Source organism: Bombyx mandarina, chromosome 10 (assembly GCF_030267445.1).
Source record: "Bombyx mandarina strain Sakado chromosome 10, ASM3026744v2".
Taxonomy (NCBI): domain Eukaryota; kingdom Metazoa; phylum Arthropoda; class Insecta; order Lepidoptera; family Bombycidae; genus Bombyx; species Bombyx mandarina.
This window is the reverse complement of record NC_143217.1, coordinates 7,868,241-7,931,771: the sequence shown is the minus strand read 5'-3', so window position 1 is coordinate 7,931,771 and position 63,531 is coordinate 7,868,241. Positions and strand designations below refer to the sequence as shown.

The 63,531-nt window shown below is 36.6% G+C and overlaps 1 protein-coding gene across 1 annotated transcript; it reads right to left on the bottom strand.

Moving 5' to 3' along the window:
- Nucleotides 1-24,852: 24,852 nt before the first annotated feature.
- On the bottom strand, nucleotides 24,853-60,216 carry LOC114251226 (uncharacterized). The gene is made up of 7 exons (XM_089730366.1): nucleotides 59,898-60,216; nucleotides 40,906-40,989; nucleotides 36,595-36,636; nucleotides 36,173-36,379; nucleotides 35,536-35,808; nucleotides 26,383-35,182; nucleotides 24,853-26,273 (listed from the first exon to the last, which is right to left on the bottom strand). Exons 2-7 carry the CDS (start codon nucleotides 40,973-40,975, stop codon nucleotides 26,168-26,170), a joined length of 9,498 nt encoding a protein of 3,165 aa, XP_089586492.1. The 5' UTR covers nucleotides 40,976-40,989; nucleotides 59,898-60,216; the 3' UTR covers nucleotides 24,853-26,167.
- Between the last annotated feature and the right edge of the window lie 3,315 nt (nucleotides 60,217-63,531).

The following is a 63,531-nucleotide window of genomic DNA, read 5'->3' as shown; positions in this document are numbered from 1 at the left end:
CAGACGGGCATACAGCCCACCTGATGGTGAGTGGTCACCGTCGCCCATGGACTTCAGCAATGCCAGGGGCAGAGCCAAGCCGTTGCCTACCGCTTAATACTCTCCACAAGCCTCGTTTGAAGAATGACATATCATAGGACTCGGGAAACACCGTGGAGGGGAGCTCATTCCATAGCCGGATGGTACGTGGCAAAAAAGATCTCTGGAAACGCACTGTGGATGACCGTAGTGGCTTCAGGTAGTATGGATGAACTCTACTCCGGTGGCGGGCGGTGCGATGGTAAAAACGAGATGCCGGTATCATCTCGAACAATTCCTCAGAACACTCCCCATGGAATATACGGTACAAAATACAGAGGGAACCGAAGTCCCTCCGCAGACCCAGAGGCTCCAAACCATCCGAGAGAATGGGATTATCGACAACGTTTTTTATGCTAACCAAATTTGTTCTAAAGTAAAGCATTATTTGTGAACTATTTCACGCGGACGAAGTCGCGGACAAAAGCTAATATTATAATAAAACTATTAGATTAAATCATAACTACCATGATAAAGTTTGGAACAAAGAAATCCTTTACTTTTCCCTAACAGTTCGAGTGGATGTTTCACAAGGTTTATTTTCAATTGTTCATCCGTCAGGTCTCGGGTCACTAGAGTACACGGAATGCCCCACGATCCCGCAGAGAGGGTCGCAAACAGGTTATGACCTCGACAAGTTACTTGTTCGAAGCCTCGAATATATCCAGACTCAAAGATCTCTTCTACGCTTAGAACGTCGCTTTTTGACTTCATATTTTAGAAGGATGTCGGAAAGCAGGGTAGGTCTTTGTACAATGGTTACAGTCGTTGGCTCGATCCTTTTTGTCCCAAACCAGGATAAGATAAAAATATCTTGACGTTGAGTGTGACTTTAGTGGTAATTGATTTTAAATCGAAAACAATTTAAATAGTAGGATTCGATACATTATACGTATTATGAAAATTATTTAACGGTTTTTAATTTATTTACCTAATGGTAAATAACTAGGTACCATTTTTTGTAAGTACATTGATTAGTGTTACAGCAGCCTACGTTTTTTATTGCCATCTTTTACTGTCTCATAGAAAAGCTATCCGACAATTTCCAGTCTACCAACGGAAAGTAAATACAATTCAGTCAAGTGTAAGGAAACTAGTTATAAGCGTTGCATTTTATGGTACTCAGAGAGCACACTACGGCATTTTGAATAATAATATCAAGGTATACATTTATATTGTCACACAAACTATTTATCACCACTCGTTTTGTGTGAAAGGGACAGAGCATATTTTCCTGAATACGCACCAAAAATTGTTAGTGATTAATTTTTAGGTTTAAACTCCTTTACCTATGTCATTACGGATCCTCCCGATCCATTAACGGTGCTTTTAGGTACCTCAAGCGCCGGTCACCGTCCTCGCCGAAGCCGTCGCATGTGACGATGGGCTCGACGAGTAAATTAACCCATAGACACAGCCCACTGAGTTTCTCACCGGATCTTCTCAGTGGGTCGCGTTTCCGATTCGGTGGTAGATTCTGCGAAGCACTGCTCTTGCTAGGACCAGTGTTAGCAACATTCCCGGTTTGAGCCCCGTGAGCTCACCTACACATTAGGGCGAAGCTGAAATAGCCTCTCAAGGCTATCAGCATAGGTAGGAAAAAAAAGAACCTTTTACTGTTCGACTTTTACTGGTAGAGCATATTGTAATTTCGCACTGGTAGTAACCGATATTCCGTCTATTTTGCGTGCGTGACGTGCGTTTCGGTTTAAATAATGGGATGACCGTATTGTCGAGACTTTGATGACATGTCTCAAGCTAGGTGTAGGTATTCACGCTGTGATATCTAATGAGGTTTAAATGAGCTTCATCCACTACCTAGCATCAGATGAGCTGAGAGCACGTTCAGCCATTAAATCAATAAAATCACGAAATTTTATGATAAAATTACTTTTCAATCCGTGTATTATTTAACAGTATTATAGGTATTATTATAATTATTTAACCGTTTTTTTTTGTTTTTTTTTTTATTGCTTAGATGGGTAGACGAGCTCACAGCCCACCTGGTATTAAGTGGTTACTGGAGCCCATAGACACCTACAACGTAAATGCCCCACCCACCTTGAGATATACCTAAGTTCTAAGATCTCAGTATAGTTACAGTTAGTATTAGTATTATTCACAGACAGTTGTTATGAGCACAAGTAACTTGTAATATCTAATTTTTTATTAGCATTTTATTGTTTCGTTTCAAATAACTACGATGAAAGCAGCGAATAATGGTTATAATCGAACTTCGACTATAGAATTCCCATTCAAATTGCACTTATTAAATACACGGTCGTTTTAGTCCCGCGGCATCATACAACAATGCAGCGATTTGCTTAGTTTTTTTTTCTTCCTTTTTGGATATGTTTCTAATATTACCACATAATACTCCATTGTTCTTCAGTTCGATGATATTCCTCCGACATTTCCAACGCTTGGACGCTGTTTAAGTGATACACAAAACTAGCGAACCATGAATACAACATTACGAAGATAGCATTTAAATGAAATGAGTATTCCACAGCTAACTTGTCTCTAATGTTGAGAAAATTTTGTAAATTAGTGTATCATTTTTATGTGTAAGGAAAGAATCGAAATATAATATTATCATTACTTTCTGACTACATAATACAAATTAGTTCTTAAACGTAATCTTTAATTTATTAACGTATTAATATCGTATTCAATCAATTTTGGAATGAATCGTTTGTTTCTATCGAGAGCTTCGAGGTGGTCCTACATAAGTTTTATCACGGACATTTTCAAGATTTGAAAATGTCCGTGATAAGGCTTTTTGTGTATTTTAAGTTGATAAGGATTCACCATGTTGTCTAGTTCAAAATATATACTTTATAACATTTTAAATGGATTTAATCTAATAAAGTTGCTGAAAGAATTGTGAATTTTTGAGTGAGTGAAGTGATGAGTTTTAAAGCTATAATGTCAATTGTAATCTATATCTATACTAATATATAAATCTACAGTGGTTTTTACGGATGTTCCGTTATAACTACTGAACCATGCATCCGATTGACTTGAAACTAGGTATCCATGTAGGAAATACATGTACTTAATGGATAGGCTAATATTTATACGAGCGTTGGAGACAATAAATAGTAATGTTAATTTTAAATGTCCAACGAAGCGGGTGAGTACGGCTAGTATATATATTATTAAATATTACTAAATATTATTTAGAAACTATTGTAAATTTATATTCTTATTCGTATTATCTATCCTTGAAGTCATTGTGGTCTAAAGTATGAGATGCCTTGCAAAGACATGTTCTCATATCCAGCGATGTCACTGCCAGTGTTAAAATCCCCTAGGCACGTATATTTTATTTTCTACCAAAACACTTATCTATAGTATGCTACAAACGACTTCCATCAAACAAGGCGGGTTTATAAATGTGTGTAATCACAGCTAGTCTCCACAGAGCAGATATAGCCCTAGCTATTATATTTCTGCCACGTAGCAGTCATGCGTTCAGGTTTGAAGGGTGGGATAGTCGTTAGACAATTAAATTGAAATTGAACTTTCATACTGATGGGACTCCAACATGAATTCTGTTGTCCAGACTGAATTTTTTTCGTGATATCTCTATGGGGTCTGAATAGTAACTAGCCTTCCGACAGTACGATAGGAATTAGACGGAGAGTTTGTTGATAGAAAAACAGGTCCTTATTATTTTACAGCACCTATGGTAGGTATCATTAAGAACCACGAAATCGATTGAAAAATTGTCTGACAGCTCAATAAGTAGTGTAAGTATTGGTTATTTAAAATACGAAAATGTGTAAAATCCTAAAGCACAGACGAGGGTGTCGTGTTTATGGCTGTTGAGAAATGAAACCATACAGTAACGTAGATACTGAGCACGATAGTCATGCCATCTGGTGGCCATCAAACATTCCACAAAAAATAAACTTTCTGGGAAAATAAACACGTGCAGCGTCATAAATAGACAGTGCTGTTTAATTTTAATCAATATTTGTAAACACACATTGCATATCAATGATATTTAGATGACTACGAGTATATTTATTTATGTAATATAACAAATAAGAATATGTAGTTGAAAAGTTCTAAAATATTATTTTTAATATACGTTTTACCATGCAGTGTAGTATTTTTTTAAATTTATACATCCCTGCGTATGAATACACTCCAATTCTGAATAAATGTAAATAATGAATCTATAAACGGTTAGATTATTGTCTGCAAATTACATTTTATTGCTTCGAATCCCATACTAACATTCAATAAACGGGTATAATAGAATTAATGATACTTTTTTCGATATAAATAAACCATAAAATGCGTTATTCGTTTTAAAATTATTCGAGTTGACTACGCAATAAAAGTTAATTCCATGCTGACTCGTATAAACATTGTTTAGTCTCAGCGTCGTGTATATACAAAAATGAAAATAAAAAGAGACTAAAAATTGTAGAACCGGTTCCGGGCATCGGGCTCGGAGAGCGTCGGTGGAGTGACCTCTGTTGGCCTTGACAGCTGCGCTCACTCCGCGGCCAGAGCGAGCCTCTCGCCTGATTCAGCCACTAATAACTTCACTACAACATTATAATGCCCGGCTTGCAACTATTTCTTACATTATATAATGTGTACATTGACGCATACTCATCACTCGCTCGCTAACCGCCGCACTGACATTCGTTTATCTCGTCAAAATGTGATTTGTCGAAACTAATTTGTCCGTAACTATTGTTAGCTTTACGAGATTAATTGATACAAAGTTTTCATGTATATATTTGTAGTGTAACTGACTCAAAAAAGCTTCATTTCGATGTAGCTTTCAACCAAGGTTTTGAGCCACACGGTATTCTTGCTACTTTGCTAGTAGTTCCTGATTCCTCTATGTTTTGATCTTTGAACCTTTCAGGTAGTTTACTTTATTAGTTTATATAAACGTAATTCAATATTATTAATACAAAACAAATTATTGATAGGTATATTTCTAATATGAAATCCCAAATCAACAAATCTGAGGCCGACACCCCTCGAGCACATGTGTAGTAAGGTGTGAATTCACGTGAAGATTTTTTAATAGGTTAGGTTTTTAGTGTTGGCGACCAAATATACTGGTAAATAAATTGATCGTTACGGTGTATAGTTTTTTAAACTGGAAATGGCTACGTAGTTACCACTACCTACGTAGCCAATTAATAATCTACCTCTCGTGTGAGTCATAGTCAAAATATTACGGTATATCTATCGATAAAAAAAACGAATTATTAGAAGGAAAAAAAACGTATTATTACTTTATTATGTACATATTATTAAATTGTTATAATTTTATTAAGACAAAATGACCAAATCAGTGCAACTATGTAATTTAGCAATACACGTAGCGGGCTGGCGAGACAATGGACATTCCAAATTGGGGGCAGACGTCGAAATTCGTCGGGGAACGCAGAGTATCAACATGTCCCATCGAGTATTATTCCATTTTCACATAGATTTTCGATCGTATCTTAACTTTGGAGACAGCTCATGAATGTACCACTACCTCGGTGCTTCGGATATTATAGTTCTTGATGAAATTTATTGTAGGTTTACAGATGCAGATGTGGGTTGTAGCATTGCAATTTGCTGTAGAATATATTCTACGTCCGTTCTATCGGAAGACGGAATGGTTCGAAAGACCACCCTTCCTGTCCAATGCAATACGACCTCAAAAGACGATTCTTACTTGTTTTGGTTTTTACATTAATCAAGATTGCGCTGAACTTCCTTGATTTATCAACGTGTTACGTTTGTACCACATAATGTGGTTGACACTAAAACCAAATCGATATCCGTAATTATTATGAAAAAAATACCTGAGCTACCTGAATGTGTTTGCAGTTCATGTAAATAATGAATGATGACCATAGTAAATGCTTTCACGATAAATTAAATTACAAACACATTTGAGGGACATGTTTTATTTTTATTCAATAAGTCAGGTCTTCTTGAGCTCTGCTTACCACATCCCCATTATCTATGGTCCTAGCATCCTTATGTTTTATACGTACTTCTTCTTCCTTATTCCTAACTAGTTTTACCGATTTCAAGCTCATCGTTCTAATGAGGTTTGACGTAAAATTGACGCACAGCCATAAAAGTTAGCACAAACAAACCATGATATAGATTCAGGGCGAAGAAGAATAATCAGAATCTATCCTCCAATGATATATACATACATATGCAGCTATGTGATGTTAACCAACTAAAACTTACGGTATATTCGAAGCCATTAAATGGCCCATATTACGCTGAAGAATTTCCATTACATCTACGCATCCTAAATTTTTGTATTATAAATGCCTACGTCATGATTGACATTACCGACATAAAATAAATTACTCTCAAGGTGTTGAATAAAAAGTTTTTTGTGAGTTAATTTATTTTAAGAATGCAATATCCAGCAAAACAGTTTTAAAAACATACATAGCCTTTCGATCTTAACCTTCAGAAATTCATATATTACTATGTATATATTATGTATATTCTGAGTAACTGCCTGCTGCACAAAGACACGAGTACGGTTCACTGATTTAAATTTAAACACAATGATTATTACAACAGAGCTCAAAGTTGAATAGCGTCCTTTGGAAGAAACTATGGATCGAAGATAATAATTATTTTAAACATTAGTTAAAACTTTTATGTCATAATTATATTATTAGTTTTCCAGTGAGCATTAGCACTTACTCACAATTAAATTATTGCATAGCATTTTTATGTTTAATATCTTTATTACTACTTAAAGTATGAGGACTACTTATGAAGCGTGCTTGAGCGTGCTCAAACTGTAGAACCAGTTTGTAATAGAAATTGTTAACAGTACTTAATGACTTGGTAACTAAACATATACATAATTTAACTATACTCAAGTTCAGACTTGATGTTTTTAGGGCATGTATGTATGATTTAAGAATACGTAATATTTGACTTGATCTGAAAGAAGCTCGCAGGAAGCTCCCGTCGCTGGCGACGATGGGTTCGGTGATTAAACTTACCCATAGACACAGCCCATTGATTTTCTCGCCGGATCTTCTCAGTGGGTCGCGTTTCCGATCCGGTGGTAGATTCTGCGAAGCACTGCTCGTGCTACGGCCAGTGTTAGCAACGCTCCTGGCTTAAGCTCCGAGAGCTTACTTACACGTTAGGCTTACGCTGACACAGCCTCTCAAGGCATAGGTAGGAAGAAAAAAAAATCAGGTAGCTTTGTGATTTCAATATTAATGAAATGTTGCAAGTTAAAATCAAGCAAGTTAAAATGAAATGAATTACTTAATAAGTAATATTTAAAAAAAAATCCATACTAATAATATTATAAAGAGGAAAGATTTGTTTGTTTGTTTGTTTCGAATAGGCTCCGAGACTACTGGACCGATTTGAAAAATTCTTTTTCCATTAGAAGCCGACATTGTCCCTGATGAACATAGGCTACTTTTTTTTTTTTTTACTTTTTTTTTTGTTTCATGTGTGTTTTAATGTTTCCGAAGCGAAGCGAGGGCGGGTCGCTAGTATATAATAAAATGAAAGGTAGCTAACTAGCTCCTCCTCTATGCTAGGATTGTCTGCTGTGTTATGAGAAGTGGAAAAGTATATACATAAACGATATTACGACACATCTGGTGTAAAGTTTTTACTGGAGCCTGTAGACATCACAACTTGAAGGCCGCTACCCATTTTGAGAGATAATGTTGAACTCTCAAGTGTATTGCATAAGTGCTGTCCACCATTCTAACCGATCAGGAATATATGAAAGTACTTTTCAAAAAGTTCGAAAAGTCTCTAGCATTGCTTATGTCTATTAGTGATGTACGATGATCTGACAGCCTGACAGCGAAGTCATTTGCAGTTCATTAAATGAAAACTGTTTTACATTTACAAAATTTAAAGGTGTGCTTGGCTTTTTGAAATTTGGAATACATTACATGTACACCGCAAAATAAACTTAAAATCTTGTTTTTAATAATAACATTTTTATTTATCGATTCTTTCCCATTCGCGTTGGAATTGCCTTAAGCAAAAATATCCCATTCCGATGAAATGAACATTTATTTCAAAAAAAAGGAGTAGATGCGTTCTCGTTGTACAAAAAGTTTGTTTAATTATTTCCTTTCCGTATAAACACTTGAACAATAATATTTCATACCAATAACATAATAGATAGGTATTAAATGAGCGATCAAGTAGATGTTTTGTATATTTTTCGAGGTTTATAAATCGGCGGTCTTGTGATAAATGTACATCTGTACAGCCAAGCCAGAGTATTCTGTTGAGAACTTGTTTCAAGATTAGCTTATAAAGATATTTGATTAGATAAGTGGGACTCATTAAATTGCTTTATAGAACTTGGCTATTTATATTTCTGGAAAAGCGCTCAGGATGAACGCACTGATCCCAGGTAGTAGGAACCAACTTCGCCATATTGGATTGTGCGCTGATAAAACGGAGACGAAGGAATCATCTCTTGTAATCCGTCAGAGATTTCCCGATGAAATATTCGTTATCTGTGTACTATAGCGAACATTATACTATACCGAAATAATCATGGAAGTCTATAGGTTTATAGGTTTTACAACATTAAAAGCGTTATAAGAAAAAAAAAACATTGAAAAGATTTTGAAACTTAATTTTATATTGTTAGATGTTGAAATATAGACAGCAATTAACATAATTAAATACAAAAGAAAGTACCCAGCTCGCTCTGTCTGTTACGATTTTTCACTGTACCGATTGTAAAGAAATTCAATACGAAAATGGTCTAGAATACTAGAAAATATTTTTAAAATTCGTTGGTAGTCTTAGGAATATTCTAGCTACGGGCCGGACGGGATCCTACTTCAAAGCCAGCGTCCTCGACCACGCGATATCAAGTGTAGTTAACGCGGCCGGTCACCGTCCTCGCCGAACCCGTCGCTTGCGACGAAGGGCTCGACGAGGAAATTAACCCATAGACACATCCCACTGAGTTTCTCGCCGGGTCTTCTAAGTGGGTCGTGTTTCCGATCCGGTGGTAGATTCTGCGGAGCATTGCTCTTGCTAGGGCCAGTATTAGCAACACTTCCGGTTTGAGCCCCGTGAGCTCACCTACTCATTATGGTGAAGCTGAAGTAGCGTCTCAAGGCTATCAGCATAGGTAGGAAAAAAAAGTAGTTAATGCGGACGAAGTTGCTGGCTAAAGGTAATTGGTTAATATTTATCTGTTCTGAATGAAATATCTTTCAGTATGTGCTAATAGGATATAATTAGACAGGAAAAATCGCCCGCCATGAGGATAACCACACTTATTGAAATTAGTTACTTTATCAAACACATGGTGCATTCATCTTCATTTCAATGTAATTCAGTCTACGTTTTGACGTAATTTACCATTACCCAAATAGCTTTACAAAATTATTAACGAAACATAAGCTTAAATTACCTTTGGAATAAGTTCTCAGTCGTTTTATATTAATATTTCATGAATCTCCAAGGTTTCCCTGTTCTCCGGGCAAAAGTAGGTTTACCCACACTAAAGAAAATCCAATTCGCCGTGTTGTGCACACGAACGCACACAGAGACGCTTGACTTGAGGGAAAAATAAAATTTCTCGCTAAGTTTATAATGGGAAAACTTTGAGAACCACTTAATTATGTTAATGTTTGAAACAAAATTTTAGAGGAGACATTTAAAAATGTCAATTATTTATTAACGATTAGCTCTAATACATAGTTTTTTGTGTTGTTATGAATTGATTTTGGCGTGATAGCATAACTCGTCGGATTGTTTTGGTAATGTGTACATCGCCTAATATAATATATAATAGCAATCATTACATGTGTTCTTCACACGTGTTTCAAATTCATTTCTCAATAGGAAATTATGGTTCACATAGTTGATACTTGTAGTGCAGATTTTCTCAAAAGGTATACGATAGATTTGATAATTTGATAAGAATTCCACAACTTAAGTTACTACCTAGAATATTTTGCTTAGTAGGAAAATTCTTAAATTATTACTTATCGGAAACTAATCTAAGTTATGCCGGTGCTGCGTAAAATACGCCGCCGATATAGGAAGTCAACTGAAACACCTTTCCTAGTCGAATAGAACAGAATTAGAATAAATTTATTATAGAAATAGTTTTCAGAATTTTACTTTTTCTTTATTTTTTTTCTTACCAATCTTTTATTATCATTTTAATTCTAAATTTTTTTGATATTTAAAAAGTTATTTTTATTCCATAGGCACAGATTACAGAAATGTTTTGACTATATAACTTTAAATAATAAAGAGCTTTGGTTGAATCTATTATTAGACCAACATTGATGTTTTGTGTTTGATTTCTAGAAATTCTAATTAAGTCAATGAAAAAAAGATAACTTTCTTGTTACAAGAATAGTTGCTACTTTTATTTGCTAAAATTTATTTTTCTTGATAAATTACAAAATTATGTTCAATCGAATTATTGAAGGGAATTCATAGTGGGTACTTTCGTGACAAGACTACATTAGACAAACATTTGAATAATGAGCTTGTTATAAAACGTGCCCGAGACGAAGTTATTTTAAAATATGTTTCGAAAAGAAAAAAAATCATGAAACATTACCTCATTTTCATTTTAATGAAAATATAATTTTCTTCCAAGGAGGTATATCCAAAGTTTACATCCGTCATTTTGCATGGGCCAACGGTCGAGTGGCGGAGGCAGGGGTGCAGGGGTGTCGACGCGGCGGGTGGAGCGGCGCCACCCCGCGACACCCCGGCCCCTTCGCGGGATCGATACGTCATTTGAGCTGGTCGCCATGGAGACCGCGAACGGTGCGGGGCGGCGCGGCGCCGCGGCTTCGGGATGGGTGCACGGCTCTCCGCGGAGCCCGCGACTCGCCGTGGAGACCGACTATCACTTCAGAAATATATTTCCTACATATACATTTCGTTAAAGTATACAAACATTATTAAAAGCCATGCTAGATTTTTTTTATCACATTGAATGCACCATTCCTCATACCTAAGCGCAATAAATAAGTACACTGAATGTATTTTTATGAAGAGATAAAAAAAATAGTTGGAAGTAATATTTCGATCTAGTTTGAAGGATAGAATAGCCGGTATAATAATAAGGCAAAATAGGGACATTCATAAAGTGTGATGTTTTTGAGTTTCTGTTACCGCTTACTATGTGGTGGGTCGTGATCTCATTAGATTACGTAATAAAAGAGCCTTTGAAACTCGGTAACGTTCAATTGACTTGGACACATTATTTTTATTATTCGAGAAAGTTGTCACATTAAACCGTTGAAAATAATTTATTTAGATACATTATAAAAAACAAAATTAAATCGTGGCAGAGGTAAATATCAACAAAAAGAAGATGCAAATAATGTTACATGACGTCACCACCATTATTATGCGGGTTTTCGAGAGAGATAGCCAGATCGTTTTGCTTCTTTCACAAAAAGGATTCCTTTTAGATGACATATTCTGTTGTACATAATTGACTTAAAAAGTTTGATTGTTGTTAGTGAAACTCAGATTACAGATTTAAAGAGAAGCAGTTTTCCTTTAACGTTTATTACGTTGTAAATTATCGCAAAAGAAAAAGTCAAAATAACATACACTAAGTATTAGCATTAAGTGGTAGTTTAGGCAAATGCAAATTTAGCCGAAAAAGACTGAAAACCTTTTTTCGTTCGATCGTTTTTACGTAATAAAAAACATCAAATCAATGGTGATTCTATTTTTTTTAATTAAAAAGACTATCAAAGAAGTATAATATATTTACTCGAATATCAAGTATGGGAACACTCGTATACATATTTTGTCTAATAAATGTCTATTTCCTGGGCACGCTCTACAGTCTAAGCCTTTTGACGGACTTCGAATACCTAATTAGATTCGTCTTACATGTGAGAGTGACGTATATTATTGCTATTTGTTGTCTGCAATATGATTCTACATATTGCAGACAACAATGTTTTTTACGTACTATTATCTATTATTCATTAGGTATAATCTGTAACGTTAGTTCTTGAATTATTGTTTTTTTAACTTTTATGGTTTTTTATAATCTATTATGTTAAAATTGCACAGCTCTTATAAGGAGAAGTAGTAACTAAATCTAGAGAGGGTGATCGTTTTTTGGGTTTTATTTAAGCTGATTTAGTATAATACGTTCTAGGCTCCCCACGTCTAACTGCCATCCAATTTAGACATTAGGAAGCTCGAGTAAGCAAAAAAAACAAATTTCAGAAGAAAATTCATTTATTCAAAATTTTAAACTGAATCTAATTCTATTTGAATTTGCTCCTTGAGGATCGATGTCATTTCAAGTTCTGGGAAATTTTTGATGACGACAATTTGACGGCCATCGTATCATTAAGCGTTTTCAAAAAAAACGGTATGTTTCTAAATTCAATTACATTATTACTACACCTTATTAACAGTTCAATTTCAAACTCTACTGTATAAATTGTGAAACTCCATCTAGTCTGTGGTTTAGTAAGCTCTACTTAAAATGTCAATTATAGTACTAAAATTTGAAAACATGAACCTATAAATTTATGAGACGCATTTATTAACTTCGTTTGGCTATTTATTATACACTCAGTGATAATCGTACTTAAAGATTAAACTCCATCCGCACGTCGGATACGACACGCACATTTTATTTAACCGACTTTAACAGAGAGATACGCAATTCGGACCGTGTTTCTGGAAAAGTAACAGTTAGGTTTTGAACGCAAAAAATATTTTTTAATTTTGTGCCCTTATAAATAAATAAACGCTTGCATACACGAAACAAATATTAATCATAATGAGTCTGAATATTGAGCTTGTATGTATTCCTACAAAGTGGACAATTTTTGTACAATTCTCTTAACAACATTGTAAATGTGAAAGTATTTTTTTTTGTATTTCATCGTCTTTCACGTAGCCGCAGAGCAAGTCTTCGATATTGTTTTTGCTAAGTCATAGTACTTTTTATTCCGAAAGAAATACCCATATTTCATGATATTTATTCATTAAGCAACGGCGAAGCGGCGCGGCATCTCGCCCCTTTTAATTTGCGACGGTCATTTCTTAGAACTATTAAATCCAATTTAAAAACAAGATTTTAAATGGTTAGGATAGACAACTTAGATGACAACACTCTTTTGAAATTCCTCGTAGTTTCAGATGCACATGTATAGACTTGACTTCTGTTAGTATTTTTACTATTATACATATTATGTTTCTTGGCCCACCACGTCGACTTAAGGAATTAAATCTGTGCACATTATTAGCTGTTTGTTTCATGTTGCAGATTCCACGACTCATTGGGTGCTTGTTACCGGTGACCCACGTCATTTCGGATCCTCGCGATTCACTAACGGTGCTTTTAGGTACCTCAAGTCCCGGTCATTGTTCTCGTCGAGCCCGTCACTTGCGACGAAGGGGTGGGCAAGTAAGTTGACCCATAGATACAGCTCACTTAGTTTTTCGCCGGATCTTCTCAGTGGGTCGCGATTCCGATTCGGTGGTAGATTTTGCGAAGCACTGTTCTTGCTAGGGTTAGTGTTAGTAACGTCGTCAGGTTTGGACCCTTGAGCTCACCTACTCATCCGGAGAATCTAGTATAGCCCCTCGAGGTTACTAGAATAGGTAGGAAAAAAAACCGGTGCCCAAAGACACAGCACGTGAACTGTCGCCGCTCACCTTGACACACATAAGTCCTAAGTGTGAGTTACATTGATATAGCGGTTATTTTGCTTTTAAAAATTAGCTTTTATAAATGGTGGTGCCCATATCCATGCGGAGTTACAATATGGCTTACCAATAGTGCCGAAGACTGAACTTTATCGTTCTCGTCGAACCCGTCGCTTGCGACGAAGGGCTCGGCGAGTAAATTAACCCATAGACACTGCCTACTGAGTTTCTCGCCGGTTTTCTCAGTGGGTCGCGTTTCCGATCCGGAGGTAGATTCTTCTAGGATTCGTGTTAGCAACGTCATCAGATTTGAGCTCCGTGAGCTCACCTAATAGCCCGGTGATACTGATATGATCTCTCTAGACCATCAGATTAGGTAGGAGTAGAGGAAGATAGGATCAAGGTTAGGAATAATAGGATATTTTTGATATATATAATAATAGGTCTTTCTTTACCTATGAAGTTGCCGTCTTATAAATTGGTAATTTGAAATGTACCTAATTATGTACCTATGGCTGGCAATGAATTTCAAATTAAAATTACATAATTTTATTTCAAAAATATGGAATTCTATTTTTAAGTTCAGTCATTTGTTTATTGATTAGAGTTTTGTTTTCACTAAATTTTGTATATTTTTCATCATTATGGACACGATAAAAACACCATTAATTATGGAATACGAGTTCCGTCGTGATAGCACAATAACGCAGAAACGACTGACAACAGTAATGACGTGTACGGAGTAAACAAACTACAAACAAACGCACAACTCATTTATTGGTTTGAACATTTTTTACATGGAAATTTTAAACTAAAAAATTCGTCGTATTGCTTTAAGCTGTCACCGGAGCGGCTAATTCTCAACGCATGAGGCCGAAGTTTCCATTGCATTGTTTAAAATAAAACTAAAACGCCAGTTAACTAAAACAAAATATCATCACGCGCAATCTTTGTTTTCATGTTCAAGGTTTTCAAACAAAGCTAAGTTTATAAAACCTTTTTACATTTGGTCCTTATGTCTGCTTATTATATTCCACAATACAATCTACAAATATACAAACTTTCAAATACGAGTATTTGCTTATACAAACAAGAAAGTTAGCGAACAATATAAAAGTAATGGGGAGAGTGAAATAGTAGTAAGAGCCTTAACAAGTGCGAGCGAGAAGGGACTATTCAAATTGAGGGTACATATTTCTACATAGGTAACAAATAGCTTGTCGAGATTAGTATGGATGTACTAGGAGACAATTTTTTAAAGGTCGTAGCGATTTATGATGTGCGTGTTAAATTTTATAAATACAAATTAAAGACAGCCTGTATTGATAATTCTGTTAAAAACATAATATTTTCTGCAACAATTTGTAGTTTATGTTGAACCCCCTTTTACTGGTGACAGGGTGTATGGTAAGCCCGCACGGGTAGGTACCAACTTCCTGTCTATATCTGCTGCGAAGCAGTGATGTGTTCTCGTTTGAATGGTGGGACAGTCGTTATAAGTAGAATAAGTTGACCTCATGTCTCGGTATAGGTACATTATGTTGCCTACGGTTATGGTACCTAATGGCTTTACACCAGGTGGGACGTGAGCACGATCATCCGTGTGTGCACTGAAACAAAAATTAAAGTGAAACTTCAATTGTGTAATGATGAATATATGAAACATTAAAATGCGTCCCCGAAAAATGGTAATTCCACATTATGGTTATTGAACAAAAAGAAAGTTGACGAGAGTTGTAGGAGCAACTTTAGAACGGGTACCTATTTAAACTGTTTGTATATTCACATTCTTAGGATACTTTTTTTATAATTTTTAATTGTTTTTGTTTGTCAAACAAATTAATATACGGGATACGAATAAATTATTAGAATTCTATTTTCATAAGTCATCGATACAGTAATAGAAGCTTCGAGTGACTCATTTTTCGGTATTTTTTTGCCTTTCTGCGGTACGCTATTAAATTTAAGCCCAAAGATTAACAGGGTTCTAATTATGAACCATAGAAATGAATCGGTCAGGATAAGAATTGTTTTCCTGAATTTTATATATTTACTAGATAACAAGCTACCTTTCCATGGTGGTAATTTCCACAAAACGATCCTAAAGTTGAACTAAAACATTAGTTCCAATATAAAACAATACACGCTATAGTACAATGACCCTTAATTTAATCATAGACTATCAAACTAGTGTTCTTGTTAAGGGAAACCGTATCGAGTTCTCCCCTGTATCGTAATATAGTTATGAATTATTATTACAAATTTTGTAAAAACAATTTGCAATCGTTTTCGAATAACCTCCTTGACAAACGGCCAGATTCGATGGCCCGTTACTGAAGACTGTGTGGACTGTCAGATCTTGTTCTTACGGATTTTAACTGATTCGGAATCGAGGACCTGAAAAGCCTAAGTGATTTCCTCTTTATTGGTCTAGATAGGCAAGTGAGTGCTCATTAACCTAAAAACCTAACCTAAAACTCGTAATTATTACTGCTTCGCGGCATATGGGTATAGGCAGGATAGTTCACGATACGTCCCATTGTGAATGATAGTGATCTTTATTGATACCTATTTTATATGGGTATTAAGTTTAATGACAGCTTTTGATTTCGTCCGATCATTGTTTACTCATATTTATTGAGAAATTATAGGTGCATCATTTGACATTTTGAATTACAAGTATTTACTTACCACATAGCGAAATGTAAATTTACAGTGTTTGAAAGTTTAAGATTTGTAGATATTTATATTTCCTTTACTTTACTTGTTTTAGAATAAAGTATATTTATAGGGTAGATAAGAGATATTATGCGTTTTAATTTATTTTAAAATTACGGTTTATTGCGAGAAATGTCTTCGGAGTAGTTGTCTTTTTGCGATTTTAATTTTTATTAATCACTAGTTTTATAAACTGTTTCATTATCGGGTACGTTACTATATACCTTATAACACAGTAGCACCGTAGCACATGTCTAATATGTATGTAATGCATAGTCTGGACATAAATACTGCTATGAAATTAAAATAACCAAAAAAATCTACTTTTAACCTGAAATGAATACTAAATAATAATTTTTATTGTATTTTGTACTGGACTATGGACAGGTAAAGTAATGTGTTCGGTTGTGATAAAAAAAGATCTAGTCAACTAGGTAAGTAGGATTCGCACTAAAAAGGCAACGGAGCAATGAAAGAAAAATCCGAAGAAATCGTCTATGAAGCTGGTCATTTGAGCGTCTGGACATATTACTTAGGGAAATAAATATTATGAAGGGACCTTAACATGTTGTGTATATGTTTTTACTGGTGGTAGGACTCTTGTGAGTCCGCGCGGGTAGGTACCACCGCCCTGCCTATTTCTGCCGTGAAGCAGTAATGCGTTTCGGTTTGAAGGGTTGGGCAGCCGTTGTAACTATACTGAGATTATAGAACTCATATCAATCTAACTTATATCAGGTAAATCAAAACAACTTAGACAGCAGACAGGAACGTCACAGAAAGAAATACCGTCGTGAAATGTTTTTTTTACATTTCAATAATTGGAACGATCGAGTTTATGCTTTAAGTATTAATGAGCATGAGAGAAGATTTAAAATAAGTCAGTAGGGTGCAACGTGGGGATTATCTGGTTTCATTGATGTTTTGGTGGGGTGGTAGCTATCAAGGATTGATTGCGTTATATTTATCTGAAAAACATCAAAATATCATCCGTTCTTTGTGTACCTCTCAGCTACAACATGTTCTATAACGAGAATGAGTCTTTTGGCAAGATGTGATATCTGGTCATAAATCTTGATAATCAATTACGGTGAAGTTTGTTATTTTGAGCTGTTGCCATTTCTTCTAAGCGTGATCGTCTTCTTATTAACTGCATTCGATTTATTATTAATCTTGGTAAATATTACTACTATCGAACTCAGCTGACGACTGACGACTCCTCACTCTTTACTTGTGATTACCCACCTTCATTTCTGTCTAGGTAAATTCCTACTTTCGATATCTTCACTTCAGCTACGAGTGGGCATTTCCTTAATAACCCACTAATTCGTTGTCCCACACACAGCTCTAGTTTTGTTCGTAAATATTTTTTCATTTAATTTGCTATGCAATGCGCATCCTCTCGAGATTAAGATCATTCGGTGCATTTTCAAGTTAAGGGCTCGGCGAATGCCGTTAGAAAATTAGCGGAATCATCTTGAATTGATGTATAATTTTTATGAAGTGTAGATTTTTTATGCGTATTTTTTTAAATAAAATAATATCTTTATATTTATATATTGGTTCTGTATACACAAGAATTTTGTGCATATGCACACACGTGTTTTGTCCGCATTTAAAAATTGGTATATGTGTATATTTTGTTCAAAAATTCACAAACTTAACAAAAGTTATCCATACCATAGCGGTAGGCAGCGGCTTGGCTCTGCCCCTGGCATTGTTGAATTCCATGGGCGACGGTAACCACTCACCATCAGGTGGACCGTATGCTCGTCTGCCTACAAGGGCTATAAAAAAACGTTTCGATTATTTAAATTCAAAAGATTTAATGTTTTATTTTCAGTTTGGTCGTTCCACATATTATTTTGAAATAGTTCACTTCCGTTTTGAATTGAAGGAATTGAGAATGTTTCAAGGCTCCTATTGTTATATAAATTATGAGCTCTGGAAACACTTAACGCGATGTCCTCGTATGGTAAGGATCATAATTTTTTATTCATTCGAAAGTCGTATAATATAATTTTGTAATATATACATTTAGAATTTGAAAATGCACCTAACGCCATCTCTCGCCAGATACTCTTAGCACTGTGTGAATATACAAAATGGAGTGTAAAAGTAGTACTTACAACTGCTGGTAGATGGCGCCACCATTGTACTCGAAAGTTTTATCATTAAAAAATTCTGTTGAAATTACTAGTCAATAAACTAATATTATAAAATATATTATAAAACATAATTATCTTACTTTTAATTACAAAATGAGCCTTACACATGTAGGAGCTAATTTTCTGTTACTGGCTGCTTGGACGCCTAATTAGAAACATTTACAAAAAGAATCCATTGTTCGTTCTTTTTTTGAAATTGGAAAATAACATTTCTTTCCTAGCTTTCTCTATTATTTTGGCGGCAATTCAAAATTTAATCTGAATTTTATTTGTTCAAAATGGGCTAAACTAAAGGTGGGACGCGTCAACTAGGCAAATAATTGTTAATTTACATATAGATCATAAGTGGGCGTACCGAAGAATAGCTGAACATTTAAATCGTAAAAGCTTAAGAAGTTTTTAATGCAATTGATCATTACAATACATGGAACTGTTGAAAATGTTCTTAGAAAGGCTCGGCCAAGAAAAACCTCTCCCAGAGAAGATACGCTAATCGTTCGTGTTGCTAAAAAATACCCAATTAAAGGCTCCAACCAGATTAAACATGAAGTTTTTCGCCTTATGACCCGAGAAACATCTCGTCAAGACCGATACGCCAAAGATTAGTGGAAGCTAAATTGTTTGGCAGAACCTTTCGAAAGATACCGCTTCTTACCAAGTAACACCGAAAGAAGCGATTATTATTCGTTAAAAAATATGATTGGACAGTACGAGAATGGAAAAAAGTGTTATCTTCAGATGAAACAAAAATAAATATGGTAAATTCCGATGGAAAGCGCTATGTTAGACGTCCTATAAACAATGCTTTTAATTATTAATACACAAGGAGTATAGTCAAGCACGGTGGCGGTAACATTAAAATTTGGGGGTGTTTTTCAGGATGTGGGGGTTGGACCCGTTCGGAAGATTGAATGTACAATGGATCAATGGCAATACAAAAATATCTTAGAGCACAGACTGATTCTCTACTCGGACGATTATTTGCCTGTAACCTGGATCTTTCAGGATGACAATGACCCTAAACACGGCCAATAGCGTCAAATGTTTCCTTAGCGAACAGCATATCGTCTTCTCGCATTAAAACTGTATAATCTCAAAACTTACCAATTTTACAGGTTTAACATGTGATATTTTTAATAATAATCATCTGTGCAATATTTATTTATTATTTTTTACCAGTTACATTATCTGTCTTTTAAAGTAAGATAAAATTAAGCATTAATTTTGTTAATAGTAGTCAAAACATAGGTAAATAAAAAAATAAAAAAACTAATCTACGCTCTTTTGACAATATTTATGAGAAAAAAACTGGTAATACCAAATTATTCCGCATGTTAACTCAATTTCGAATATTTTTGGAAATTGTACACTTTTAATGCGGAAAGACGATATATCCATTTTAGACTGGCAAGCACATAGTCCGGATTTTAACTCAATAGAAAATCTCTGGTATATTGTTAAAAATAAAGTCTCAAACAAACGTAACACCAGTCAAAACGAACTATATGAAGCATTTGTTGGAGCATGGAATTCAAGCTTTCATACTTCAGTGGGAATTCAATCCACCTAGAAAAACGATTGAAATTGATCGAGTCAATACCACGTTGTTAGAGTGCTGTTATTGAAAATATGGGTTATGCCACTAAATAATAATTATAGCTATTGGTAGACTATGTATAATACTAATAAGTAATTCTTAAATGTATATTTTTTTTATAATTTTTTGTTGTTGTTTCTAATTAGTTGACCATTATTGTCCATACCTTAAAACTGATTTACATGTTTGTCCGTAATGTAATGTTGAAACTGCACTTGTGGGATTTATATTGTTTTTCTAATAAATGATAAATCGTTGAACATATTGTTGTCCTATTAATTTTTTAATTTCAAAATAAAAACGATTGCGGTGAAGTATCTTACATAATGTCAAGGACTGTTGGTAGTATTTCTAATTATACGACCACCGCTGCATATATAAATAATGAAATAGTCATCTCTATTATATTTGTTACTACATTTTCTATGAATGCAGAGTCATACCACGAATTAATATAATAGTGTATTTTTCTGTAGTCAAGAGGATAGACAATACATAATTTAATTTCAGTAAATATGTAAGTACTTCTATGGACCTACTTATAACAGATTAGTTAGGTACTAATCTATTAGTCGACTAATGTTTGGTATAAATATAATTCCAGTGCTACTTGACTATTTGTAATTTAATAAAACAACAATAATCCAACGATTGCAGAAAGCTTAGACATGTCGTTTTGTCAAGTTTTTAATTGAAATTAAAAACAGGGTTCGTTCCATACATATGTTTTATGTGGATGCTGACTGCTGAGTAATGTACTGAAAAGGGCCACGTCGTATATGTCTTTCGTATGTTATAGCCGTAAGTAGACTGACTATTCGCTACGAGTATATTGATCTTATATGAATTTGAATGATAAATGTACATATTGAGAGACTTTTTTTTTTTTTTTCCACAGGAGAAAATCGCCGGATCCCCACCCGCGCGGCAGATGGGGTATGTGGGAGTTGAACCTCACTAAAAACTCCTGCCGCTCACAACCGGCGCCCTACCTCGGACCGGGCCGGAGCCCAGTCGGGGCTATTGAAACGGCGGGACAGGGTTGACGCAGAGCACATTACATCCATCCCACCGTCCCACGGACGCCGGACCGGTGGCCGCCAGCGACACGACCACCGGTTCCCTCGTTCAGCGGGCCGAGAGCCCGCTTTGATGGCGCCGCGTTACACCTTCCCCCAGAGCGGTCGGGGGAACGCGGTCTACCATCACCCGGCTTCCTATTGCTGGTGGGCGTGCAAAGCACGCCACCCCACGTCTGGGTCTCTCCCCGCACAAAACGGGTGGGACCCCTAGCTCTTAGGGGGCCAGGTCACGGATACGACCCCGGTCCCGACCCCCTGCTCGGCGGCGGCGGGTTTCTGCGTAGTGAGGAGAGCTTTCCCTCACTCGCCCCGCCGCCTCCTTCTGCGAGATGGTGCACTCGCAGAAGTCGAGCATAGCCTTCCATGACTCATCGCTGCCAAGCATCGACACCACGACGCCAGGCAGCGACAAGTCAGGTCCTATCTTTGCGACCAGGACACGGCGCTGCACCTCCCAAGCGGGGCAGACAGCGAGCGTATGCTCTGCCGTGTCCAGGTCGTGTCCACAATGGTGACACCTCGTCGTCGGCTCAGCCCCTATCCGGCGCAGGTACTTCCCGAAGCATCCGTGCCCGGTCAGCACCTGCACCAGACGAAAGGTGAGACGTCCTTCGCCACGATTCACCCAGTCATCAAAGACCGGATAAACCGCCTCGACGGTCCGTAGCCCCCACGTGGGGTTGGCCAATCGCCTCGACCACGACTCGAGCACGGACCGCCGAGAATGGGCCTTCCGCGCCCGCAGCTCACTTTCGGGGAGACGCGCTACGCCCCGAGCACGAAGTTCGCTGCGCCACCGATAGTCGGCAGCGAGTGACTCCGCCTCCAGCTCCCATGGCGGCGTCCCCGCCAACACACACGCCGCCTCGAAGGAGACGGTGCGATATCCGCGGATGACCCTGATGGCAACGGTGCGCTGCGGCCGGCGCAGGAACCGAGCCATTGTGGCCCGGTTGCGCGGCTCAGCCCATACAGGTGCACCGTACAGGGCCATCGATCGCACCACCCCGCGTAGAGGCGGCGCACAACCTGATCCGGTCCCCCAATATTCGGGAGCAGCCGGCTCAAAGAACCGGCCGTCCTCATCAATCGGGGACCAGCTCCGCAAAGTGAGCACGAAAAGCCCACCGGCTGTCCAACACGAGGCCGAGGTACTTCAACTGTACCCCGACCCCTATCCGGACGCCTCCAACCACGATGTGGGTGTCAACGGGTGGCGCCCTCCGCGGCCCGTGAAACCACAGAGCCTCGGATTTACTGAGCGCCACGTCGAGACCCAGCCTCCTTATCCTTCCGATGACGAGGGCCACTCCCGCTGTGGCGAGACGGGCAGACTCCCTATAATCATCCCCCCGGGCCACGACCAACGTGTCGTCCGCGTAACATATTGAGAGACTAGGAAAATTTAGAGCGAAATTAAAATGATTACAGTGCCTTTTTAAATGGGGAACATAAACAATAGAGCTAGTTAATTTTATTTCAATTAAAGTAATTTTTTGCAGTAAAAGTTGTTTAAAAAAAAAAGAAAACTTAGATATTTATCGAAGCGAAACAGGGAACGGATCATCTGAAGCGAAGCGGAAGAAGCGAATTGAGAATTTTAAAGTGTTCGTGAAGTGTTTTAAGTGTTCTAAGTGCTAATACAGTGTTAACTTATAATTCGGTAGAATTTTATTTATCCCGAACCCCAGCGCGTAACATTATTTTTCAGACCAAGTGGCGCTCAAGTGGTGTTCGGTATCTGCTTGTGCTTATCACTATAGGTGGGCCTAGAGCTCGTTTACGAATATTGAATCCAAAAAAATGTATGGCGATCTCGTGGTATGTGGAAAACATAAGCATTTTATTCTTTCTTTAAAGGCGCGCCGACGCGAAGTCTAGCACCAACTCTTTATCTGTTATTCTATGTACGCATTCACGGACGATTCTTAACGATGAGCGAATGTCTTGTAGGGAAAATTAAGCCCTCAACGTATGTACCTGTATATATAGGTTTTAATGTGGGTCACTCGCCGAGACTGCTGTTGGATGGCTCTCCGCGTCGCGAGAGAGCATCGACCCCACGCGTCAACTGATCTTAATTTTATAAATACGTGTAACGGGCCAATATTAATATTGATTCTACTATTATTTTTAGATCGTTCATGCATATCTATGCAAATAATGTGTATTAAACAAAGTGTGTGTTAAAATATACTATATTTAAAAAAAGAAGCTAATATTTTGAAGTTTTTAGTATTTTGCATGTAAGCTTAAATGGTACTAGAGTTTAAATTTTGAAATTGTGGTTCTATTGTAATATGTACTTCGAATTGACATAGATCCTTCAAGGTTTGAGATTTTGAGTAAAACTTTTTTCAAATGGTAATGGTATGAGGTTCTTCTTTTAAAAAATGTGCAACATTCGACTATCGACTTTCAGTTGTTTTTTTCATTTAGCTTAGACAATAAAGATGGATATGTACTTCGAAAATTCGAGTGATTTTTGAATACGAGTTCCAACGCGGAATTAATGTTGCAGAAACAGCTCGCAATATTAATGTTGCATTTGGAGAAGGGACTGCTAATGAAAACACCGTGCGATTTTGGTTTAAACGCTTTTGTGATAGAAATTTTGATGTGAAGAACAAACCACGTGAAAGACGCCCGCCCACACATGTGAATAACAATAATTTGAAAGAGATGGTGGAAGCCGATCCGAGCCAAACTACCCAGGAGTTAGCGGCATGGTTTAACGAATATGAAGTCGTCGTGGCTTAAAGGATAAGACGTCCAGTGCATTCGTGTTGAAGCGATGCACCAGTGTTAGAATCCCAAACGGGTACCAATTTTTCTAATGAAATACGTACTCAACAAATGTTCACGATCTATTCCAATTTCCCAATTTCATACTTTAACCCCTTTTTTTTGGTCAGGAGGAAATCGCCTGACTTCCGCCCTCCATCCCCAGTGGAGGATGGAAGTCAGGCGATTTCCTCCTGACGAGCGTGTGCTCCGCCGTGTCCAAGTCGCAACCACAATGGTGGCACTCTGCCGTCGACTCAGCTCCGATCCGGTGCAGGAACTCACCGAAGCAACCATGCCCAGTGAGCACCTGCGTGAGCCGGAAGTGAGGCGTCCTCTGTCACGATTCACCCAATTCACAAGAACCGGGCGAATCGCCTCGACGGTCCTACGACCAGCCGAAGGATCGGCCAGCCGTCTGGACCATGACTCCAGCACGGACCGCCGAGATTGAGCCCGCCGCGCTCTGACTACACTGGGTACTTTAACCCCTAATATTATTATTAGATTAGGTAGAACATAATAGAATTACTACAATTATTTGAATTACTTTGCGAAAGGAATATACATTTTCACTTGGTCGTACTATAATTGTTTGTATTCAATAATTATTATTATTAAGAAGAGGAATTTTAGAATGTAAATGGTTTACGCATAGGGAATAATTTATGTTTTTTAGCGGGATTAATGGAAGGGTTAAGCATGTGGGAGTGAGTGTGTTGTTTAAAGTATAAAAAAAATAACGTTTCATTTGAAATATTTTATTGTAAAAGTTTGTTTCCACAATTAAATGGTTATCTAAATGGTGGCATTTGTAAATTATAGAAACAATATTTATTTCAGTGTCCAATTTTTAGGAGTAGAAACCTAAACGCTTTGTCAATAATAATCTGACATTTATTCCCTATTGCTACTTGAAATAAATAAAAATGAAATATTCCTAAATTTTCAAATTATTGGAACACAGAAGAAGGTCTGTACGAATTAATGCGGCCACTTCTATTAGATTCTCACTATTAGAACAGCAAACACAAAAGCTATAAACTTTCGTACACATCTCGATCTGCATATATTTATAGATTAAAACTACCAGCACTTTATTATCAAAAGTTACAAAAAGATCTTACTCAAGTTCAATTGTATATTTTTATCTAAAAATGATTGAAAATTTGGCCACTGTCAGAGTGCTAGCAAATTTCTCCCACGGATTAAAGAAAACAAGAATAGTCACTTTCTTTAAATCGTGAAAGTTGTGGAAAAGTTCCGGCCAAAGCCAAAAGCGTCGACTGGAGCTTTTCAATTTGAATGCAAACGGCCTTTTAATACTAACATTACAATAGTCACTGGTCTCAAAACATGGCTTAAGTACTATACACCTAAAATATATAAATTATTACAAATTAAGTAAGGCATTTACAACATCAGGGATCCTTATTATTACTTTATATTTACGCGATACTAGATTTACGTTTGTAACATCGTGTAAAAACAAAGAGAATGACTAATCTTAAATCGGTAAAACAAATTAATTTACTTGTAATAAAAATGGTCAAGATTCCGGCGATCTTTCTGACCTGCGAAGCTTAATCGACTCAGTATATTCCATGGAGTTTAAATTTAAGCTTCGTTTTGGTCGAACTACGCGTTAATTGAAATTTATTGTCTAAATTCAATTTTGAAATTGTAAAATGCATAGTTACGATTCAACTTAGCACTATCGTTTGGCACTGACTTCTGCTAAAAAGATAAATAATAATTTAATAAATTAACCTTAAATGAAGACTCAAATATTCGTATCAATTTCGGTTCTCGAAATTATAAAATATTTTTAATCACAGTCATGATTGATCATATATAGAGTGCCATGTCACCTGAAAGTGTCACTGTTTATTTTTAACTCATTAATACTTATGACACGAAACCTTAAACTACTCCATCGGGATAAATGTATTGAGCATTATTCACGTGCATAGAAGAGTAGACGCATTTTTTTTTCTCACAAAGGTTTATTACCCTTGTGAAGGCTCTTTCGAGACAATTGGTAAAACGTCGAAAAATGTTCATCTTCGTCGTTTAGCTGAAACAGCTGCTGCTATCATTTGTCTTAGCATCGGCTCTGGAGTGCACGCTTTTGGATCGCATTTCATTTGACCGTCTCCGCCGCATCTGAAAAATGTATTAGATCGATTTGAACCTCCCATCTTTCATAACCTTAATATAATATAAATTTTATATTACTATATTTTGATCATGCTTGAGTAAATAATGAACTTACGTGCAGTGTAAACATGGGCCTGATGATGCTCGTACTACTTCTCCTACTTTATAAGTGTGTCCTTTTATTTGACATCCTCTTCTTTGAGCTGCGCCCTTATATGGGTGGGTAGGGAAATGAGGAGGTAATGTGGTTGTTGTTGTTGTAGTCGTGGTGGTTACATTGAGTGTAGTCGCCATCGATACAGGACACTCGTATCGGGGGCAGCAAAAACCTTGTATAGGTTCTTCGTGACATCCATGTATGGGTGGAGGACAGCTTTGTTGTAAGCAAATAATATCACTACGGAAGCAGAAGCAAAAATCACAGGGATCATCTCTAGGAATTTGTTGGGCTGATACATATACTTTGCCGCCGTAGCGACAAGTGCCAGGTCCGAATGCTTGGTCTTCTTCAACATAGTCTGGCTCTCCGCCATAACCGCTCGAGGCACTTGGAGGGAAATTACTTTCTTCTGGACCTGCGATTTCGTCAATAGGTGTTTCGCTGGTTATCGGTTTAGGCAGTTCAGTGGAAGGTGATTCACTGGGCTTAGTGTCAGGTTTTGTGAACTTCTCAAGAGCTTGTTCAGAAATGTCTGCGGTCTTCGTAGTTGAAGTTGGTATTAGATCTTGTTCATGAACAGCGTCTAAGGGTTTGCTCGATGTTGAACTGATTTTTTCTGGAGATTCCGTTGGTTCTTGTACAGTAGGAGTTGTTTCTTTTTTATAGATAAGTTCTGTCGTGGAAACACTACTTTGATCAAAATCTATGGTAGCTGTTGGCGTTTTATGACTATCGTCTACTGCACTTGATATTTCTGAAATCGAGGAAAGAGTCGTACTTTCTGGAATTTTGTACTGTGTCGATGTTTCCTCTGAATCCTTAGAAGAGTCCATTTCTGTAGGATGTTGTTCTTTGATAACCTCCTCATCCACCTTTTCTGGCGTTTTAGTTTCTTCATCAGTTTTTTCAGAAGCAGAAGTTGTTTCTTGTGTAGTGGAATAAATGGTGGACAATTCTGATTTTTGAGTATGTTCCTCTAATTCAACAACATATGGAGTTGTCTCCTGATCCTTTGGTTCAACATATGGTGGCTCAGTGGACTTTTCATATAGCTCCGGTATTAATTTATGTGTAGATACTTCCGTTATCAGTGGTGTTTCTGTGGTTGTGCTTACATGCTGAGTGTCATCTATATGAGTTGGGAGTATTTCGACTATTTCTGTAACTTGTTCTTTAGGAACTGCTGTTGTTTTTTCATATGTATCTCCTTCACGTAATGCTTCTGTGGTTTCTCTTATTGTTTCAGTTGTTACACGCTTTTCGTCGTCCTGCGAAGTACTTGTCGTAAACTTCTCTGACAATGAACTATCTGATAGTGATGGTTCTGTGACTTCGGTCTGAATTAATATTGGTTCAGTAGCTATTTCATCTTTAAGTGGTGATGAAGTCTTTGTTGTAGTATCTTCAGAGCCAGAAGTTTGTTCAACTGTTGTTTGAGTAAATTCTTTTTCTGGTAACTCATTGGCAATGCCAGGAGTTGTAATTTCAAGAGAAGTAGACGGAGATGATTTTGTTAAATCTTCCGTTATTATTTCTTGTGGTGCATATGTAGACGTTTTTAATTCAGGTAAATCAGTCTTAAAGTCCACGGGAGTTGTTTTTTCAGTTGAAACATGTTGATCATCAAGTATTGGAGAAATTGTTTGATCTTCAAAGTCTGAACTTTCTTTTGTCGGTGGTGTGGTTGATGGCAGTTCAGTCTTTTGTTCTTCAGGCAATGCGGATTTCGTTACATCTTCAATATCGGAACTTTGTTTTGGTGTTGTCGGTGTAATCAGCGATTCGGGTAATTTAGATTGATGGTCTAAGGTTGATACGTATTCAGTGGCAGTCTGCTCTGTTTCAGTTAAAGATGGTTTCGTTACTTCTTCTGTGATCTGAGTTTCTTTTAGAGGTGGTAAAGTTGTACTATGATCTTCAGGTAGTCTCGTATATGGTATGTGTTCAGTGACACTATTTTGTTCATCTGATAATGTTGATTTCGTGCTTTCGTCCTTACTGGAGATTTCTTTTATTCCTGTTGTTGTTATTGCGTCAGGTAATTCAGTTACTATGTTCATTGTATCTGGATGCTCTGAATCTATTTCTGGCTCCTTCATTAAGGTAGATTGAGTCTTATCCTCAGTGTCAGAAAGTTCTTGGTTTGGAAGAAGCGTTGAGATCTCCGGTAATTCAGTCACAACAACTGAAGGGACTGAATGATCTTCTTCATCTGGTAATGATGATTTTATTTCTTCTTCGTCTGGTATTTGAGTTGTTGCTTGTGATTCAGATAGGCCTGTCTGAATGTCTGTTAACGTTGTATGTTCTATAGGAACATTTTCATCAGACAAAGAAGCCTTTGTTATATCTTCAAACTCATCAGCTTGCTGTGGCGTCAGTGTCGTTTTTTGTGATTCAGGTAATCTAGTGAAACTAGTCGAGGTAGTAACAAACTCAGTCGTACCATTTTCTTCACCTGGTAAAGAAGATTTTGTTACTTCTTCCGAAACGTGGATTTCTTTTGGCGGAGTCAAAGTGGTGCCGAGAAGTTCAGGCGATTTAATGTCACTATCTGTGTGGTCCATAGAAACATTCTGTTCGTCAAGTAATGTAGATTTTGTAACATCATCATGTCCTGAGCCTTCTTCTTGAGGTAACAAATTATTTGCTTGTGATTCATCTGATTCTGTTTGATCATGAGTTAAATCAGGATTTTCAGTAGAATGTTTTTGTTTATCTGCCAATGTCGATTCTGTAAAATCTTCAAGGCCTGATTCCTTTTGAGGAGAGGAAGTTGTAGTTGGTAAGTCGTTGATTACATTTTGTCCTTCAGCTGGCAAAGTACTAGTGTCTAATTCATTAACAGTTGTTTCGACTTTGTTATACATTTCTGGTTGTTTGTTATCGTCTTCTCCTTCACCTTCAACATGTTTTTGGTCTCCTGGTGAGGTAGTTGGATATTTTTCTGAACTAGCGTCCAAAGATTCGTTGATTTCAGGAATACCAGTCACGTCTTCGTGTTTTTCTGTTGCATGTTTTTCAGCCGGTTCTGTTGTTATTTCATCCTGAGTGATCTCGGTTGCTTTTTGCGATACCGTTACAAGTGACATAGGTGTTACGGAGGACGGATATTCAGTATATTTATCGTGTTCCTTTTCATTATGAATTTCATCTGAAATCTCCGATGGTTGGGTTGGTTTATCTGTAAATTCGTATTGACTTGTACTTAGTTCTGGCGTTTGTGTTGGTTTATCCGTTTGTGATTCAAATTCTTTTTCGTCATCTTTCGTTTTAGTAGTTTCTGTTTCTGGTGTTTGTGTTGAAGATAAGGTCGTGGTGGTAGGTAAATGATCAAATTGAGTGGAATTTTCTGGTTCTTTTTCAGCAGAAGACGGATGTTCTTTTATAATCTCTTCTGGAATTGTCGGTTTTTCTTGCTCGATTGGATGTTTTTCTAAGCTTTGAGCTTGAGTTGTTTCCTCTGTTATATCCACGGGTGTTATAGTAAACTCTTCAATAGCTTCAGTGGAACCTTTTGTAATACCTGTGATCTCACCTGAATCTTTATCAGAAGATTCAGAGCTTGTGGTTGGTATTGTATCTGTGACTTCAGACACATTAGATAAGTCATCACTTTCACTGACAGCTGTTATTATAGAACTGGTTTCAGTAGTCTGGGTTTCTATTTTGTGATCAAATAGTGTTAATTCCTCCTCTTTTTCGGATACTGTTGTTAATTTACTAACTTTTTCAGTAGTTTCAATGAGAATTTCAGTTGAAATTTCATAATCTGGCCGAATAGTAGTTTTGGGTGTCTCAGTTGTCTTTAATTCATCAAATTCTGTAGAATGAGACAATGGACTTGGTGTTGTTATTTTAACTTGCTCTTCATATTCTGGCCGACTAGTTTCTTTAGTAGAATATATGGGGGCAATCGTTTTAGTAGTTTTTGGTGGCTGAGTTGTTTCTAATGCATCAAACACTGTAGAGTAAGTCTGTGAACTTGGTGATGTGATTGCTACTTGCTCTTCAGTTGACTTCATATCACCTTGTATGCTAGTTATGTCAGGAATTTCATCTTTAGCAAGTTCGGTAGTAATGTCCTTTGTATCAGCTGCAGTTGTTTCATATGTCTCGGGAATGTTAGTAGTTTCTTTTACTTCTTGTCCATAGTCAGCCGTGTAAACTGGAATATCAACGGGAATTTCACCAGGTGTAGATGAATGTATGTATGATGATGTAGTGGAAGAGTCTTCATATTTAGTGCTATCTACTGATTCGTTGTTTTCTTCAATATCATTTGTTATTCCCATAGAGGGTATTTCGGTAGTAACGATTGGTGATTTTTCAGCTTCTGTTACTGTTTTGTGTTCATCAGATACCGAAGTAGTACTTAAAATAGCACTATCAGTTGTTTGGTCTAAATCAGAAATGTCCGAGGTTTCTGCATTTTCTGGTAATTTAGAGTATGATGTTACAAATTCAGTGGTAGGCACATCTGTGGTTTTTTCATGTACTTCATGTTCACTAGGTAAATTAGTATTCAATTCTGTACTCGTGAGTACTGGTGAGCTTGTCGCTTTTTCGAATTCTGTTTTAACTGGGGCCTTTACGTCTTCGTCTGATTCTGTAGCGTCAGTTGCAGGTGTTTCAGCCTCAAATGTTTTTTGTGTTGTTTCTGGATATTCTGTCAACTTTGTCGATACTGGAATAGCTGTTGTTATTTCTTGATCCTGTACAACTGTTTCACTAGTGGACTCACCAGTTTTAGATTCCTCAATTAGAACAGGTACATTGGAAACTTCAGCTGTGTCAGTAACGTATTCTAGTTTTATAGTTGTTACAGGTTTTTCTGTTGTATCGGTTTTTGATGGAACAATTTCATCATTTGGAGATTTCGTTTGGACATCGGTGTATTCGCTATCCTCAGAAACTGAAATCGTGGATGAAGATTTAAGCCCTTCTGTAGTGGTTTCATCTGTAATTTTTACTGAAGTTCCTTGTGGAGACATTTCTTCTCCTATTTTTTCTTCAGAATCAGTTGATACCGAAGATTCTGTTGAATCTGGCAGCTCTTGTGTTAAAGTAATTCCTGTTCCAATTCCAGTTACGACTGGTGCCTCAGTAACAGGTCCAGGTGTTGCAGCTGTCTTTTCGGATGTTTCATGGTCTACAATAATCTCTGGTGTAGTTTCATAAGGAGTGTGCTCTGAAGATTTTGGAACGTCCTTGACATCGCTGCAAGTCGATCCTTCACATAGAGGGGGAATATTTTCATCGATATTAGTATCCTTTCTTCTACAGGATTCATCCAAGCATTCAATAGGAATATCTAGCTCTTTACAATTTTCACCTTGACACTTTTCTGTTTTTTGTTTCTCTGGGATTGCAATATTTTCACCACATTCGCTTGTAGAACAATCTTTTTTATTATTAGTGTCTTCAGGAACCTTATTGTCTTTACAGATTTCACCATTTTCACAAAGAGCTTCTTCATTTATTTTTGATGGAGCGTCACAATGACTACCTTCACAGGGAATTTCGGGAGGAACTTGGATAGTTGGTAATTGACACGCACCGTTTGCGCACGCTTCTTCCGCAGTTTTGCAAGGCTTGCCTGAACACAGTACTGAATGATCCGCTGATGGAATATTTATTGGCTCATCAACCAAGGCAGAGCAACCATTGGGTCCACATTTATTTTTCTCTGTAGAGGTCGTGTCACCGCATTCACTACCACTACAAATAATTTGTGGAATATCTGAATGAGGCTTTTCTTCTTTTACTTCACATTGGTCACCGCGGCATTCAAAGGACGGTTGTGCTTCTGTAGAAGTTACATGAACGAGAGGTACAACAGGGGGCATAGTTTCTCTAGATTGATCGCACACGTATGTTGGACAGCAAGAATCTGGCGAGTCATAAGTGGGTTGACAATTATCCATATATTCTGGAGGTGAACTACAGATTATTGGATCACATTTGATTATGCTGCTCAAGCACTTGCAATTTGAATGGCACTTGTTTGTTTTTGGTACAGAGCTTCCATTCTTATAAGTTATACTATTTAATAGGCAATCACCTTCTCCGGGTATACGTCCAACGAATATGTTATTATTTTCATCTATTTCATTTTCAATTTGATTAATTGTGGTTGTTTCTACCTTGTCTGAATATATAGTACTTTCAGTGGTAGAAGCTGGCAAATGTCCTAGATCATCGATGCTGGCTTCTGTGGAAGTAGGTGCTTTTTGCAACTCAGATGATGTAGTAGAAATGTCTTTGTTTTTGTCATCAGAATCAATTTCTGTATTTTCAATTGTGGGTCTCAACGTAGAAACATCAATATCTATATCGTTAATAGTAGATGGCGTAATAGACAAATCAACATGTTCGGTAACTTTAGACGCTACATCAGGAATAATATTTTCAGTGGTAGGCGCGTAATGATTTTCCTCAGTCACTCTTGCAATCTCTGTTGACGAATCGGGCATTTGAGTTGCAGTGGATTCAACAATGCCTTCAGTTGATTGATCTAGTTCTGATTCTTTAAAAGGCGTAACTACCTCGTAAGTAGGTGTCTCAGATTTTTCTTCTTCAAAAGTGCCGCTGGGTATGGTATTTAGTCCTTTGTCAGGCTCAGTCGTTGATTCAATGTCTTTAGAAGTTACCACAGTAGTGCTTTGCGTATTTAATTGTGGTTTTGTAATGTCTTTTTCAGTTAATTGATCATTTATTATGTGATCATCCGGAACAGCTGTACTAGATTTTTCTATTTCTTCTAAGAATGGAGCGCTTGGCGTACTTCCTATACCATCAAGAGGGACTGAAGAACTTTGCTGTTTATCCGCAAAAGTGGTATCAATATCGTCCTTGAAACTTGATTCTGTTGTGATTGACATTTCTTCGTCTTCGAATTTCAAATCATCGTCTGTTTTTTTACTAGTTTCTGGTAATATGTCAGGCACCGTAGTGAATTTACTTAAATCATCAATCAGAGGTGTTTTTTCAGTTTTATGTTTCTCAGCTTCATTTTCTTGGGAAACAATACCAGTTTCTTGATCACTTTGCGAAGTAGTTCCTAAGTCAGACGAAATAGTTGTATGATGCATGATACTTGATGTCGCCGATTCTGTAGTTAATTCGGCATTGGTAATCTCTTTGTCGTCTTGGGTGGGTATCAAAGTTGATGTAATATGACCCGGTTCTGGTTTTTTATAATCGGGTATTTCTGAAATATCGTCACCAGTAATGTGTTTATGTGATTCTGTTGTTATATCAAATTTCTCATTCAATGTTACAGTGCCAATGCTTGGCGCAACAGTAGAATATTCTGATTCGGACGTTTCTCTTGTTAATGTTGTCGTTTCAGTTTTAATTTCTTCTTGATCTTCAGTAGGAATACGTTGATCCAACCCAACAATTTCTTTTTCAGATGCTTCTGTCGTCGAATATGATTCGTCTGCTATAGATGTGGTCTCTTTATCACCCGAAATAGGTAGTACTCCAAGATCTTGAAGAGGTACCTTTTCTGTAGATTCAACGAAATTAATGTCTTTTTCATCTTTTATTTGTGTACCTTCCTCTGGCAGCACACTTGGTGTTGAAGTTTGAGTGGTTTCCTTTTTATCTAGACCATCAGTAATTAAATGTTCTTCCTGGCTTAGCGTGCTTAATTTTTCAATATCCTCCAAGAATGGTGTGCTAGACGTGTGTGCATTCGAAACAGATGCTTCTTGTTCTGACACACCCGTATAAACATCCTTTTCTCTGTACGATTCGGTTGTCATCATTTCAGTTTCTTCAAAGAATGGACTACTTGTGATATTTGTTGTTAGTAGATCCACCTTCTCACTTTCAGTTGTTTCTTTGAGATTGTCTTCAATATTCGTTGTTTCTTTTTCTGCCACAGTAGGCATGGTTACTAAAGAGGAAACATCTTTTTCTAAAGGAATGGTTTCTTTTTGAATTACTTTTTCAGTGCTGTATCCTTCGGTCGGCTTAATTTTAACATCTGTATCTGTAGATGTTAATGTCGTCGCCACACTTGGATCTGTTTCATAAGATTCAGTGATTACGTTTATGGCATCGATGGGTTCAACATTTCCAATTGTGGTTTCTTCTAAAATGTTGGAATCGGTGACGCTATTGTATTCTTTTTGTACAGGCGTTGTTTGTTTAATTTCAACATTTTCTGTGATGGGTGATTTAGTTTTATCGATGATCTCAGTGGTCGTACTCATTTGGTATTCTTCTTGAGAGTTTTCTGTTGTTAAATGAGTGTCACCACTACCTTCAGTTACAAATTCTAACGGAGAAGGTTCAGTGTATGGGAAATTGTCAGTTTCTTTTCTATATCCACTGCCCTCGGCACTAACTCTTCTAGATGGTAATGTTGTAAAATCTTCTGATATTGGTTCAGTTGTAAAATCATTAACTTCGGTGCTTAATTCATCGCCTTCGCAAATATACGTATCTGGGCAGCATTGACCTTCACGTGGGGCTAATGAAGTACAGTTTTTACCTTCGTTCTCCATTGGCGTACCACATTCTTGAACTACACAGACAATATCTCCTTTCATACAATAACAATGCTCACAAGCTTTTTCTGTTTTGATTAAAGCTCCGTCCACAAATATCTTGTCGTCGTGGACACAGCTTTGTGACGCCTGAGTAACAGGTGCGATCGTTGTCGTGGTTAACAGGAAACCGGGTGTTGGTCTGACCGTTGTAGACATGTCGTCTAAGAGAGGTATTTCGTCTTCTGGGTGATCTGAAATCAAATTAAATCATTAAATAAACCTAAGAAATTCCTTCGATGGGTGATAGGTAGGTAAATAAGTATGTATTGTGTGGTGTTGATTTGATTTTGAGTCCATTATTATTGATTGATGTACCGTTTAGCTATTTAAAGTTATCTTGAATAAATTTGAAATGTTGATAAATTTTGATAATAAAAGAATATATGAACTAGTTAGTCATTTAAATGAGCGACAAAATATTTCATTATCAAAAGACTCTGAATATTATTTATTCCCAATATTATTGTTGTCCGTAGGTGTTGTTGAGTGATCTTTATGAAATGGATGCTTTCTAAGATAATTAATTATTCAATTCCAGTATTACCGCACGAATATCGAACTGGACAGCAGACATCTTTATGGTAAATGGGAGTACAGCCGTCGACGTGTAAAGTACACTCTTGCATCACACAGGTCGTCATATTGCGAATACAGTAGCAATGTTCGCAGGGTTTGTTCGGGGTAGGCGGCACCTTAGAGCCCTCTGGGAAATATCTTCCATTGATACTACAGCCATATCTATCATATTTTCCAACTCCAGTTCCTCCGTACTCAGCTGGCGACGAGGTCGACGTAGAAGTGAGTAGATCAACTGGAACTTTAGAAAAAAATATTAATATAAGTAACTTTTTCCCTACCTATTCTGTGGTAGCCTAAGGGGCTATTCTAGCTACGGGCGAATGGGAATTAATATTCCATTCAAACAATAGTACGGGGTGTTGAGACACCGGCCAGAGTAGATGCATATAATTTATCGTTTTAGTGAGTTTATATTGAACAATTGCGTGAACACGCAAATTTACAACTGGCGCTTTAGTTGAGCAACTATTATCGTCTAAAATTACCAGCATCATTTTCTGTCTTCGTTTTTGTATTTTGGTAGCATTTTAAATTACGTGGTTTAGTTACATGGTTTATCTTTTCATCTACACAAGAATAGATAGCTTTAGTCTATAGCTTACCATCTGGGCATGTCACAATTGGACAGCACTGGTCCGCGCGCTTCTCGACGGTGCAGTCCTGGCCAATCGGCTTAGTAAACGGACACACACGGAGATAGCACATGAGCATCCGGTTATGACAAGTGCAGTTTAAGCAGGGTTCGTTGGTCATGATGCGATCACCTTCGCCGTAATGTTGAAAGTTGTAATAACAACCTTCGGGTGCTCCTGGAATCATTGCCATCGAATTAGAATAAGTTGAGGTTGTTGCCTTAGAAATAAATATTACGAAGAAAGTTATAATGGTTCATCTTTATGACTAACAGAATCTAGTAACCCGAGGATACCAAAACAAACATATTTTAAAAGAATTACTAATATCGTTATTGTTATTAATAATTCCAAACTAAAATATTTTCATATAACGGTGTAAATACACTCACCATCATAAAGATCAAGTGCTGTGTGATTGCTTGCTGTGGGTGCTGTAACAAAAACATTTCGTGATTATTAGTTTTATGTGGTATGCTTAGTAAAACTTTATTGGATTATGATTTAGTTATGATTATTAAATTGATGCCTACTATGCTAAAAATGGACAATGCTTTTTTTTAATAAAAACATTTTATAGGGTGGGCCCGAGTAATTATGATTAGTATACACCATTCGCAATTTCATTTTTTTTGTACTTTTTTTTATAGTTGATTGTATACAAAGAATTAAGCACCAAAGATAGAGCGATAGAAAATTCTAACGGAGAAGATTATAGGGTATTATAACAAACAAAAAAATATATAACATAAATCTATTATAGTGGAATGTAATCGAATACATACATAGTATTTGATTTGATGTAACATAAATTGTAAAGTCATGGATAACGTATTCAAGTTCAAGTTCAAGTCAACCAAAGCATGATTACGCAGTATAGAACTACGTAATATCAGTTAAAAGTACTTTTTTCTATTGTCAAATTGGTCTTTATGATGTAACGAGTACTTAAAATCATTGAGTTTTGATTGCGCGAAAAAATAATTTTAGAAACGACGATACAAGATCTTTATTGAATTATTGATTACGTACCAAAATTATCAAATGAAATCCATTATTGTGGTATATACATAAATAATATGGATTTATTATTGATTGATTCATGGCCCTCTTTAGGTGTATGACCATTAATCAATTGCATTTTATTTAAATGAAGGTTTAAATTCAGACTATTTACGACTTTCTTATCGCATGACTTCATGCAGCAAGTACAGTTGACGCGTGCAAAATATGTTCCGCTTACACTTCAGGCTTAATATACTTCAATTACTTTCAATGCCAAATCTCGATACACATACATACACACACAATACAAATAATGTAGAAATGAACTGTTGAAGACTAATTTGGATTTCAATACGGCTCGTGGCCTAAAGGATAAGACGTCCGGTGTATTCGTGTTGAGCGATGCACCGGTGTTCGAATCTCAGGTGGGTACCAATTTTTCTAATGAAATACGTAGGTACTCAACAAATGTTCACGATTGACTTTCACGGTGAAGGAATAACATCGTGTTATAAAAATAAAACCCGCAAAATTTAAATTAGCGTAATTACTAATGGTAGGACCTCTTGTGAGTCCGCGCGGCTAAGTACCAACACCCTGCCTGTTTCTGCCGTGAAGCAGTAATGCGTGTCGACTTGAAGGGTGGGGCAGCCGTTGTAATTATACTTGAGACCTTAGAACTTATATCTCAAGGTGGGTGGCGCATTTACGTTGTCGATGTCAATGGGCTCCAGTAACTACTTAACACCAGGTGGGCTGTGAGCTCATCCACCAATGTAAGCAAAAAAAAAAATAGAGCAGAAATTAAAAGGTCTCATGCGATGCAAACACTATTTGCACTTATTCGTTGTTAAAAAATACATAGATCTATCCCAACTTAAAAGCTTAGAGTTCTGAGAACATTTAACTGCAGCTTTTATGGTTTGCCTTATTAAGCACGACACAGCTGCGCAGGATATTAGCCACAAAACGTCCGAGAGCCGCGATCGGTCATCGTCTCGATACTTAAAGTCATTTTGTATATCCGTTTTACTACGTATAATTACTGAAGTCAAGCGGCGAGGCGACAAAGCTGTAATTAAACTAACGGAGTGCGCGTCGTTAACATCGGAACTGCGGCTTTTACACACGATTTGATGCTTAATGTAAAAGTCCTATGTAAATGATGTTCGCAATACGCAACGTTTGGTAGATTCATCTCGCTACCGTATGCTCGTTACGCGAAGGCTTAAATTATCAAGTTGATTAATCAAAGGATAGCTAATTTGATGTTTGCTACGGAATGGATATTAAAAAGAGCTTTGAATCGGAGCTTTGAATTAAGTTTAACCTCAAAAGCATGAACAGTTAAGTGATAATTTTTTTCGTTTTTAATTTAAAACTGATTGCACATAGTAAAGCTGTGCGTCTGTGTCAGTTTAAGCTTATCACAGAATGGCGGCACCGTTAGGGCGCAAGTCTTCGAGCCGCTATATATGGTGAGAGCACGGTGGCGCCGCTCGGCACATCGTCCACCTAACGGTCACCAGGAATGTTGTTAGCATCCAGTTTTTGTCATACTTGATTACCATTATAGTATTATTAAAATTTTAAAATTGAATAAAGAAAGTAACGCACCATTAACTATTTGATTATCATAAAGTAAAAGCTATTAAAACTAACACTTTTTAATTGTTCGTCAAACAATATTAGATTTGAATAAATAAATAAAAAAGTCGAATAGGCTACTTCCACCTGAATAAGAGTTGACGTCAGTAGAACGATGCTGTCGAAATTCCTAAATGCTCACGTGAATAATAAATGCCGACCGATACCTCTGTTCACAGTACGTGACGTAGCATTAGTAATTCCCTTGATACCTAATGAATCGCTTTTACGTATAAGTGTGACGTTATAAATGGATTTGCACGAACAAAAAACTACTTAATGCAAAATCGTGCGCTTAGGAACATGGAGCAAAGCAATCGAAACGAGGAGCCAGCATGAATTTAAAATCTGCACTACATTAATATGGATTGTTGTTTCAATGAATGAATGTCGCCGTGTTCGCCATGCTCGATGAAGTTCACACGGGTAGACCTAAACATTGTAGGCCTCATTTAAATATACTTCCTATGTATAACATAAATTCTATACGAATTCGTTGAAGTAACCGTGCACCGTGTACTTATTCTGGACAAACGAAAATAACTTTATCTAATATTATGCAGCGCCAAACAGATACGCAGAGCAGACCTTTCTACTGTTATTCGCGATGAGTATGCACGTGGAACACAACTCAGTGCATCCGCTGCAAGCTCCCCGCTATATGAGGGAGACATTTGATTTCGAACACAAATACCATATCAGACTTCGTGTTTGCACACTTTAGTTTCACACAGATCTTCGTTAACATCATAGTCTAAATTTTATAGACCAACTCCAATGAAGCGTGTGAAAATATTCAATCAATTCATGACGATTGATGCGTTTTAACATGCGTTTTACATTGATAAAATAGTTTTGATTTATAGCATTGCCTAATATAAAATATATTCTATAATAAAACGGTGCATCGAATTTGTTTATATTTTTATTGCCAAGAGATCAATGCCCGATCAATATGAAATTTATTGTATTATTCAAAACGTAGATGTTATAAATGTCTTATCTGAAGTATAATGAATAGGTTAAAGAATCATTTAGTATTTTGACCTTGTTACTAAACAATGTGGAATTTATATAAATGTGGCTATTAAAGATAGAAGGAAAAACTAGTTTGCATTTCGATGGAGTGAATTGCAAAAAAATATGTAACAAATAAATATAAAAACAAGTTTAATGGATATTTAAAAATTAGTTATATAAATATTTAACATTATAGATGGCAATTACGACTTTTTTCATCTAAGCTCCTCGTTAGTAGTTTAACTATGCATAAATTTGTACACACTATTTCAAATTATTAACCGAATTACATTATATACAGTGTTCAAATTACCATTTTGATACACTCAGTATTCAATTATTATTATTTCTGATTGTTTCAACTTTCACTTTGGTGCTATCGAAGATATTTTCATTTGCGGCCCACTTGAACGTCAGTGGCCATCGTCACAGGTGGACATCGACTATACCAGATACGCATACAAATACATACCATAGGCTTCTGCATGGGCATTATCTCAGAGTCCATTTTAGGTAGGAACATGAAGTTTTTATAATAATGTTTAGTATAAATAGGTCAAAATGTCGGAGCCCACAGCCACCAGAAAGTAAAGGGCATCGCTCACCTAAATATATTTGATCGAAAGTATATTTGCATTTTTATGATTACTTTCCTACCCTTAAAACCTCACGCTTTAGTGGTATGACTAGTTCGATGCGTGTTGACTCTTAACAGTTCTCTATCTGATTTTTTTTTTATTCCTACCTAAGCTGATAGCCTTGAGAGGCTATTTCAGCGTAACCTTAACTAGTAGATGAGCTCACGGGGCTCAAACCTGACGACGTGGCTAACACGAACCCTACCAAAAGCCATGCTTCGCAGAATCTACCACCGGATCGGAAACGCGATCCACTGAGAAGATCCGGCGAGAAACTCAGTGGGCTGTGTCTATGGGTTAATTTACTCGTCGAGCCCTTCGTCGCAAGCGCCGGGTTCGACGAGACCGATGACCGGTATCGGATATAGTAAATGGCTTTGAAGGTATACTCACCGGCTGCCGAACGCGCGATGCACGCGGCCAGCGCGAGCAGCGCTCCCGCCGCGCGCCTCCTCCGATCCATCTGACCCCTTCCGTCTGCAACAATCACACAATCGAATCAATTACCCTCGCTCGATCGTCGCACTGACTCATCACTCTGCTACGGACTTCCACTCTATCAATAAAGCCGCAGGGGTCTTATTCGTCATTCAATTATATCGTGTGCCAAAACTTAAGCAGTATTTCCGTGAAAGCCCATTGAATAGTTTTATTGATAACAACAGTTAATAAGCAAAAGTACAAGGCGTCCTAGTGAAACGTATCGCCAAATAAAGAAAACAGAATAAAAACTCGAATTGACATTAAATTCAACCTTGTTAATTTTTTTTTCATATTATAGAAACTATAGGTACATCTTATCCTATTCCATTTAAATAAATCAGAACTTTCAAAGATGAGGTTCGAAGATAACATAATTGAGTTAAGAGCTAGATTTTAAGTTATACATTTGCTGTTCCGTTTTTAAATAAATTAAAATTAGTTAATCTTGTTTTGCCTTTTAACGAGATACTAATATTTCATTAGTGCCACTCTAGCGATGTATAGCAGGTTCTATAAAATAGAAAAATCAGTGAAAGAGGATTTCAAATTATAACAGAGTGGTTCCTTAAAGACGTCTTTCATCACGGCCCAAATTACGATTTATTAATTTAACAGAAACAATATTCTATTGTTAAACATATGTATGTTGTAGAGTTGGGTATATCAGAGCCTGTGGGGTTAAAAGGACTACTCTACATTCGTGCTACGAACACAAGAGTCTGTGAGCCGTGCTTGAGTGGGAATGGCGAGAGACATGTCAATGTCTGGATGAATGCCTTTACAACTTGCATCGTTGCGAGCACCACGCGTTATGTTACTACTTTAAAAAATATTCTCAGCACAACTAATCTCGTCCAACAAAAAAAGATGTGTGGTGTCGTGGGACACCGGACAGGAACGAAGTTTCTTATTATAAAAATATTAATTTTAGGTTCTATTCGAGGTATAAAGAATATAATTATTCGGGTATGCATTTATTATTACTATTTTTTTTATTGATAAAAATAACTTTGTAAAGTAGTTTTTTATTTATAAACTTTATTTTATTCACAATGATTTATAAAAAAATACAAAATAATAATATACAAAGAAGCAGCTATTTATATGATTAATAATAATAACCGTCATCACGTAGACTATACAATAGACACTGTATAGCCATCATACTAAGACTATACATATATAATAAAAATCTTACGTTACGGACGTTTTTTCCCGGTTAGGGTACCCCTCCGCATCGTCCCATAAGGAACTTCGTTCCAAAAAAAGTACTTAAGTATATTCTTCATTGTAAAGCGTTATCGATGTTTAAACTGAATCATTTCCTGTTATAGAACTTGTCATGAATAGTCATTGGTTACGAGAGGGGTAGCTATCAGCGAAACAGGCTCCGGCAGCACGTAGCAATGGCGTAGGAACGCGGAAACGTGAGGTTCGCGCAAAAATTTACCCATTAACCTTTGAGTGAATAGGTAGTTTAACTGTCCATTCAGTGGCTGGCACGCCAAACATTCAAAACAATGTTAGGGCTTTCAATGAAGTAGTACTTCAAGAAACCGTTGCTAGTATTATTCATGACCGCAAGCAAGAGCGACAAATTGTTTACTTTGTCCCTTCTGCTTTTTAACGTTTAATCGTAAAGAGCATATTTTTATATTGCGAATCTAAAAAAAAAAGATTTCGAAAACTCTCAGAGCGCTCTCTCACAGTAAATAAAAAACCTTAATTGATTTTCAGTTAATTAAAATACCATCAACTACATACTTACTACATTAAATTTATAGTTCAAATAAATAGGCTACTTTTATGTATGTAAGTTCGATCATAACGGTGCACTATCCACAGTTAAAATCTTAATGGCCACCATTCAATTACATTTCTCCATCGTAATAAAATTACTATCAGCTAGAATTGTTATCATTAAAATATATTTCGAGCAAAGTAAGCGGGCATGTGACATGTAAATTACATGACCATTACTAAATGGTTTTATTATACATTAGTATGATACGAATTAATAAGTATAATTAGCCCGGGTTCTACGATGTAGCTGGAAAAGTCACCGTGGGAATTTGCTTATGTCCAATACTTGTTCTGCATAAAGCAGAGCTGATGTATGCAGTTTATAGCAGAGCTAGATGTATTTCACTTTTACCTCAGTTATGAGCACGTTTCAACGTAATTGACTCGTCTTACATCATATCAGTAACAAACCATTCAATATAATAATTAAATACTCGATTTAGTAAGAAAGAATACAATTCAAACTATTCTATTTTCATGCGCGATACCTATTTCTTTCGCGGAGGAATAATGTGTTTCGATTTGAAGCGTGGGACAGTTGTTTTACAATTGAGACTTAGACCTCAAGTTGGGCTCAAGATGGACCGGTAGTTCATTCACCCGTAAATGCAATAAAAAAAATATATTTCAAAATATCCCTGATAATATTTTCTTCGGTTTTCTCAAGTCGCGAACATAATAAAGATCCCTGACGAAATATAGGTTTTCGCAAATAATAAAAGACTGAATTATATTGACGCGTGTGCGTTTATTATATTGAGAGAGATCCCTCCGTCTAGACGATTTCTGCGAGTCACCTTCGTGAGGAGGGTGAGGGCGCAGAGTATTCGCCACTATTTGTTTATTTACCTCACTAAATTGCCACGCATTTCTAACGTTATCTACCTAAGATTAAATATATACTTTATTGGTTGTATTTATTGCTCAATAAATTTAATTGATTGAATACTTTTGCTGTCTAAACTGTAGTTGTAACTAATAAAAACGAAAACGATAACAAAGACCTACATACATATCATAATAAAATGATTTCATTGAGGGGAGCTGAGATATTTTTGATGATCACAATGGCAGCCCAGTTCTCAAGCTTAATTTAACATACCGTTTGTTCCAACGGAACGATGTCTAAAGTAACAGTATTACTGTTGAATAAACCTGAATTCGAAGTAAATTTGAATTTACATACGATAAAGATATTAATTTGATTCTCGTCTCTCGAAACGTCTCTGGCCTAATAATACGTCTTGATGGATATGTGGAACGGTGTAACCGTACATTAAATTGACCCTAGGTCATTTAAAAAAATGTATCTAATATTTTAATATTTTTATGAAAAACTAAAATATATAGACTAAAATAAAATATACATATGTATATATACGTATAGCTTTTTCCAAAATTCTTGTATACTTTAAGGCTAATTACTGAAAGAATTTATCTTGGAAATACTACATACTTATTTTATCTGTGATTTTTTTGTTATATATTTATGTGATTATTTTTATCTATTACATACTATTTTTTACGTGCTTTTAGCATAGAAGTCACGAATGACTTCCGAATAAACGGCGCAATAAAACAAATCTTCAAAATTTGCGTATCCACATCGGGAAAGATATAGTCAATATATTAAAAGGGCTTATTGTTTGTACATATATTATCGAATCGATGCAGGTGAGTGGCCGCCCCGACGTAGCGGCATGTCCGCGACTGAGATGTTGCCCAACACTTTGGAACATTGCAACCGCAACGAACATTGACACCGATTTCTTGAACATCGGGTGTCTAATGTGTTATTATCGTACATTTAAATCATTATAAGCGATAACCGCAAACAAAAGCGAGCTTTCTGAATACAATAGAGTAAATAGGACGATTTGTTTCCTAATTAATACTCGCGTAGCTTCGTAGAAGTGCTACAGTTGAGCTATATACTACAAAACGTAACGGAGTAGTATTCAATATGATCAGACTAGTTTGACTAATATAATTGCAGTCCAGTAATAGTCGAGGGGGACCGACGAAACGTTCCGTTCCTGTGTCCGCAAAACTAACGTACGTATTCCCGTTTTAGAATCTTAATTATACCGAAATAAAATAATCGATATCCAACCTCTGACGAGAACTTCTAAAATTTCTTTGATGTTTAATCTGGTTATAATGGTCAAACAGTGCGCACGCTATTTGCACAATGCGCTCACGTACGCGTGTCGCGATTATCGGCAGTCGTAAATTACGAGTGATTAGCATATACAGCGTGGAAATGGCGACGAGGACTCGCTATTAGATTCGGTTACAAGACAACAGTACATCGTTATTAGGCGATAATTGTCAGCGAAGTGTAGCGGTCGATTAACGGCAGACGCGGGCAGGGATATACATACTAAACAGGCGTCGCAGGCACACCTCGCATACCAGCTCATAGTCTACACGGACGCCTTCATACGATCACTAAACATACTGATATTAATGCAGCTCAATTACAAAGCCACATCATTGATTTGAGAGAACGTCCTGTTATTAAAAAATCAATCAATTAAATTTGAATTTCAGTGATTATCATACTTATTAGAAAATAGCATGAGTGGTAAGATATAGATACAATAATAACATAAGTAGTAAGAATGAATTTATTTGATATGCTTGTATAATATGGTGTATATACAGAAGTACGGGAACACTCGTGCGGAAGTAACTTGGAGTGGCAAGGTTGTGTGTCCCTTGAGAGAATGGGAAGGAGGAGGCTGGCAAATATTAGTTTCCTTTAAGAGAAATTCAGTTCATTGACCTGACTAAAATCTGTGCTGAAATATTTTACAATCTATCTAATAGTCATCTAAAGGTGACCGTCACATAACAGTTTTATAATGGAAGAATTCTTGAATGTTTCACCGCTACAAATGAGAATCTTTTATCAAGCTAGCGGTGCAAAAAGTAAAATTTAAACAAACTGGAAATTTCATGACCCGCTTTTTATCTTTTCTCCGGGTGAAGCTAACCATTTAGGGAATAAAATTGCTGGAAGGCGGTAAGACGCAATATCGGATCGAAGCACGCACGCATCGCTAACGTAGACCGAATAATTTAGGTAAATCTGTTCTAGACGTATTAACCGTTATAATATGTTAGCATTCTGCTCAAGTGTACTTACGAATTATCTTATTTCCATATTATTTCGTGTTTCTGATTCGATCTACAACCCAACTTTGGTATATAATTTCCATTATCATTAAAATTTAATCCAAGTTGTTGACTTGTTTTATTAAAGCGCCAATAAGGTTTTTAAGCGCGCGTCTGTGGAATTCCAATTCATTTCATGAGAAAGCTCGGTCCTAGTTTCCCGAAGTCCATCAAAGCTAAGCTTGAGAGCACATTCCGTGTCTGTGTGCTTAAAGAAACCCACCGTGAGTGTGAGCGGGGCTGTTGCTAGGCATATGTTGAATTCGCGATTGTTAGTTGGTCGCTTCGCTCACACGATGAGCGTTGCCCCCGCTTTTGCTCTGTGTGCGTTCGTTTCTATGCAGCCCTAAGGGTATCCAGAATTTTCATTTACCGCCCATTTGAAATCAACTAACATTAAAATCAAACGAGGCGCTCCGTGAATTTAATAACTAAACTATTCCTTAACTATAGATATATTTATTCATATACATATTTGTAGGTGTATTTTTAAATGTAGCACGTGTGTCTGTATTATACTTTATTTTCAATACACTGTTTTAAGTATTTGATCTTAACAAATACAAAGTGAATTTCTGTTATACCTAGTCCCTAATATAATATCAGCGGATCCACGTGTCTTTGCGAGTAAGATAAAAATGCATATAAGTATGTACTATAATGTATATTTATTAAATGTTATTAGTTTATGCTTCTAATTTTGGAATCACTTCGAATGACTGTTCTCCGCCCTCGTTATGTTTCTCTCACAGTGACGCTGACATTAGGGCGACCGCTGACCCGAGTCGGATCACCCTAAATATGCTCAATAGGGTCATCTGAGTCACAATACGAACAAAAACAAAGTTGAAATATTTGCGTGTGAAATCAGAAACCAAGAATTCCGTTCACAAAGTTGTGCCTGCCGTTATACGAATTCTGAAGATGACCTACGCGGATTGCTATTGTTATAATTATTTAAAAGTTACCTGTCGAATATTCACGATATCATAGGTGTACCGATTTTAGACGGCATATGACCCGTCATTCGTCATTATTGGTCGCATCCTTACCTCAATCTCTGGCAGTACTTGACTCCTCCACTGAACTCTTGTGTATTTCTTATCATAAAATCGATACGCCAATGCAATTAAGACTTCAATCGAGGACGATATTAAAATAACGCTTTTTCATTATTCCTTTACTCTATAATCTGCAAAATATTCGTAGGATTCGAGTATTTAGTAGTTAATTTTTGACTAGTTAATGGTATTGAATTCATGGTAGAGTCAATTTAGTCCCGATTGGTATTACAGATATCTTTCAAATCTGACTGCATCAAGTGAAGGAAACAGTAATAAGTTGGCGGGAAGGTTATCCTCCTCCCTGAGTCGCATTCCTCATGTCTGAGGGCCGTGACCATCTCCCTTGAGGTTATAGGAAGGTTATAGTGACAAGTGAAAACTCCAAACATAGCACCAAATAATTTCGCCCATATATTAATATTATGAATTTATCGATTATATTACACGACGTTGTTTTTTGCTGTGAGTCTTATTTGCGAACTAATGCTACATGATGTCTTCCAAAAGTTTATACATGCCACCAGCTTTAACTACGTCATAGCTGTATGACCGCGAATATATAATACTAGATACATCGTACTTACATAGCAGACCACGGACGCGCTTAAACATAATAACAATCAACAGTTCAGCAAAAATATTGATTTGTAGATCCATGAAACAATATCATTAACCCTTTAAAAAGTTTAAAATAAAATAAAAGCTCTGGGTAATTTATAATAACAAAATGATTTCACCGAAATTAGTTCGTGGTGACAAAGAATTGTCAATGATAATGACTTAACAAGCGGATGGACAGAAATAGCCGTAGTTACAGCATATTAAATCAAGTACAAAAATAGCAATAATGGACACGAAGCTCCTGTTTTCCCCGTGGGACTGCATTGTGGAGAACTGGTTGTTGAACAAAAAAACATAATAAAAAGAGCCCTAGACATAAAATATTTATACACCACATTATCATATTACACGAGAATCGCAGTCATCGTTTAGAAAATTGTACTATACATTTTCACTTGGAACACATCAGTGCATAAAAAGTTTAAACCGAACAAAAAATCTTTAGGGGAATACGATAGGAGAATATAAATTATGTAGTTGATAATACGAATAAGCGAGTCGTAATTACTATAAGCGTTACGTTTCGTTGCACTTTTCATTTACTAGTCGCAGGAGATTGTATGTGCAGATTACGAATGCACTAACTACTGTCATACGATTTATAAAGATGGAAACTTACATTCGAACCAAGATTACTAAGGGTTCTGTTCAGAGAAATATTACAGAACGATTTTGTGCCTATGACAAAATAATTACAGCGGTTATCCAAATTGGATTAAAGAAATTACCTCCGGACGAGCAGAGCGGCTGTCCTGGGTCAAATTATGCGTGCAACGGCGGCCTACTTCGGAAGGATTACAAGTAGTTGCGGAGAAAATTTACCGCTAACGTTACCATATAAGCTGTATGAATTTTAGGTCGCTAGAAGCATGCTCTTGCGCCGACATCTGCGCAAATATTGATTTAGTAAGGCAGTCATAATAGCGGCGGTTGGCCCGCACCCAATACTTGGCTCTGTGGTCGCCGGCACAGACGGACACTCGCAAATGCCTCGCCTTTTCTTTTAACCAACCATAACCGTAACTCTAATCTTATTGCTTCAATTCTTGTAAATTTTCCCACAGTATTCCAGTAATCGTTTAACGATGTACATAATTTCCCTTCGATAACACAACGCGGCTCAGATTAAAAATGTAATATAAAAAAAAACATCGGAAAAAGAATATGAAATCTATGAGAAAATCTAAACCTAAATTAACTTTTCTAACGTATATACAATACATAAAATCGAACAGGAAATGTTAAAAAAAGTAGATTGATTTTATCAAAATCAGCGACGTCGGTAACTGCAGGAAATTGAGTGGAAACTTATTAAAGTCGGCAGTTAAACCTTGCTATGAGTTACGTCTAATCAGCTGAGTTTATTGGTAGATTCGCTCTTGCTAGACTCGCTATTGCTAGACAGCAATAAAGGCTAAGTTCGAGGAGTCGATGTTTCAAGTTGAATGTGCAATGTAATTTCCAATAATCATGAAAAGGTAGTCCGTAGAAGGAAATTAGCTTGTGTTACTTGTATATGCGTAATATAAGTACCAAGTAATGGTGGGCATGCACCGTTATTCCGACTCTGCCATTTTTAACAACTACTTATCGAGATGTTGGTGTTTCTCCGTAATTTCGCTTATTTGGTCAAATTAAATACAAGAGCAGCACTTAACCTAATTTTATATAATTTACACATTGTAAATTACATACGAACAGTTAAACTTTTAAAGCTTTTCAGAAAACTTTCTTAAGATTTTTACTTAATTTTAAGACATACACAGTCTTTGATTCGCAAGAACTCAACGTTTTAAACATGTGTTAGATTTTGGTATTGGCTAATACTGTCTATGATCGGTTAGACTGATGTACTCAATAATCTGTAATAATGACGCACTTTACTTTAACAAGCACTAGTCGTAAATATAAACAATAGGAATCATCGTAATCGATTTTAAACGCATAAGTTTGTTATCGCAACGCCTGTCCATCTCAATTCTTATCAGACGTATGTATGTACGTAAATCGATTCGACCCCTTGATTTCATCAGTATGATTGACGTTACTTTTTTGTTTCCATAAATGTGCTTCCTGCGTCATGTAACTGGTTAGGAAATTCGTATTAAAAATCGATTAATTATTGTTTTTACAGTAAGTCTATCAAAGTACGATATTAAGAATGGGTATTTATTGATCGCTCTTAAAACTTTTATAGTTTCAGTTATAACCAAACATTTATTTAACTAAATTAGTTAAAGTACAGTCATAATATTTTCGGAAAATAAATCCTTGCGAGTCTGCGCGGGTAGGTACCACCACTCTGCCTATTAATGCCGCGAAGCAGTAATGCCTTTCGGCTTGAAGGCCGTTGTAACTATACTGAGACCTTAGAACTGATATCTCAAGGTGGGTGGCGCGTTTACATTGTAGATGTCTATGGGCTCCAGTAACCATTTAACACCAGGTGGGCTGTAAACTCGTCCACCCATCTAAGCAATAAAAATAAATAAATTTAAAGTTGTTCAATGCTTTAACTGGAATATACGTAGTCGACCATTTAGTAACAAATTAACTGAAGATTAACCTAGTCACAAAGTAAGGAAGCAAAAGAAGATTGCGTCAGACCTATAGTTACCAAAGTTCCATAATCGCCGTCAAACATAATTTTTTATGAGACAAAAGAACAGAAACAGTCGTGATTAGCTCCAGCGGCAAGATATTGAATGAACACTTCTAAAAATTATCATTATTGGCATAGAAAAAACAGACAAACGAAAAAATACCTATGATCTTTCAAGGTGAAGATGTCGGCGCACGAATGCTTTGAACAGAATCAGGGAAGCGCCGCGCCACGAACCAGGAAGAGCCACGCAATAAATTGATACCTATTACCTAATGATCGTTATTACGTTTGAAATTATTTAATTTACCTACCTGCGTTTAGTCTGAGTTTTTTGTACAATAATCGTGTTGCAAAGAATTTCAAATAATCGTAATCGTTCGAATTTCGCGAAAACGTAAAACTTTAACAATAATCAGAACCTTAGAAATTGTAAAATGAAAATATTAAACGCGAATTTGAATCGCAAAACTACTTTTAATTCTTATAAGCGGTTCCCGAAAACCTAAAAGAATACTTTAACGAAATTCACTTAATGGAAATCATATATTGTTTTTCTTGAATACACATTTCCTCTGGCTTTTCTTTAAGAGTGAATAATTCATGTGGGGACTTCACTGACATATTACTCCCAGCAACCCTCACAAGATTAAAGGAAAACAAAGAGTACTTTATACTAATGATCGTAGGGTGAATATTTTACTCTCCAAAAAAGTACTTTGAAAAAAAGAAGCAAATAATTTATGAGTTCACTGTGACATCGACTTTCAAGATTTGTTATTCGTTTCAGTAATAATGAATTTCTTTTTAGTCTGCTATTATCCGTCCTATTTAAATTTGCATAATTTTTTTTACTCTTTATATAATACTAGCGACCCGCCCTCGCTTCGCTTCGGAAACATTAAAACACACATGAAACCAAAAAAATAAAATTAAAAATTTTTTTAAAGTAGTATTAAAAAGTAGCCTATGTTCATCAGGGACAATGTCGGCTTCTAATGGAAAAAGAATTTTTCAAATCGGTCCAGTAGTTTCGGAGCCTATTCGAAACAAACAAACAAACAAATCTTTCCTCTTTATAATATTAGTATAGAAAAAACATTTTGATACGAACAATAAATTAATTTTACAGTTTTATAGAAATGTAGAATGTATTTTGGTATTTGGACGGCTTTTGCGAGACGTAGCCATAATTGAAACTCCCTTTGCGAGTTCGCGCGTTTTTTTATTGTCATTGAAATTGTCCGTGCGTTACAGTTGTCCGTGATCACGAAAACTGTAAACTGTATACGAAACGTCAGAAATAATATAACAACAAAGGTAATTTTAATTATATATATTTTCGTATCATTGTAGTGTGAGCTCATAATTAATTGCTTAAGAAAACAATTACTCATTATGAAACTCGTAATATGTAATGATCAAAATAAGTCGCGGTTGGTGGCGACGGACCGCGGAGGAGTGCGAGGTGCATGCGCCTTAACCACTCGCAGGACAATGACATCGCGCGTTCCGCACCATAAAACAACCTGGACATTATGAGCTCTTGTCTTAGCTTTTTATTTGCTCAAAATGTAGACACTTCTCTTAATTGCGTTCTCAAAAAAAATAATCGTACCTGTTTTGCAAACCGCCGACTATTTTAGAACATTCATCGACATTTCTTGACCGTGAATCGTTCCACACGGAGCGTTAAATGATAATAAAATGCGAAAAAGTCACGTTTACAATCGCAAAACAAGTAAAGGTCCTCGCTCGAACGCGCGAAGTGTGGTTTAGCATTTTTAAACGACGGAACAGGGTTTTTCCTTTTAAACGCCTCCCAATGTAGCACAGCATCTAAAATAAACGTGAGAACGGCTCATGAGAATCAATACCCTGCATTCGTGTCGAAAGTTTTAATTGCATACATAAAAACTTAAAACGTTCGGTATTTGAGCACAAACAATGGACTGCTAGTAGTTAGGTCGAGTCCTTATTCTCTCACACTTTACATTTACTCTGGAGCAGTGTCGGTCACCACAAAAACTGCTCGTCGAGTGCAACGGACAAACGAAACTAACCTCGTACACATTTCGGTACAAATACTAATTGGTAAAAGACCTATTCAAATATAACATGAGATTTTTTACTCGGTAAAATGGTGAAGTGGACATGTCTATTTGTCTTGTTATTTAGAGTGTGGGTGCTATGAGCGTGGCTATAGCGCAGTTAGACTCTTTAGGGAATGATACGAAGCAGTGAATAGTGAATCATTGCAGCTAACTTATTTATATTTGTGAAAAATTTATATGTGTGTAAAATGTATCTGAAAGTTGTATGCAGCGTAAAGTGTTCTCACGAATGTTCCCCGTTGGCGCTCTTAGTTATTTAATTACATTGTTAATCATGGATTATTGGTGCTATGAAAACGTCGACGGAAGTAAGCAAAGCCGATATTGAATCTGAGAAAATTACATTTCATCAATTTCGATGCAAGTTCGTGTTTAAAAACAATTGAATTTGTTCTAGTTTGCTAAGCATAGGTACCATCGAAATATCTTCTTATCGAATTGGGTACAGGTAATAAACGACTCGAATAAAACACCATTCGGCGCAATGACGACAGTACTTTCACGCCTTATACGAATCTGATTGGCATGAAAGGAGATAACTTGTTATTGTGTGTTGTAAAAACGTAGACCGACAAAAAAAATCCAGGCTAAATAACATCATAACCTACATTCCAGTTGATGTTGAGCACCCAACCTGCCGAGTGTTGTTTGAAAATGTGAATTTTAAACAGAGTTCGAGTAGAGCCACATTCGTGTGTTTCTCTTTATCGGTCATTGTGAACGGCATCGTGGCTCGACTATATTCTGATATTGATATTCAAGCGGCGACCCGACGCGAGGTTTCTTGTACTTACTACCTTTCTACCTTGGGGACCAATGGCTATTCCATTAGTAATTTAAATGTTGTTCGCTAGACTTACTCTGTCTAGAATCTTGTTTAGCTAATACATTTATTTATTTATTTTTATTTAAATTAACGTCCTAATCCTAATAACATTATTTTCTTAACCGTTTTTTTTCGCCAATCCGCTGATTGAATCGTCATGAAAAAGTTTCGTAGCTATATAACATAGCTTTTTGTTATTAAGCTATTCCGAGCTCCACGGTTTGATAGTTACATAATTGTACGAGAATACTTGCCTATTGTTGACAAAACTCATTAAATATACCATGAAATCAAAGTCACGTCACGAAATTACATTGTAACAAGTAAAACAGAAACGTTTTACGAGCGGTTTTTTTGCGTTATTTTTGTGGTCCGGTAACGGTTTCGACTCCTACACCGGCGGCGAGTGCTCGGATTCCAGTCGCGCAACACGCTGCACTCCCACCGATATCATCTGCGGACTACCGCAATAACTAAACATATCGTTTTACAGTTTTACTTCTTCAAAAACTACACGACTATAATATATATGATATATAATATATATGACTACAATCATTATAGTCGATTTCGACTACAGAGGGACCACTAGTCATATTAAATACATAACGCACTAAGTCGAAGTCGTAGTGGCCTAAAGGATAAGACGTCCGGTGCATTCGTATTGAGCGATGCACCGGTGTTCGAATCCCAGGCGGGTACCAATTTTTCTAATGAAATACGTACTCAACAAATGTTCACGATTGACTTTCACGGTGAAGGAATAATATCGTGTTATAAAAATCAAACCCGCAAAATTATAATTTGCGTAATTACTGGTGGCAGGAGCTCTTGTGAGTCCGCCCGGGTAGGTACCACCGCCTTGCCTATTTCGGCCGTGAAGCAGTAATTCGTTTCAGTTTGAAGGGCGGGACAGCCGTTGTAACTATACTGAGACCTTAGAACTCATATCTCAAGGTGGGTGGGTGGCCGCATTTATCTTGTAGATGTCTACGGACTCCGGTAACCACTTAACACCAAGTGGACTGTGAGCTCGTCCACTCATCTAAGCAAAAAAAATATATATATACCTCCTCACGTCCGGAACATAAAATTTTAATGGATATCATTTAAACGTGGACTTGGGTGTTGAATGCGTTCATGCATTAAGTTTGTTGGTAGTTTTCCTATTATCGCAAAATATTTTTGTAGGATTGGTAAGAACGGAACGTATGAAAAGAGTGGAACGGAGCGTTATGATGTGAGTGAGAGAAAACGGAAAGAAAGGGAGAAGAGAATGATAGACATAATAACAGAGTAAAGGACGATGGCGAAGACGGTTGAAAAATGAGCAAGACATAGGTAATAACAGTGTTAATTATTAATTTTTAATTATTATTATAACAGAATATTTTGGAACAGTGGAGGTTTTATTTTATGCGCTACGATCCATGTTCTACTTTTTTTTTTTATTTAAGCAAAATAATTATTATAAATTGCATGCTGATATATGTGAACGGCAAGAAATTCCGAGTGTTCAGGTTGTGGGGGTCAACGGCACCTGTGAGGCCCAGATTCAGTTCCCCATAAGTTGCCATTTTCTCGGGAAGCGACGACGGCGGCGCGTGGCACGCAGCGGCAGACTGTCGCGAGCGCATTCTGTCACGCCGGGACCCGCGCGCGCATATCGACGCGCACTTTCATTAATGCGGAGGCACTGGACATTTTTTATAACTTTTAAGGATCTTTAATTTCATCATAAGACTATTGAAAAGTAGACGGAGTACTAATTTAAAATATTGTTATGTTTTTTTAATTACTTAATAGCCGAACTTTCTGTGGAAAGACGCGGGAACCACTAGCAATTTTCCCAAGAAAACCTTTACGTATGTATATCGTAAAGGTCACGATCCTCAGTACTGAGGAACACGACGCATGGAGGAGGAGTCAAACTTTACGCGAAATCGTATTATTAAATTGAATCTGGATGGTGATTACCGAAGTTCATATTCAATTACTTCAGCTCACAGTATATCCTACTACTGGAATATCACGAAAAGTATCTTCACGGCTGAACAAAAAAAACCATTTGAATTAAAGAGTCTGAAGTACAAATACATAGTTTGTGCATCAACACTAAATTTTGTAAAGATAAAAAAAGACACGAATGTGTCCTAACCAAAGTCTCGTCGTTAGTTTAAATTTAAGTATTTTTTGTCTTTTTTTTCATAAAATAGATAAGTTAACATCAGGGTCGGAACATCAGACGGAAGAACGTCATGCAAGTCACTTAACTCCCGTCAACAAACCGTGTTTCCGTGCTCGCGACGCAAAACATCTTAAACAAAAGAATCGGAAGCTTATAGTGCTAACCTTGCCGGGGTGCCATAATCAATATGCAATTATTTTGTTTTTATTTACATAAAATATTATATTTTACTCTTCACGCCGTTATTAAGTTGTAATAAAAGTATTTCTTTGCATATATGTATAATTCATAACTAATATATATAAATTATACGTATTTCTTGTAATACTAAATATTACTTTCATTCGAATCTACTTAACACCGGACATGTGCTGAACAATAAGAACGCCCAGGAATGTACTCAATACATTACTTTGGGTCCAGCTACCCAAGCGTTTATATTTTAATGAAGATTTAAAATTTTATTTATTTAAAATTTAGCTTCTGCTGTTCAATTAGAATAATTTTGCCAAATATTCTTATAAATGACGCTTCTTTTATGAGCGAATAATTCGCAATGTGATACGCAAATAGGCAAGTATCTAATGCAAGCAGGTATAACATCTATTTACCTAGTTATAATTGTTTATAGTTTTAGTGTGTTAAAAGTTATTGGAACATCAATGTAAAGCTAACAGCATGTAGATGCCCAAACCCCGCGTTTTCCATCAAGACGGTAGATTTCGCGCCGGCTATGGTTTTTAGACTGTCTACGATTTGCTACCAGAAGGTTCTTGGTTACTTTGGTCACATTGCTCGGCGGCCATTAGACTGTGGTGGGCAAGGTAGAAGGGAAAAACCCGCCGGCCTGCCACCAAACCGGACGGTCAGATCAGATAATTGCGCTCACTGGTCTCTCTGTTGCGACCGCCCTGAGAGAAGCCGAAAACCAAAGGAAATGGAAGCTGATGGTATAAAGAGCCACGAAGGGCTTTCAGGGACACGACCTTCAGCAATGAAGTATGCGACTAAGAAGAGAGATGGTTTTTAGTTAATATCAACATCCATATTTTTAAATGATTATTTTATCGTGCTAGCGTATAAGATCAGGTCTATTTATATTCGATTTCAAAAAAACAAAACTTTTATTTTCGACTTTTATATTCCAATTCCCGGTTAGAATTTTTAACATTATATTTAAAATTTCAATTGATTATAATGCTGTTCGATACTTCTACAGCTGAATTAATTTATGACTATTAGAAAAAAATGTTAACTACCTAAATATGTTAAGCAGCTTAAATAAGTTAAGCATGGTAATAATGTACTACCGCTTTTTGCTCGTGACTTATCTCTGTATATTCATTGGTTCACTATTGGGGAAACAAGACATTCTGATAGTCGTTGATCATAAATAACTTAATAATTATTACTGTACACACAACCATTCATATACAAAATTTAAAACATTATACACGTAAAGAATCGTTCAATAACGAAAACTGCATAGATTGTGTTAGCTTAGTGTGTTATATATTTAATATGACTAGCGGTACCTCTGTAGTCGAAATCGACTATAATTATAAATTGAATATAATTTCAAGTTTGAACATTATTATGGTTCTATTGTCAAAGGCATAGACAAATAATATTAAAGACAAACAATATTAATCTATACTCAATTTGACTATAGCCTTTAACAATAAATGCGTGTGTATGTAAAATAGATGGTAGTATGTGTAATGTTTTCTTTATTGATTTAATGTTTTTTTAATGCATAATTAAAAAATATATTAGTATACTGCATTTATTGTCTATGTGTTCTATAAGTTTAAAAAAATTCATACTCCTCCGTCCGCGCATTTTTTGTAAAAAGGGGTACAAAGTTTCTGCTTCACGTATTAATATATAGATTTAGTGTCCACCCCGTAGCGGGCAAGTCCACATCTGCAGTGTGGGAGCGGATACGGACGCCGGCGGCGAAACCTTCACCCTGCACTTGAACTCGTAGCGCCCAGAACACGCCACCGCTGAGCTTTGCGCAATCAACCGGACCGACACCGACCCACGATTCGCATTCTCATAGCCTGATACTTATCTCTTTATGATGTAATTGCGCTTCGGCGCGCTGTCAAGATCACGGGCTATGCCCATTTCTTTTGTACTTGAACAGCTCAATTTTTTAGTAATCCATTTGAAGTTATAATAATTGTCCATGTACAATATACCGAAATTAATAGAAATTTCCAGCTCTGTATTTTGTTCTTTTGCATTATTCACTACGTTTATTCTTTATTTTTGCATAGAATTATTATTGGAGAATGCAATTACTATTAAACGTTGTCGCAACGGAAATAATCGTCTTCGACTTTAATATTAGTTATTAAAAAACATTGCACGTTATAACTCAGGCAGCGATTAATTAGGCGTTCATAATGCATGAGTTAATTTATCAATAAGTACTTGCAGCAGGATATCTCAGTAATACTATCCGACGTGAATTTTCATTAGGAAGACGATAGCTTTAAATGTTTTTATCTAAAAAAATTATACATATGTACATATAAATTTGGAAATATGTACACGTAATTGTTATATACAATTTTCCAATTAACAAAGTAAATTAGAACTTGTAGCTGTAACCTATTTGCGAATTGAAGAGAATACAGTTAAAAGAGCGATAGCGTGATACTAAATTAAGGAAAGTTCGTATCTTGGAAACGGCAGGAAACAAGGAAAACATGGGCGATCAAACGACGGAAAGTTGGTTCCCTCCCACGCAGCTTAATATTAGGCCAGACTACCTGTTCCTTCAATAACTAAGGAAAATAAACCGTCATTCATGAAATTGTACATTGTCCGTGAGACATGAACAAAAACCTCAATAGAGAAGCGCTTTGTAATGGTATTCGACACGCATTCTAATGTTGTATCAGATGTATTATTTTTACAATTTTAGATAAACGAACGCTGGGTACAGTTAGCATCTGAGACCCAAATATAGTGAGACGTGCGACACGACCTCTCACGTACTTCGAATGGAATACTCAATTGAAATTGAGAAAATACTTTTTACAGCACCATGCCCACTTTTTGCTTTTAATAAGTTTCCGCTTTGGCTTTTAAATCAGAATTCTCGGATTTATTTAAGTCGCCTTCATTGCCAGCCGCTTGGGTGTGCAGTCAAAGAGAGTAATTGACTCGGTTACGGTATTCTTTTTTCTTTTTTTATTGCCTTTGTAGGCAGACGAGCATACGGCCCACCTGATGGTGAGTGGTTACCGTCACCCATGGACTTCAGCGATGTCAGAGGCAGAGCCAAGGCGCTGCCTACCGACCTTTCAAATGTCGCTTTAATACACTTTTATAAGAGTAATGTCGTTTGATTAGAGGTGGTGACTGTGAAATATTGAATTAGTTCCGCTTGTTGTAATCGCACGCGGAGGACTGACGCTATTTTACTATTCATAATGTTTCAATATGAAACTTAACTAATCGAATAGTTACGATGCGCCTTTAACCTTGATCGGTTTTTAATTGGAAGTATTCTGGGTAACGCGCGATTTGTTCTAGAAAAATCTTTGCCGAAATTTTAAAGCTAACTGATTATTATATTAAATCAAGAAATACGAAAAACTAGACAAATGCTAATTAATTACTTTATGTTAAGATAGTTTTTTCTAGAAGGCGGGAGTGTGCGTATTTATTAATATAGCAAAATTTGAGTCTTTTATTTTTATTTTAACCATTTCCATTATAAAAATTATTTTATGTTATTATAGTTATTGTTATTAACCGTTACTGTTTAGTTTACTGCATGCTATTAAAATAGCAATAAAGAAAAAGCATTGTCCGAACACATTTTCCTGTTTTCTCAGCTTGTTTAATTTATACTCATTAATTATAACACAATTGTTATCCTGACACATCATTTCATTTTAAATAATAATTTAACAATTAGGAACTGAAGAATTTTAAATAATTGAGAGTATATTAAAATTTACATTTAAGTTCAAACACATTTGCTTTGAAATATATTATTTTATATTTCAAACCAATTATAGTTTCGAAATATTTTTTCTAGCTGAATTTGAAAAGAAAGCATTATTAGAAAAAATGTTGCAGTAGTACTTACTACAAGCAAAATCTTCAAAATCGTCATCTACTATAAATGAAAGAAAATGCCCTTAAAAAATACCAAAGACGATGGAATACAAAAATTCCCACAATTTACCAAACCCCATAAGCCCAATTCACGATATACAGTAATGCGTGGTTTCCATTTCCTGCAGAGATAAAGGCCGACTGAACTGTTATAGGCAGTGGAAAAGCTCACAAAACCGGCTTTTTCGGACGCCTACTGCTCTGAAGGCTTTTTAAAGCGTTTTTATTTTAACCAATACTGTTTAATATTATATTGTATCATTTTATGTATCTATGTAATTAAAATCCTTAAATAATTTAAATATAATTCATAAATAAGTGTGTCGATTTTTTTTTGTACAAATAGATGTGTGTAACTTACCACACTCGCCCTTAATAGATTCTCGAAGGCTGGATCGCTCGACCGGATATAATGCAAAGTACTCAATACAGTGTTTGTTTCACTGTCCAAAAGTAATTAATAAATAGTTAATATTTGTCGGAGCGTGGTTCTGATGGCGCGGCCGGGCCGGCACTGGCACGAGGCGGGCGCTCGCGCGACGCCGCGGAGGCTTCACGGCGCGAGCTTTCAGCGACACAAGACCCGCACGCACTGCACACTGCACTCGCCCTCGTCTACCCACGCGTTGCGATTCTTTCGTCCGTCTACTGTTCCGAGCGCCCGACGCACGTTTGAACTCTTTGCGGCGTCCGCTTTACCGTATAAATATGAGCTCTGGTGGCGGGGGTCGGCGTCGGACCCCAGCGCATCGCGAATCCACATCGGCATAAATTGAAGATGCAGCCAGTGTCCTATCCATTGATTTTATTGCTTATCTAAAAGATACAGCCAATTAGCAAAATTCTCACTGATGCCGCCGTGACTGCTTCCGTAATGAATGCGCATGTTACTTAATTTGTATGATAAAGGTCCTTAGCCTTCGTTTGTCACTAAACAACTGTTACTGTTTTATCTGTTGATAACGAAAGCGAGAGTGACATTATTCGTAATTAGATAAATGAAGTGGAAACAACTGAAATTGCAGCAATTCACTGAAATTAATTTAATACGTGAATCAAAAGGCTCAAAAGTTTTATTAGTTTTACATCTTTAACTGTCAATCTATCATTCCTAAAAGTCTTTTTGTTTGTTTGTATTTTAGTACGCTGAGTCATGAATGAATTGTTGGATGGATTTTTAAGATTTTTTGAATAATAAGTCTATGAATAAAATCAAACTGGTATGCATCCTATCTTTTTGTATTGATGAAAGTATTGTTCACAGTATATACCCATTTTATACTTATCATTCATTCATATGCATTAATTATATCATTCATTAGCTTACACAAGTTGGTACCAGTACCATTCCTACTTCTGCCGCTAAGCAATCGTGCTTTCTGATTTAAAAACGGCAGAGACAATATACAATACAATGGAGACTTCCGCCTCCAGATTGTTGGTGACGTTACCGTTGTCACGCCCATGGTCTCCGGTAACCATTTAATAGCATGTGGACCTCGAACTCTTTCGAATAAATTGTTTAAAAAACATATGCAATCCAAATTAATGATTCTTCACATTAACGTAAACCATACGAAGGATGAATTTTCAAGCCCAATCACATAGTTTTAAATTTAAGACTGGTAGAGGCGCGGTAGACGTCAAGTTAACTCGTGGCTAATCAAAGAGTTTTAAATATATTTCCCCGCTGAACTGAATACGCCTTGAGCGATAAGTGGTAATAAGTTCTGATCATAAGACTATAATTGTAAAGCTTAGAGCGTATTCCTTCAGTTCATAATTCGACACGGTGTGCAGTGAAAGTTTCTTTTTGCATTGTTTTACAATTTTCATTTAATGAACGTTCGCGCATAAAATGATTCTCAATTATTACTCAAGCAGATATTACAAATTTAATTAAAGGGAGAGCTATCTGAAGCTGCAAACCGTTTTTATTCCTGCACTAACAATTTTAGCGATACTAAAGCTGAGTTGCAGTTTTTTTGTTACAGGCAATGTACTTTGCAAGTAAAAATAATGATAACTACACTTTTGTCCTACCTACTGAATCGAAGTTTTACTTGATTGCTTAATTTCGATGACAATGCATTTTTAGGGTTAGCATGCCCGGAATCCAAGTCCCGGATTACTTTCAAAGGAACTGATAGCTGATTTGAAGTTTTACCATGACATGGTTGCTGCAACCTAGGATTGGATTTTTTTTATTGTTTAGATGGGTGGATGAGCTCACAGCCCCACCTGGTGTTAAGTGATTACTGGAGCCCTTAGACATCTACAACGCAAATGCGCCACTCACCTTGAGATATAAGTTCTAAGGTTTCAGTATAGTTACAACGGTTGCCCCACCCTTCAAACCGAACGCGTTACTGCTTCACGGCTGAAATAGGCAGGGTGATGGTAACTACCTGCGCGGACTCACAAGAGGTCCTACCACCAGTAATTACGCAAATTATATTTTTTGCGGGTTTGATTTTTATTACATGACTAGCGACCCGCCCTCGCTTCGCTTTGGAAACATTAAAACACATATGAAACCAAAAAAAAAAATAAAAAAAAAAAAAATTAAAAAAAGTAGCCTATGTTCATCAGGGACAATGTCGGCTTCTAATGGAAAAAGAATTTTTCAAATCGGTCCAGTAGTTTCGGAGCCTATTCGAAACAAACAAACAAACAAATCTTTCCTCTTTATAATATTAGTATAGATGTTATTCCTTCACCGTGGAAGTCAATCGTGAACATTTGCTAAGTACGTATTTCAAGGCAATGGCATCGCAAGACACGAATGCACCGAATGGACGTCTTATCCTTTAGGGCACGACGATTTAAAATCCTGAAGACGGTACTCCTGAACGGTAAGCAGCACAGATTTGAAATGTTTTGTGCGCCATTTAATTATGATAACCCATTGTAATTGTTACCGTGACACAATAATTGCCTTTCAATTCGATACCGTATGACGAAGAAAACTTTTAAAGATTAAAATCACGGTCATGATATAGATATATGTATATATTAAATTACGATAGCCGGTTCGAAGGTCTGATATAAGGGATAGTAGGTCTTCGTTGGCTCTATACTGTGCCTCGTGTAATTTGGTGAGATAGGCGTCATTAGCATTGGTCTACGATCTCACTAGGAGAAGGAAGGCTGAAAAATCCAACCAATAAATCTGTTTTGTTGACTGACTCGGTGGTGCATTAGTTTTAACACTAGTTTTAACACCTTTGAGTGCCAGGACCAGTGGTCCTGGGTTCGATTCTCACATCGAGAAAGCATTCGTGTGATGAACAGGTATTTAAACGTACTTTTGGTCGCCCGTCGGTTGAAATTCGACCATAATTATTATTATATTATAAGTTTGAACATTACTATTGGTTCTATCGTCAAAGACTTTATTACTTCTATGATCACAGATTTCGCCAAGGCTACACCAAGGACAATCAATATTAATCTATTCTCAATATGACCACAGAGTTTATATATAAATAAATATATGCATAAATAAAAAAATACGTCATTAAAAAAAATATTAACACTCTGCACTCCTTCTCTATATTCTCTATAATTGTGGGAAATTTTATACTCCTCCGTCCGCGCAATTTTCGTAAAAAGGGGTACAAAGTTTTTGCTTCGCGTATTAATATACTTAGTCTGGCCATAAATACTGTTACAATTAAAAATAAAGAAAATATTACATTTGAATTTGGAATCTGTCATTTTTATATGATTGCTCATTGAGTTTTCTCATTTTGGCGCCAATACATTGTACAATATTTTGCGATATTAAAATGGAGTGGGGTGATAAAGAGAACCGAATCGCTGTGATTGCATTACACAAAGTAGGTATGGAGCCAAATGCAATTTTTAAAACTCTCCATACGGTTGGAATTAGTAAAATATTATTAATAGATGCAATGAGACTTCCTCTATTTGTGACTGAAAAAGATTTGGCCGTCCACGTAGTGTTCGTACGAAAAAGGTGGTCAAAGCAG

Bases quoted from the DNA above. Each gene is read 5' to 3' on its own strand.
- LOC114251226 (XM_089730366.1), bottom strand. From the start codon at position 40,975: ATGGATCGGAGGAGGCGCGCGGCGGGAGCGCTGCTCGCGCTGGCCGCG. The intron at 36,637-40,905 runs GTGAGTATACCT...TTTTTGTTACAG, and splicing joins CATCGCGCGTTCGGCAGCCG to CACCCACAGCAAGCAATCAC. The intron at 35,809-36,172 runs GTAAGCTATAGA...TTTTTTCTAAAG, and splicing joins AATTGTGACATGCCCAGATG to TTCCAGTTGATCTACTCACT.